This window comes from Dasypus novemcinctus, chromosome 10 (assembly GCF_030445035.2).
Source record: "Dasypus novemcinctus isolate mDasNov1 chromosome 10, mDasNov1.1.hap2, whole genome shotgun sequence".
Classification (NCBI taxonomy): domain Eukaryota; kingdom Metazoa; phylum Chordata; class Mammalia; order Cingulata; family Dasypodidae; genus Dasypus; species Dasypus novemcinctus.
The window spans coordinates 89,356,796-89,428,884 of record NC_080682.1 but is presented as its reverse complement, the minus strand read 5'-3'; the positions used below and the strand labels follow the sequence as shown (position 1 = coordinate 89,428,884).

General features: G+C 39.9%; 2 protein-coding genes and 1 pseudogene across 2 annotated transcripts; all 3 read right to left on the bottom strand.

Moving 5' to 3' along the window:
* Positions 1-30,023: 30,023 nt before the first annotated feature.
* LOC101427964 (olfactory receptor 6B9-like) lies at positions 30,024-30,980 on the bottom strand. Its single transcript, XM_004470810.1, has one exon. It carries the CDS (start codon positions 30,978-30,980, stop codon positions 30,024-30,026), a length of 957 nt encoding a protein of 318 aa, XP_004470867.1.
* A 14,660-nt stretch (positions 30,981-45,640) lies between these two features.
* On the bottom strand, positions 45,641-46,541 carry LOC101427536 (olfactory receptor 6B9-like; annotated as a pseudogene).
* Positions 46,542-57,096: 10,555 nt separating this feature from the next.
* OR6A2 (olfactory receptor family 6 subfamily A member 2) lies at positions 57,097-58,092 on the bottom strand. The gene has a single exon (XM_004470809.3). It carries the CDS (start codon positions 58,090-58,092, stop codon positions 57,097-57,099), a length of 996 nt encoding a protein of 331 aa, XP_004470866.3.
* Positions 58,093-72,089: the final 13,997 nt, after the last annotated feature.

The window sequence follows — 72,089 nt, the reverse complement described above, 5'->3', positions numbered from 1 at the left end:
AGTTTTTACCTGCTCCCCCCGTTGTCAAATAAGGAATAGAATTTAGTGCTGAAATGGCACCGACTTAGTTAGCTCCTTCTTGGGCATCCTTCCACTGCCCATAGGACTGGCCTAAACTGGTCTCCTCCACTGCTGTCCAACCTGGGAGTGGGAGACTGAGGCAGCAGGCCGCCGGGTTACATCAACATTTTTCTTATGTGAAAATTAACCTAATCTTTGTTGTTGTTTTTTTTTTTCAATTTATGGCTGACAAAGGTTTAAACTGGGAAATTACAGGCAAAATGATTCTTAATTCCCTAGCCTAGTAGATAGGTTTAATCTGCCACACCTAGTCTTGCCTTAAAAGCTCTTGCAAAAAGGAGGCCCTTTTCCAATTGTTTCCATAATCAGATTTCTATGACTTTTTCATCCTGCTTAGTTTAATTTGGGCTTTAAGAATATTTATAAATATAACTGCATATTTAATTTTAACAATTTGAATAGACCTCTTTTAAGAATTTTTATTTGTTAATTTGATATTATCCTGATGTATGAAGACATACATTGAGCTTTTTTTTTTTAAATGGGCAGACACAAAGAGTTAGACACAAACACAACTCATTGATATTACTTATAATTTTCATTATTTTATATACTGTTTAGCTTAATTAATTAGGGTCCAGAAATACATATTACTTATATAACTGCATATTTAACCTCAACAATTTGAGCAAATAGGCAGACATGAATAGTTTGACACAACAACATGACTTTAGTTACTTTAAACTTTTCAAAGACTTTTGAAACTCTTCTTAATTTGCACTATGACCATGCAGTTTACCACAAGAATTTTCTTTCTTACTTAATGGATTTTAATAACCAAAATGTTCTCAATGCCTTAGCACCATTTTGTTTTAGAACTTTATATTTTACTTTGAAATTAGCAGAATTTTGGATAAGCAACAAGATTAATTTTATATATATTTACTGAGGCTATTTGAAGCCTCAGGGAGACAGACTGCTTTCTCTCATGAATTGCCACTCTTAGGAACACTGACCGTCAAGGCAGGAGAATTCTCCCCCTCCACCCCCCTTTTGATTTTGGAGATAATAAAACTCCAGTGGCCATTTAACCTTATTCTATCAGGCAGCAATTTATTTAGTTTACACTTGAATTCATGAGAGAAAGGGTTACTAATACCAGGAGAGGAGACAGTGATGTCCCAGCTCTTCTCAATTATGAAATAACCATAGGCAAAGGCAAAGGGTGAGGTTAGACTTGAAGTAACCATAAACAAAGGAAAGGTTAGTGTAGAATTTACACTTAAATAATAGTTTCAGGCTAAATTCACCCAGCTATAATCTCAGTTATTGTCTTTCCACTGTTTTATAATATAAATGCATTTATAAATGATTTTAACTCTTAGTTACAGTTTTTATTAATTTTTTTAAAACCTATTAATTTTATAACACCTTTAAATACCTTTCATTCAACTTATAACATATTAAATGAACTTAACCATTACTTTAATTTTTCCTTTAAAGTAAAAGAATAAATCTCTTGCAGTTAGTTTAAAATAAAAGGCTACTTTTCAGGATTTGATTTCTAGAACATAAAATGTTCTTTTAAAAGAGGTAAGACTCTTCTTCAAACATTGAGGATATGATGAGGTTAAAGCACAAGAAGCTATTGATAAAAGATTTTCTTTGTATATTGATCTTATTCAATTTTAATCATAAAAATTTTCCTTCCACAAACCTTCTACACTTTCAGTATTCATTCAGGTTCTGTCCCACACTCTACTCTTTCCAATAATCAATCATTTTATCTTAGGACAAAATCATCTTCTGTTTCCTTAACAATAAAAACACACTCCATATATCCCACATACTAAGTTACCAGGCAAACTTCTTACAACATATAATTGCCATTAATACTAAACAAGCTTGTTAAAATAATGAACTTTTCTTCACTTTAAATACTTAGTAGCATGTAATACCAGAAACAGTTTTTTTGGAAGCAAGTTGGCAGGGGAGATTGGCTGCCGAATAAGTTTGTTATAAAATTGCCTTTTATTATTATTATTATCAATTCAGTTTTGTTAAATAATGACTTTCTGCAATTAGCCACTCTTAAATACCTTAATTTAAACAATGCTTTGTAAAACTTTTATAATTATTTATACCCTTAAGACAAATTTTACCTTCACAGAACACATTCTCTTACTTAAGGTTACTACAATACCTTCTAAGAACCTGAGCAGAATGCAAACGTATTTTGGCTTTGACACCCTAAGGAGGGAACTTTACCGCATTTATTCTGATTCTGCTTTTCACCCTCTTCACTTCCCCCCCCTTCCAGGCAGTCAGGAGCACAACAAACAGGAATGCGGCTTATGAATAGAAGGGTGGACTCACTGGAAAGGGGCAAGCCGCTCCCCCCTTTCCAGCTTTCAGCAAAAATGGGCAGACAGAACCTACTCAAACTTGGCAACTCTCCCAGGGACCCAGCCACCCTGACTGGGACATTCCCAACAAACTCAGGTGCATGGCGTGGACACAGATGGCCTCCAAGCCCCGGCAAAGGGCCAGACCAGAGACAAGACAGCAGAGCATGCACAAACATCTAGACTCCGCAAACATCCAGAATCCTCAGCTTTTGCCCCAGAATCATTTCACTCCCTTGCCAATGGCAAGGGAGGGCTCCAGCTCAGCTGTAATTCCACTTTACATAAGGACACAACTCCAACACTAGCCTTGAGCTGACACAGACAGAAGCACAAAGGTCACTAATCTGACCCACAAGTTTATATATTTATTTTCACCATAGCTGCCCCCACAGCCATCACAAACCTCAGAACACTTAACATTTGGTATAAAGCGAATTCATTCACAAATTAGCACCATAACAAAAGATTTCAGCTAGACTTTTCCACTGTTTAAACTTTACACCCAGACCAAGCTCCACCAGAAAAGCCGATCCATTTTCCTGTAACCAAGTTTTGTTTCCTTTAATCTAGACCAATTTCCAGGACATTAGGACTTGAACCTATAAATAGCCCTTCCTATTAAAATTGAGACTCCACTCCTTTAGTGGATATAAGACCAGTACCAGATTCTAACATGCAGTTAGACAAACCCAAAACACCAGGGCCTTTCCCCGGTTTTCCTCCTTTTCCCAAGCCTAGAGAGAACGGCTTCCCCCCAGCCTTCTGGGGCTACTAGGGTTCTCTCGGGAAGTGATCAGCCTCCCCTTCCTAGCAATTAAAGCTAGGGCCTTCCAGACTGTGCTCACCCAGGGAGTCTTACCTTCTTCCATGTTCAGAGTTCTTTTTCGTTCCCAGAATCTTTCTCTTCAGACCTTCCATTTCCCTCGATTTTTTGTCGGGAAGATTCTGGTGGAGCCCACATCTTTTCTGGATTAAATTTAATCCAGGGGCGCCCAGATTTGGGGTTCACCCGAGTCCTCCCGGCTTCCTCGGGGATTTGGAAGGGGCAGCAAAATGCTACCGTCTCTGGCCTTCATTTGTAGTCCCACCAGAGTCACCAAAAATGTTGTGGAATTTAAGAGAAGTTCAATTATTTGAGTATAGAGAGGCCAGGACTCAGGAATGATTTTGAGAAGGAAAAATGGTTTATTGACGGCCGGCCGGACTCGGGAGCTTTCAGTTTGAATCCCGAGCCCCAAACAAGATTTTCAAATGTCTTTTATACAGAGAGGAAAGGCCAAATGGTCCCTTTGTTTCAGTTCTCAATAGGCTTCAATTAGCATATATCTTCCACATCTTAGGTAAGCTTTTAGCATGGACTCCAGACATTCTAGATAAGCCTTTAGTGTATTTGGTTTTTGCATTTCCCCTAAATACTTAAAGTTTATAGCCCTTGCATTGTTAAACATTTCCTGGGACTGGAGCCGCTGCCAGTCCCTAAGGGCAGGACTGCAGCCTCTTACCGTTCCACACCCACAAGTCAAACAACTTAGTTATCTCTGAAGAGACAAAGAGCCTTCCACCCATAGCCCACATCAGTTAGTTTGTTGATTTTTACTAATTTCTCCAATGTTGTGTTGTCATGTTCACTAATTTCAAGGTAGTTGCTGATTTCTTTTGAGATTTCCTCCTTGATCCACTGTCTAAGAGTGTGTTGCTAAACTTCCATATCTTGATGCCTAATCTGGGTCTCTGGTCCTTGCAGATTTCCAGCTTCATTCCACTGTGGTCAGAGAAATTATTTTGTATGATTTTGATCTTTCTGAATTCATTGAGACTTTCTCTGTGGCCTAGCATGTGGTCTATCTTGAATAATTGTTCATGTATGCTTGAAAAGAATGTATATCCTGCTGTATTTGTGTATAATGTTTTGTATATGTCTATTAGGTCCAGCTCCTATAATATATTGTTCAAAGTCTTTGTGTCTTTATTGGTTCCCTATTGAGATGTTCTGTCCAAAGGTGATAATGGTGTATTAAAGTCCCCCAATATAATTGTAGAGACATCTTTTCCTTCATTTATTTTTCCAGTGCTTGTCTCATATATTTGGAGGAACCCTGGTTAGGAGCATAAATGTTTATGATTGTTCTTTCCCTTTTACTAAAATGTAGCATCCTTCGTTATCTCTCTCAAAAGTTTTGCATTAAAAGTTTATTTTGTCTGATATTAATGTAGTTGCTCCTGCTATTATTTGGTTATTGTTTGCTTGCAAGATTGTTTTCCAGCCACTCACTGTAAGAAATGAAGATTAGTTTAGTTTTCACATAAAGGAAGAAAATATTAATTAATGTAACCTGGCAGCCTATTGCCTCAGTCTCCCACTCCCAGGTTAAGCAGAAACAAAGGAAACCAGCTTAAGCCAATCCTATAGGTAGTAAAAAAGATGCCCAAGAAAGAGCTAAGTCAATACCAATTCAGCACTAAATTCCATTCCTTATTTGGCAAAGGGGAACAGGTGAAAGCTAAAATGTGATGGGGAAGCGTTTAATCACAAACTTTTGCGTGGGAAAGTTAGATCTTTTCGGATAGGTTGTAACTTCTGAAGTATCCAATCTATGGAGAAACAGAGGAACGGCTTGCGTGCTAAGCTTAGGAGTATAAATTGTGTCACTTTTTTTTTGTTTGGGGTGCCAGTCACATCTTCTGGTTGTGTGCCCCTTCTTGCAAGATTGAGTATAAATTCTTTTCTTCTCCACAATCAAGTGAGCCTTATTTTCTTCCAGAAGATTTCTTTCTTACAGCTTTGGGGGCTCACCTGGGATTCTGAAGCTTCAGAGAGCAGACCCCCAGGGTGGATGACAGGGAGGCATCTTGGACTCTTGGACTCCACCAGTGGGGGCACAGCTTCTGGCAGCCAAGAGGCCCAAGAACAGATGCTTAGATCTGCTGATTGTGGACGAGAAAAAGGGAAGGGAAAATCTGCCTCTTGTTGACCAGGTGACTCCATGCATAGACCAAGGTAAGAACAAAGGCTATTACGTATTACCTTGGTAGTCGGGAATTCTGATGAGTCTGAGGTTCACTGTGCGTGCATGAGATGCATGACATGGCATGAAGTGAGTGAGGAGTCCCAATTCACATTTCCCTTCTCCCATGAGGGAAAGGGCCAAAGACGGACAAAGAAAAGATTCAAAAGAAAGAGACCCAGACAAGATTCAGAATGGGAAATAGAGGCAGACAGTCAACTGGGAAAAAGGGGAAGAGGGTATCTGCAGGATCCCCTGGAGACATTCCTCCAGATAGTCCATTAGGGAGGATGTTAAGACATTGGGCCAATAGTGATTGGACCAAGGGGAAAGACAAGAAGAAAATGGTTAAATACTGCTGTTGTATCTGGACCAAGGAAAGTATTTTACTGCCTGGTGAATTCTGGCCAAAATACTGGGCAGATGAGGATTGGTTTTGTGCTGACCTTGTACTGTATGTTAATGGAAAAACACCCTTTTCCAAAGAAGAGTCTGACTATGTCATGTGCTGGTTAAATGGAAAGGGAGCCACTTTCTATCCTATGGAAGCTGAAAATCTAGACCCCAAGACTAAGCTTGCAGAAACTAAGGCTGCAGAAACAAAAGCTGTAGAAATGAAACCCTGGGACCTGCTGTCTAACTCCCTCCTCCTTATGTTCCCCCTCCCCTCCCAGGAGAAGGGCCATTAGAATTGGAGGGCCCAATAGAACCCATTGTAAACCCTGGGGAAATGGAGAATCAAGTGGGGTTAACAGCCCCACAGCTGAGGAAAGAATTAGAACAGTGTAAGAAAGATATACATAATTTTCCATTCCCCAGAGCACCTGAGGAGAAGAGAGTGAAAGAACAAAACTCCACTGAACCTTTGTATCCACTGAGAGAAGTACCAATGGGGCCAGGGGAGATTAGCTATGTAAATGCCCCACTGACAAGTACTGAAGTAAGGAACTGCAAAAAGAAGATGAAATCACTAATGGATGATCCAGTGGGGTTAGCTGAACAAGCAGATACTAGGTCCTAGCTTATACACATGGCCTGAACTTATGTCCATACTGAATATCCTTTTTATGGGAGAAGAAAGAGGAATGGTGCAGAGGGTGGCTATGATGGAGTGGGGAAGGCAGCATCCGCCTGCACAGGGATAATGGCAGCAAAACAGAAGTTCCCAAACACAGACCCTAAATGGGATAATAATGACCTGGGCGACAGAGCACAAATGAAAGACCTTAGATACCTTATTATACGAGGGATCAAATTGGCCATACCCAAATCTCAAAACTTGAATAAGGCCTTTCAAGTAGCCCAGGAGAAGGATGAAACTCCCTTTGCTTATGTGCAATGATTGAGAGACCAAGTGAGGAAACATTCAGGGAAGGACCCTGATGATCCTGTGGCTCAGGGAATGTTAAAAGTCAGCTATGTGAATGGGTCTTGGCCTGACATTCAGAAGAAGATTCAGAAAAGAGAAGGATGGATGGGTAAACCATTGGAAGAGGTATTGAGAGAGTCCCAGAAAGTGTTTGTAAAGAGAGGAGGAAAAGCAGAAACAGAAAGCAAAGGTTGTGATAAGCACAGTTGACCAAATGGTTAGGAAAAGACTGGAGACAAGTCAGGGAGCGAACAGGCAAAGGTGAGATAAAGATACAAAATGGGCTTATTTAGATAAGGGGACAAGGAGAATGCAAGGCTCTGCAAGGTGTTATCATTGTGGGAGGCCTGGTCATTTCAAAAGGGAATGCCCGAGTTTAAAGAAAGAGAGTCAGATAATCCCCCCATAAATTTTGAGGATTGGGGGAGTCTAAGACTCCTCTCTTCTAAAGCTCACTGGGAGCCTTTAGTAAATCTAAGGGTGGGCCCATATCAAGAAGAAATTGCATTTTTAGTGGACACTGGCACAGCCCAATCCTCTGTGACTTATCTTCCCAGAGGAACCAAATTCTCTGGGGTAAAAGGAGAAGGATTTGAAGTCCCCATTCTTTCTCCCACTAATATTTGTTGGGCAGACAATCAAATTGTAAGCCCTTTGTTGTACATCCCAGAAGCCAAGAGCAATTTGTTTGGAAGGAACTTAATAGTATTCATGGGTTTGGATTTGGAAGTAAGGGATTTGTAGATAGTTAATCTTAGCCATGCTCACTGAAGAAGATGAAAAAGATATCAAAGAGGAAGTGTGGGTGAGCGAAGGGAATAGAGGGGGTTTGCAGGTACCCCCTATTAAAATCAAATTGAAAAAAGAAGGGGAAATTATTTGTCAAAGACAATATCCCATTCCCCTTAAGGGGAAGTAGGGACTTCAACCCATTGTTGAAGGCCTCCTTCAGGATGAACTCTTAGAGCACTGCATGTCCCCCTTCAATTCTCCTATCATGCCCATTCAGAAATCAGATGGTAGCTGGAGGATGGTACAGGATCTGAGGGCCATTAATCAAATCATTCAGGTTCGATACCCAGTAGGCCCAAATCCATACACTCTCCTTAGTAAGATCTCCTGCTGTCATAAATGGTTTAGTGTAGTAGATCTAAAGGATGCCTTTTGGCCTTGTCCCCTTGATCCAGAGAATAGAGACTTGTTTGCCTTTGAGTGGGAGGATGTGGCAGCTTGCTCGGTCGGTAGAGGTGGGGTCTGGCTGCGGACGAGGGGTCGGTCCAGCTTTGGACGAGGGGTCAGTCCCGCTTGGGACGAGGGGTCGGTCCGGCAGCAGATGAGGGGTCGGTCTCACAGGGGTTGCGTGGTTCGGCTGACGGGGTCGCCCGGCGAAGCCGGCGATGAAGGGGTCGCCCGGAGAAGCAGGCGACGAACTGGGGACAAGGGAGGCCAGGCCCTTGTCGGGGGCTCTCAGGACTGGAGGGCGCACGGCAGAAGAACTACCACGGAGACAAGGTAAACACGCAAGTCCACTTTATTGAGGGAGAGGCAACAGTTTTATAGGGGCTGGGGAAGGCTGATTGGTTGAAACCACGCCCTGTTCTGATTGGTTGCCGGAGAAAGGTCAGTGGGCGGTACTGGACGGGGGAGGGGTGGTGGTTAGGGATTGGCTGTCGCTGTTGCTGGGGGAAGTGGCAGGGTTTAGGGATTGGTGGCTGCTGTTGCTGGGGTGGAGGGCAGACTTCAGTTTCCCGCCCACGCCTGGCTGTTGCTGCTGTCGGGGGAGGGGAAAAGGGCAGACTGGAATTTTCCGCCCTGCGCCTGCGCAGGGAGAAAGAAGAAGAAGGGTGCCGCCCCACAGGCATCGTGTGGCGCCATCCGGGAGGAGGGGCGGCCACGGAAGCATGGCTGCCGAGAAGGGGAGACCCGAGGGCACTCTGCGCCCATGCCGAGCTCCCTTCAGGGGTGGCGGTGAGTCCGACCAGCCACCCTATTATGGGGGCAGCGGCTTGGCCTGCCGCTGCTGCTCCCCCGCCAGGCTAGCAAACCACACTTCAGCCCGAGGGGTGACCGCAGGAGGATCCCTCTACAGGAAGAAAACAGCAATATAGGGGGACAGTTTTACCCTAAGCCTTCACAGAATTCCTGAACCTCTTTGGGCAGGAACTGGAAAAAGTACTAGAGTAATTTGCAGTCCCATCTGAAATATCCCTTTTACAATATGTAGATGATATGTTATTATCAGGTGAAGAAAGGCAGATAGTGGTCTGAACTACAAAGAGCTTATTGAATTTCCTGGGGGATCAAGGGCTAAGAGTGTCAAAAAGAAAGCTACACTTTGTAGAAAAGGAAGTCAAATACCTGGGTCATCTCATTAGTGAGGGAAGGAGGAAAATAAATCCAGAAAGAATTCAGGCCTTTACTGAATTACCCCTTCTCTGGATAAAAAGAGAACTAAGAAGATTTTGGGGATTGGTAGGATGTTGTAGATTATGGATAGATTCTTATGCATCCCAAACCAAAAGGTTATACCAAAAACCATTGGAGGAGGAGCCTGACAAATGAGACTGGAAGGAGGAGGAAGTAAAGGCTTTAGAGGGACTCAAACAGGCATTGGTGCAAGCCCCTGTTCTAGCCCTCTCCTCCCTTGAAAAACCTTTCTATCTGTTTGTTACAGTAGATAAGGGGACAACCTTGGGATTCCTAACCCAGATCTGGGGAGACTAAAGGAAACCCGTGGCCTTCCTTTCCAGGATCCTGGGCCCTGTCTCCAGGGAATGGCCAGGGTGTGTTCAGGCCACAGCAGCAACTGCTCTCTTAGTAGAAGAAAGCAGGAAACTGACCTTTGGAGAGGCCTTAGTTGTTAGCACTCCTCATCAGGTCAGGACTATTTTGTCTCAAAAAGCAGGAAGGTGGTTAATGGATTCCCAAATTCTGAAATACGAGGTGATTCTAATGGAAAAAGACAATTTAATACTGACAATTGATCATAGTCTGAACCCAGATCCTTTCCTTTAAAAAGGTCCCAACCAGGCAGAAACTCCTAAACATGATTGTTTAGACTTAATTGAATACCGAACCCGAGTCTGGCCTGACCTAGGGGACCTTCCCTTACATTCAGGGGAAAAAAATGCTTTATAGATGGGTCTTCTAGGGTCCTGGAAGGAAAAAGGCACAATGGCTATGCTGTTGTTTATGGGCTAACTTGTGAGGTGAAAGAAGCTGGCCAACTGCCCAATGATTGGTCAGCTCAAACTTGTGAGCTGTATGCATTAAATCAAGCACTTAAATTGTTAGAGGAAAAAGATGGTATGGTCTACACAGATTCTACATATGCCTTTGGTGTGGTCCACATCTTTGGAAAAATTTGGGAAAAAAGGGGATTGATCAATAGCAGAGGGAAGGAATAAGTCTATGTGGAACTGGTAAAACAAGGGTTAGCCAGTCTGCTCTTACCAAGGGAAATATCTGTGGTACATATAAATGGGCATCAGAAATGTCATACTTTTGAAGTGAAAGGCAACAGATTGGCTGATGAGAAGGACAAAGAGGTTTCCCTCTGTTCCCCTCTGGAACTGATGGTCCTGATACCATCCTTCCTCAAAGAAATCAGAATCCCTGTATTCTCTGAAAAGGAAGTAAAAGAACCAGAACAATTGGGGGCAACCTTAGATAGCCAAGGGAAGTGGCTCCTCCCAGATGGCTGGCAGATGTTGAATAAGCAAATAATGAAGTACTAGTGGTTTTGCACCAAGGGTGACACTGGGGAGTACAGGCCATGTGTAACCTGGTCCTCAAGCATTTTGAGTGTATGGGCCTTTATACTAGAGCCAAACAAATAAGTGAATGGTGCATAATCTGTCAGAAAATTAATAAGAAAGTTTTAAGAAAGCATGTGCCAGGGGGGAGGGAGCCCAGCCTCAGACCATTCCAGAGCATTCAGGTTGATTATACTGAAATGCCACCTGTAGGTTGACTAAAGTATGTTCTGGTTATTGTGGATCACCTGACAGGGTGGGTAGAAGCATACCCTCTTGCTGCAGCTACAGCATCAGGGACTTCAAAAATTATACTTGAACAAATCATTCCCTGATATGGGTTAGTAGAAAACATAGATTCAGACAATGGTAGTCACTTTACATCCAGAGTGTTGCAAAATATTATGAAGGGTCTAAGTGCCTCATGGAACATCCATACAACCTGGCACCCACCATGCTCAGGGAAAGTGGAAAGAATGAACCAAACCTTTAAAAAAATCTCTCTAAGTTGGTCTTAGAAACCAAATTACCATGGGTTAAATGTTTACCTATAGCTCTGTTAAGAATCCTAACTGCCCCTAGGAGGGAACTGGGAATTTCTCCTTATGAAATGCTTTTTGGTCTGCCCTTCCTTGGGAAGTCTGGAGAACCCCCCTCCTTTGAATCAAAGGATCTCTTTCTTCAAAATTATATACTGGCCTTGTCTTCTATTTTGTCATCCCTCAGACATCGGGTTTTGCTGACTCAGACTCAGACTCCACCTCTTGAATTTGCAGTCTACCAACACCAACCTGGCAGCTGGGTCCTAATAAAGTCGTGGAAAGAGTCCAAACTCCAACTGGCCTGGGAAGAACCTCATCAAGTCTTGCTACAAATGAAACAGCAGTCCAAATGGCAGAAAAAGGCTGGACTCATTATACTCAAGTAAAAGGACCAGTACCTGAACCAAGTGATAAGTACCCAACAACTTCGTCTGAGTCTTGGAAAATAATTTCAGCCCAGATCCCTTAAAGATCACACTGAAAAAACAATAACTGGGGAGGGAGGGAGTTGAGCTGTCAACAATGGCCCTAGTCCTATCAGAATACCAAAGGAGAAGTTCAGACCTTAAGTTACGAGTGAAGATAATCTTACTAGCCATGATGTTTCAAGCCTGAGAAGCAACTAGCCCCATCAAATTAGTTATAAACATGACTGAAGGTCTGGAGTCCCAGACGGTGCTGTTTGACACCTGCCAAGTAATAGACTGTGGGAATTTAGAGCACCAGTGATGGCTGAGTGGGGAAAATAAATACCTATGCCCAGAGCCAGTGGGGAATGGTTACAGTTGAGCCCACCCTGGCCCCTCCTGGGATGATGTATGGTGGACTACCCAGTATAAAGGATGTACCGCGAATATGGGATGGGTCTCACTAAGATCGAGGCCATTAAAGGGGAAGATAACCTTTTATAAAGGTAATACCCCACCAGACTGCAAAAGTCTTCAGTGCAATCCAGTAGTAATAACTATTAAGAAAGCAGACAAATTAGAAACTGGAGCAGCACCAGGGACCAAGTAGTTAATAGAATATGGAATGGGAGCAGATGTTTCAGGTAAAGATCCTCTGGGGAGGTTCCGTATCCGAGTCCTTCCTCCCCCTGTAGATATGACATCAACAATGCCCTGTCCAACTAACCCTTCAGAAATACCAGAGGAAAACCCACCAAAGGCCACTTCCCCAATTAAAAGCAGTTAAGATAGTTAAGCCAGGAGATTTAAAGCAAACCACAGAAATAGAGACAGGATATGGGGACACAAATGCCTGGATAGAATGGATCAAATATACAGTCCAGAGTCTAAACAAAAGCAACTGTTAGTCTTGTGCAACAAGCCGGCCCACAGTTCATATTGTACCCTTTCCACTTGGTATGGAAAAGCATGAAAAGGAGTTTAAGTGCATGATACTCCTCTTCCAAAATGCTTCTCCTGGTGGAAATTGTAGTACGTTGTCCTCTCTCTTCCCACCGGTCAAAACCGGAAACATCAAGGCCATATCCACCTCTCTTCTGGGTCCCAGGAATCACTCTGCTTGTCTCTCTACACAGAGGAAAGGATTCCAGGACCTTGGAACTATGGCCTCATGTACACAAGTGTGGAATGTAAGCAGTGATCGTACTGACAATTTCTCCAGTTTGGTCAGACCTCAAGCAGACCTGTGGTGGTACTGTGGAAAGGGTGTTCTCTGACCAATACTGCCTGAGAGGTGGGGCAGAACCTGTGCTATGGTCCAACTGGCTATCCCATTCACCTTGGCATTTGAAAAAGAAGCAAGAATATCATCCCAGGGAGGGAGAGAGAAAAGTTTACTTGGTTCTTTTGATGAGTGGATCTATTTAGACAATGTAGGAGTTCCCTGAGGAGTCCCAGATGAATTTAAGGCTAGAAATCAGGTAGCAGCTGGGTTTGAGTCATTCTTGTCCTGGTGGGTCACCATTACTAAAAATGTAGACCGGATTAATTAAATTGATTATAATCAATAGAGATTTATTAATTACACAAGGAATGCAGTTAAGGGAATTGCAGAACAATTAGATGCCACTAGCAGAATGACATGGGAAAATAGAATGGCCTTAGATATGATACTAGCTGAGAAAGGGGGAGTCTGTGTTATGACTGGAGGTAATTGCTGTACATTCATCTCCAATAACACTGCCCCTGATGGACCTATCACTAAAGCTTTACAAGGCCTAACAGCCTATCTGAGGAATTAGCAGAGAATTCTGGCATTAGTAATTCACTCACAGGATGGCTTGAAAATTGGTTTGGAACATGGAAAGGGGTTGCACTGTCCATCTTAACTTCCCTCATTATCTCAGCTGGGATGCTTACCATAGTCGGATGCTCTTTCATTCCATGTGCCCAAGGACTAGTTCAAAGACTCATTGAAACTGCCCTAACCAAACAAATGCCTATACAGTGTAGGCAAAACAATCTGTACCCCCTTAAAGAAGGAGATCCTTATGATGAAGAGTGTGAGCGCTTAGAAAATTTGAAGAATGGAAATGTGAAAACTAAAAAGAGTTTAAAAGAAAGAGGGGCAATTGTAAGAAATGAAGATTAGTTTTGTTTAGTTTTCACATAAAGGAAGAAAATATTAATTAATGTAACCTGGCAGCCTATTGCCTCAGTCTCCAACTCCCAGGTTAAGCAGAAACAAAGGAAACCAGCTTAAGCCAGTTCTATAGGCAATAAAAAAGATGCCCAAGAAAGAGCTAAGTCAGTACCAATTTAGCACTAAATTCCATTCCTTATTTGGCAAAGGGCAACAGGTGAAAGCTAAAATCGTTAGAATGTGATGGGGGAAGCATTTAATCACAAACTTTTGCATGGGAAAGTTAGATCATCTCAGATAGGTTGTAACTTCTGAAGTATCCAATCTATGGAGAAACAGAGGAATAGCTTGTGTGCTAGGCTTAGGGGTATAAATTGTGTCATTTTTCTTTGTTCAGGGCGCCAGTCACATTTTCTGGTTGTGTGCCCCTTCTTGCAAGATTGAGAATAAATTCTTTTCTTCTCCACAATTGGGTGAGCCTTATTTTCTTCCAGAAGAAGATTTCTTTCTTACATCACTTTCAACCTCCTTGATTCCCTGGGTCTAAGATGGGTATCTTGCAGACAGTATATAGATGGGTCATACTTCCCAAGGAATGGGGGGAGGGGGTTCCCTTTCAAAAGTAATCACAATGGTCCATTACATTGATTAATGTTGGGCCTTGTAAGCAAGAAAAAACAACTACTCTAGACATATTGGTAAGACACTTTCATGTCAGAGGCTGGGAAGTGAATTTCACCAAATTTTAGGACCTTCTATCTAAGTGAAATTTCTAGGGATCTAGGAAGTATGGGGCATGTTGAGATATTCTATCCAAAGTAAAGAATGAATTGTCGCATCTGGGCTCTCCTATAACCAGAAATGTGGCACAACATCAAGTGGGCCATTTTGGAGTTTGGAGATCACATATTTATAACTTGTGTGTATTTATCCAGGCCATTTACCAAATGACACAAAAAGGTGCTCACTGTTTAGAACGTTCTGCAACACATCGAGGCTGCCATCCAAACTATTCTGCCACATGGGCCATATGATTCAAAAGCCTGATGGTGCTGGACGTGTCAAGGGCAGATAGAAATGCTGCTTGTTGCCTTTGAAGACCATTACAGGTGACTTACTGTACAGACCCTTACCATATTGAAGTAAAGTCCTACCATCCTCTGAAGATAACTTCTCTTCACTAGAGGAACAACTTTTTATTTGCTATGCGGCCTTAGTAAACACTGAACACTTAAGCATGATCACCTAGTTGCCCTGTGACCTAGATGTTCATTATGAGCTGCATGTTGTCTGGCCAACAAACCCATAGTTTTGGACATAGATAGCAGCACTCCATCATCAAATGGAAATGATATATATAAGATTGGGCTCCAGCAGGCCATGATGGCACACAGGGTACATAAGAACATGGCCCAAATGCCCATGACCTCTACTCCTGCTATATTACCTTCTCTCTCCAGTCTGCCATATGAACTCATTGGGGAGTTCTCTATCACTAGGTAATTAAGGAAGTGAAAACTTGGGCCTAGGCTACAACTGGTTCTGCACAATATGCAGCCACTATCCAAAAGTAAACAGCTACAACTCTAGAGCCCCTTTCTGGGACATACCAGAAGGACAATGGTGGGAAAAACTTTGAACAGCACCAGTTCATTTGGCATAGGAGGAGAAAATGTCTAAAATATGAGTCTATACATATTTTTGAGCAGTAGTCATTTGTTAGGGTAGATGATCAGGAACTTGGAAGAAATGTAATTGGGAAATTGGTGAAAAAGAGTTCTGGGGAATAGATATATATATGGACTCCTTGAATCAGCAAAGAATGCTAAGATATTTGAATCCTATGTGAATGCTCACTCAAGAACAATCCCAGCAGAGGGAAGTTTTACTAATCAAATGGACAGGATGACCCATTCTGTGGATACGAACCAGCTTCTTTCCCCAGCCATTTCTGTCATTACCCAATGAGCTCATTAAAAAGATTGCCATGGTAGAAAGCATGGGGGTTATGCAAGGGCTCAGCAATATAAGATTCAATTCACCAAAATAGACCTTACTACAGCCAGTGCTCAATTTGCAAAAAGCAGAGACCACAATGATTCCCCAATATGGCACCATTCCTAGGGGTGATCATATACTACAACCTGATATTGATTGATTACATTGGACTGCTTTCATCATGGAATCAGCAGCTTTGATCTTACTGAAGTAGATACTAACTCTGAATTTGGATTTGCCTTTCTTGCATGTGACACTTCTGCCAAAACTACTATCCACAGAACTAAAAAATGACTTCTGTGCTGTCCTGGCATTCTACATAGTATTCTTTCTGATCAAGGAACTCACTTCAAAGCAAATGAAGGAGAGATCTGGGATAATGGCATCGTGATAGGTAGGTACTGCACAGCTCTTTGACAAAAATGGCAGAGAAGGGACAAAATCCTACCTGAGTGAGCTGTTTTGGGAGTCCACAGTGCAGTAGGCTACAGGGCATCATTCTGGAGAGAGTTGGACAAAGAGATAAAGAGCCCAAGGGAAGGGAAACGGACTTTGGCCCAGTGGTTAGGGCGTCCGTCTACCATATGGGAGGTCCGCGGTTCAAACCCCGGGCCTCCTTGACCCGTGTGGAGCTGGCCATGCGCAGTGCTGATGCGCGCAAGGAGTGCCCTGCCACGCAAGGGTGTCCCCCGCGTGAGAGCCCCATACGCAAGGAGTGCGCCGGTGAGGAAAGCCGCCCAGCGTGAAAAGAAAGAGCAGCCTGCCCAGGAATGGCGCCGCCCACACTTCCCGTGCGCTGACGACAACAGAAGCACGCAGCAAATAGACACCAAGAACAGACAACCAGGGAGGGGGGGAAATTAAATAAATAAATAAATCTTTAAAAAAAGAAAAAAAAGAGCCTAAGGGAAAACCATGAGCAGCTGGAAAGATGGGCAGGTAAGCCGAACCTCAAGGCAAATAACTTCCGTGGACCCCTTGTTTCTCACCAGTCAGTAGAGTAGAAGTGAGCATTCCCTGGGAGAAGGAGGGGTCTGGAGAAGAGTGGAGAGTTTGTTTACTCTTCATTTTTTCCTCCCTCATGCTCCCTTTTTTTCTTGCCTTTTATTCTCTTCTCATCTGTCTAGCCTTTTAATTCATTCTATTTTCTCTCTCTATTTTGTTTCTTTGTTTATTTTTCTACTCATCTGCCCAGATTTTTAACTCACTCTGGTTTTTTCACTCTATTTTGCTTCTTATTTCATTTTCTTTTGACTCATCTGTCCAGCCTTTTAATTCATTCTATTCATTTTCTCTCTATTTTGATTCTCATTTTATTTTTCTATTCTACCTCTTTTTATTCTTATTCCTTTATTTTTTAATAATTTTCTACTCATATTACTTAGTTTTCTAGCTCTTGCATGGTTTCTCTTCTACCTTTTTTGCATGATTATTACTATCATTCTTTTCCTCTCCTAATCTCTTTCTTTATTTCTAATGCTAATTTTTTTCAAGGGAACAAAGACAACTGCTAGGATATAGAATAAGAGGATCCAAGCATTAAAAATTAATCTTACCACACACAAAGAAACACCAAAATAAAACTCTAAAGCAGAAAGAAAAGATAATCAACCAAATAAGCCCATCAAGATAAACAGATACCTAGACATGAAAAAAATATTACAAGACATACTAAGAAAGAGAAAGGCATAGCCTAAGCCAAAAAACAAACTAAAAAACAGGAGGAGATGCAGAATATGAAAGAACCATTCAAAGATGTCAAAATAAATATAATGAATCAGCATAATGAAGTGAAGGAAGAGATAAAGGGTATTAAGAAGACACTGGAGGAGCATATAGAAGAAATTGTAAACATGCATAAAAAGATAATCAACCTGATGGTGATGAATGGCACGATGCAAGAAATAAAAAATACAGTGGAAACACTTAACAGAAAAGTTGACAGCCAGAGGAAAGCATTAGTGATAAGGAAACAGTACAGCTGAAATCAGACAACTAGTAGGTCAGATAGATAAAAGGATAGAAAAAAATCCAACAGGGACTTAGGGATTTGAATGACATTACAAAATACACAAATATATGAAGTTTAGGCATCCTAAAGGGAGAAGAGAAGGGATAGAGGGTAGAAACAGTATTGGAGGAAATAATGCTGAAAATTTCTCAACTTTATTGAGGGGCATGGATGTACCTGTCAAGGAAGTGTGGCACACCCCAAACAGGCCTACCCCAAGGCATATACTAGCCAAATTGCCCAATGCTGAAGACAAAGAGAGAATACTGAAAGCAGCAAGGGAAAGAGATCCATCACATGCAAGGGAAGCTCAATAGGATTAACTGCTGATTTTTCATCTGAAACCATGGAGGGAAGAAGGCAGTGGAATGACATAGCTAAGATGCTAAAAAAAAACAAAAACTTCCAGCCAAGAATTTTCAATCCAGCAATCCTGGTATTCAAAACTGAGGGAGAGTTAAAAATACTCACAGATAAACAGAAACTAAGAGAGCTTGTCAGTAAGAAACTTGCCTTTCCAGAAACATTAAAGGGAGTTCTGTAGGTTGAAAGGAAAAAACAGAAGAGAGACAACTGGAGGAAAGTGATAAAAAAAACTACAAGATAAAAAGAGAAATAAAAACAATATATATCATACATGTACCTAAAGAAAATATGACTAATATAAGTAATTCCTTGACAGTAATAACATTGAATGTTAATGGTTTAAACTCTTCAATGAAGAGACACAGATTGGAATAATGGATTAGGAAATATGAAACATCCATATACTGTCTACAAGAAACTTACCTTTGACCAAGGGATGCAAAGAGGCTGAAAATGAATGGTTGGAAAACAATTTTACAGGCAACAATAATTACAAAAGGGCAGGAATAGATATACTAATATTCAACAAAATTGACTTTAAGTGCAAAATTATTGTAAGAGACAAAGATGGACACTAAATAATAAAGAAAAGGGTAATCTATGAAGGAGAAAGAATAATCATAACCATTTATGTACCTAACCAGAGCACCTCAAAATACATGAGGCAAATATTGGAAAAACAAAGTGGAGAAATAGAAGCCTCTACAATTATACTGGGGCACTTTAATTCATCATTATCATCATAAGACAGAACATCTCAACAGAGAATCATAAAGAAACAGAGACCTTGAATAATACATTAGAGGTTATAGACATAATACACATGTACAAAATAATACACCCAAATACAGTGGTATATACATTCTTCTCGAGCACACATAGATAATTCTCCCAGATAGATCACATGCTGTGCCACAGAAAAACTCTCAATGAATTCAGACAGACTGAAAATTTACAAAGTAATTTCTTGGATCACAATGGAGGAGCACTGGTGTGGGGTGGGATGTCATTGATAAGGAATGCATGGGTGGGAGGGAGTTCGCCAGGGCATACATATAGGGCATATAAATACGTTCATTGGGTATTGACATAGTGGGTACAGTTTCACACAACAACTGAGGGAGTGCTGCACTCCCATCCTGGGGAGCCCTGTCACATACCATAGTGGAATAGCAATAATCCCCCAAGTGCAAGGGCAATGACCAGTGAAGAAGGATGGCCCAATGGTGGGTCCTTGATACTGATGACTATGCTTAGGGTCTTGGTGCTTAAATTTCTAATTGACCGAGAGCTGTAGGGTGCCAAAGAGTTACCTCCTGAAAGCCTCCATGTTGCTCAAATGTGGCCACTCTCTAAGCAAAACTCAGCATGTAAACACATTACTTTTCCCCCAGTGTGGGACATGACTCCCAGGGATGAGTCTCCCTGGCACCAAGGGATTACTACCAAGCACTACCTTGTGATGCAACTAGAAAAAGATTTAGAATAAAAGGGGGAAATGGTAAAGTCAAATGAGTTTATATGGCTTAGACTTCAAAATGAATCAGGAGGTCATCAGAGGGGTCGTGCTTCTGCATATCTCAGCAGGATCTCAGAGACAGGCAAAGTTGATACAACCCCAGGTACTGGTGCTCCTGAGGGCTACAGAAACACTCAGATCCTACGGTCATAGCAGATGGTTCTGGAGTTCAGTGCCTTGCCTGTGGGCCCTACTTTGGAATTTGTGCTCCTGAGTGTGATGGAGCTGGACTAAAGTGTGTCTGCTTTACACATGCCTCTTCTGTCACTTTTACAGAAACTGTGGTTGGCACTGGGGTTGGTATATGCCCAGGAGACTTGAATCTCAGGACTGTCCATGTGCCAACTGGTCCCTGAGCCTCAGCAGGGTTGCATGACCTACTCTCCAATTCATTGTTTTTACACAGGTCAGCTAACAAGTAGGTGAGGATGGTAAAACCACCACACCAAGGAACCAAGAGAATCTACAACTGCCAGCAGGAGAATCCCATCCATCAGCCATGTGGAATTTAAGCTCCCTCTCAATTTAGAGGTGGAGTGGGCATCACCATCCCAGGGCCCACAGGATGGAGCAATAAAATATGGATTATAGTGGACTTACAGGTATTCTACTATAGAATATATTGTGACTCTAGCAGTGGAAGAACTTATATCATTGATGTGGATACAGTGGCCAAGGGAGTTTCTGAAGGCTGGAAGAGGGAAAAAGAGTTGTGATATGAAGTTGTCCTGAATGACACTGCAGCAACAGATATAGGACATTATAAATCTTGCCATAACCCACTGAATGGAATGGATATGTAAACTACAATCCATGCCATTCACCAGTGCTCTAAAATGTTCATCAAATGCAATGAATGTACCACAATAATGAAAAAAGTTGTTGATGTTGGGGAAGAGGACGACTCCAGCTTCCGCACACACACACACACAAAATCACATTATATATTCTTCCTTAATCCAATGAATGGACTGGGAGACAGTGTAAACTACAGTGTAAGCTATAATCTGTGCTGAGTAGCAGTGCCCCAAAATGTATTCATCAATTGCAATGAATGTACCACACTGATGAAAAGGTTGTTGATGTGGGAAAAGTGGGAGTTATGGGAGTGGGGCATATGGGAACTGCCTATATTTTTTAAGGTAACTTTTTGTGTGAAAAATTTATTTTAAAAGAAGAAGAAAAAGCTAAAATCAAAGACATAACTGCACACCTGGAGGAATTACAAAAAGAACAACAAACAAACTCCAAGTCAAGTAAGAAGAAGGAAATAACAAAAATTAGAGCTGAGTTAAATAAAATTGAAAATAAGAAAGCACTAGAAAAATAAATGAACACAAAAGCTGGGTCTTTGACAAGAATAATAAAATTGGCAAACCCTTAGCTATAATAAGAAAATAAGGGAGAAGATGCAAATACATAAAACAAGAAATGTGGAAGAGATCATCACTGACCCCACAGAAATAAAAATATCATAAAAGGATACTTTGAAAAATTGTATGCCAACAAGATGGATAATTTAGAAGAAATGGACAGATTCCTAGAAACACACAAGCAGCCTACACTAATGAAAGAAGAAAGTAATGAGTCAGCAGACCAGTCACAACTAACAAGAATGAATTAGTCATGAAAAACCTCCCAACTAAGAAGAGCCCAGGGTCAGATGGCTTCATAGGTGAATTCTAACAAACATTCCTGAAAGAACTAACAACAGTCTTGCTTAAACTCTTCCAAAAAATAAGTGTGGAGGAAACATTGCCTAACTCAAGCTACAATGACAATTTCACCCTAGTACCAAAGCCAAACAAAGATGCTACTAGAAAGGAAAACTAAAGACCAAACTCTCTAATGAACCTAGATGCTAAAATATTCAACAAAATATTTGCTTATCATATTCAACAACACATCAAAAAAATTATACACCATGACCACATGGGTTTCATCCCTAGTATGCAAGGATGTTCCAACATAAGAAAATCAATCAATGTAATATACCACATAAACATTTTGAAATAAAAAATCATATTATCATCTCTATAGAAGAAAAAAAATCGATAAAAATACAGCACACTTTCCTGATAAAAACAATGCAAAAGACAGATAGAATAGAAGGAATCTTCTTCAACATGGTAAAGCATATAAATGAAAAACCCACATCACCTTCAATGATGAAATCCAAAAATCTTTTTGTGTAAGATCTGGAACAAGAAAATGAGGCCCACTTTCACCACTCTTATTTAACATTGTGTTGAAAGTACTTGCTCAATCACTTAGTCAAGAAAAAGATATAAAAGGTATGCAGATTGTAAAGGAAAAAGTTAAAATTTTCTATTTGCAGATGATATGATCCTATACATAGAAAGCCTTGAGAAATCTACCACAGCTTCTAGAACTTATAAATGAGTTCACTAAAGGGCAGGGTATAAGATCAACGTACAAAAATCAGTAGCATTTCTATACACCACTGAGCAATTTCAAAAGGAGATCAAGAAAAAAATCCCTTTTACAATAGCAGCTAAGAAAATAAATATCTGGCAATAAGTTTAAAGATGTATATGACTTGTATGCAGAAAACTATACAACACTTTTAAAGGAAAGCAGAGACCTAAATAAATGGAAGAATATTCCCTATTCATGGATAGATATCATTAAGATTTCTATCCTACCCAAACTGATTTACAGATTTAAAACAATCCCAATAAAAATTACAACATTTTTCACTGAATTGTAAAAGCTAAAATATGAAATTTATTTGGAAGGGCAAGAGGCCCCAAGTAGCCAAAGAGATGTTGAAAAATAAAAATGAAATAGGAGAGATATCACAGTACCTGACTTTAAAACACACTACAAAATACAATTGACAAATCTGCATGGTATTGGCACAATTAGAGACATACTGACAAATGGAATCAAAATGAGAATTTTTATATAGATCCTCACATACACAGTTAACTGATATTCAACATGGCCACCAAGCCCATTCAACTGGGAGGGAATGGCTTCCTCAACAGACGGTGCTTGGAGAATTGGATTTTCATATCCAAAAGAATGAGAGAGGAAGAGCATCTCACACTTTATACAAAATTTAGCTCAAGATAGATCAAAGCTGTAAGAGCCAAGACAATTAAGATCTTGGAAGATAATGTAGAAAAGCATCTACAGGATCTTGTATTAGGAAATGGTTTCATGAACTTTACACTAAAAGCATGAGTAATGAAAGAAAACTTCTCAAAATTAAAAACATTTGCACCTCAATGGGGTTTGCCCAGAAAATGAAAAGGAAGCTCCTTCAATAAGAGAAAATATGTGGGAACCATATACCTGACAGAGGCCTAATATCCAGGATATATAAAGAAATCTTATACCTTGAAAATAAAAAGACAAATGACCCATTTAAAAAAATGGGTAAGTGATCTTAATAGACTTTTCAAAGTAGAAATACTTTGGATAAAAGCTCAGGAAAAGATGCTCGTCATCACTAGTTATTGGGGGATGTAAATCAAAACAATGAGATATCACCTTATACCCATTAGACTGGCAGCTATTAAGAAAGCAGAGAACTCCAATTTTTGGAGAGAATGTAGAAGAATGGGGACCCTCATTCTCTACTGGTTGGAATGTAGAATGGTGTAGCCATTGTGGAGGACAATTTGTCAGTTCCTCAGGTAGCTAACTATAGAATTGCCATATGACCCAGCAATGCTACTTCTGGGTATATACCCAGAAGAATTGAAATCAAGGACACAAACAGATATATGCACACCAATGTTCATAGCAGCATTATTCACTGTTGCCAAAAGTTGGAAACAACACAAATGTCTATCGACAGATGAATGGATAAATAATTGTGGTATATGTAAACAATGGCATAACTCTCGGCTGTAAGAGGGAATGCAGTATTAACACATGGGGTAACATGGATGAATCTTGAAGACCTTATGTTGAGTGAAGCAAGCCAGGCATTTCAGGACAAATATTACATGTCCTCACTGATATGAATTAAGCAAATGGGGCAACCTCACAGAACTAGAGTCTGGAGGATAGGTTTACAGAACACAGAAAAGGAGAAGATAATTGTGAGCCAGTGCCCATATGGGCAAAATCTATGACAAGGTGGAAAGGTGTAGTTGTGTAGTGCTGCAGTGATGCTATTTGGTTGAGTGGTGTTGGCTTGTGAAGGGAGTAGAGTGGGGAGGGTGGGTTGGACTGTCCATGGAAATGGGGAGAGGGTTGGGGAAGGGAGCAGGTGAACTGTAGGGATTTGCAGGTATGTGGTAGAAACTACAACGTTGGGAATGGTCTTTTGGCAAATATGGCAAGGAAGGGTTACTGATTATGGTGTTAGACGAGCATGGCATGTGGAACTTGATGTACCTGGGGCAGGCTTCTAGGGAGTGTGTGAGTGTTCATTTTGTCATAGTGTGTTGTATCAGGGGGGGAGACCCACATATTGAATGGGAAGGTTTTGGACACCTATCCTGAGGAGTCCTGTTATGTTCTCAAATAGAAGGGGCAGGAGCTTCTCAAGAGCATAGATAGTGCCTAATAGGGGAGGAGAGGTGAGTATGTCAAGTCCTCAATCTTGTTGCAAATAGCTATGATTATTGTTCTTCAAGGAGTGAACCTTGCTGTTTCCTGTGTGTCCTGAGTGCAGGTGGATGAAGGGATAGAATAGACAGAACATCAGGCATTTTGGGGGCAATGGAAGTGTTCTGCATGATCTTGCAGTGACGGAAACAGGCCATATTAAATTTCATCAAAATTTATAAAAGCTTATGGTTCCAAATGGAAACTATAATGCAGACCATTGAATATGGTTAGTAGCAATGTTTCAATATTTGTATATAAATTATAACAAATGTACCATTCGCATGTAAAATGTTAATAATAGGGGAATGGGGGAAAGGAAGAGGAAGCTGGGTATATGGAAATCACTTATATTCTGTATGTCATTTCGGTAATCAATAGCTTCCTTGAAGTTAAAATGAAAAAAATAAGTCAGTGGGGGAATAAATGGAAGAAAACGTCACTGCACATACAAGACAACAGAGTTTATAGTGATGAAAGAAATAATGTCAAAAAAGTTTGTAATTTTTTTTTATTAATCAAAAATTTTTTTCATTTTTTTGTATTTTGTTATTTTTTAAAATGTCATTGTTTCATTTTCTTATGAATTATGTTTGGTTATTTTGTTGGCTTCATTTTTCAAGAAGTCTTGGACCACAGAAGGGCTACAAATGTGGCAGAGGAGGATCATTGGTGTGAGTTGTCATTGATGGGGGATGCATTTGAAAAGGTTTGCCTGGGGCATACCTATAAGGCATATAAATGTGTTCAAGTATTCATGGGGCATTGTCATGGTGGGTGGAGATTCACGCACTAACCAAAAGTTTATTGAATTCCCATTCTGGGGACCTCTGCCACAATCTCTAAAGGTACAGCGAGTATCTCTGAGTACAGAGGCAGTGACTACTGAAAGAAGATGGATGATTGACGGGCTCTTGATATTGATGACTGTACTTATGCACATTTACTTTTGAAATGGAAACTTAGTCTAGTATTAGAGGGTGCCTTAGATTTATCTCCTGAGAGCCTCATTGTTGCTCAAATGTGGCCTCTATCTAAGCCAAACTTAGCATATAAATGCTTTACCTTCCCCCAAGTGTGGGGCATGACTTCCTGGGATAAGCCACCCTGACACCAAGGTATTACTACCAAGAACCAACTAGCAATGTAACCTGAAAAAGACCTTGGCCAAAAGTGGGAAAGGGGAAAGACTAATGAGTTTATCTTTCAAAATGAGTTGAGTGGTCATTTCAGAGGTTACCCTTGTGCACATTTCAGCAGGAGCTCATTGACTGCCAAAGTAAATACTGGCTCAAATAGTGGGTCTCCTCAGGGTTCTGGAGACATCCAGACACTATAGGAAGGGCAGACAGCTCAGGGGCTTGGTGCCCTGAGAGTGGGCCCTACTTGGGAATTTATGCTCCCCAGGGTGACAGAGTTGGACTCAGTTATGGTTTATTTACCCATGACTCTTCAGCCTCTTCTGTTTGAACCTATAGTTAGTACTAGAGTTGATATGTGTATGTCCAAGAGACTTAAATCTTTGGGCAGTCCGTGTGCCAGCTGGGACCTGAATCTCAAGAGAGTTGCAACACCTACTCTCCATTTCATTAGACTCACCCAGAACAACTAACAAGGAGATGCTGATGGATAACGACCATCCCAAGGAACAGAGAGTCTGCAATTGCAAGCAAGATAATCCCGTCCATCTGCCCTATGGGATCTAAGCCCCATCTCAGTTAGAGGTGGAGTGGGCATCACCATCCCAGAATCCTCAGAATTGGAGAATGAATGAAGGACTAGATTAGACTTGGTGTTATTCTACTATAGACTTATTGTGATTCTAGCAATGGAAGAACTTTTATCATTGATGTGGAGGCAGTTGCCATTGGAGGTTCTGAAAGGAGGGAGAGGGAAAATCAGATGTAATATGGGGGTATTTTGGGGTATTTGGAATTGTCCTGAATGACACTGCAATGATGGATACAGGCCATTATATACATTATCATAACTTATAAAATTGTGAAGGAGAGAGTGTAAACTACCATGTAAACTATAATCTATGCTTGTAGCAGTGCTCCAAAATGTGTTTATCATACTAAAGATGTTGTTAATGTGGGAAAATGTTGAAGAGGTAGGGAGGGGGCCATATAGGAATCCCCTATATTTTTTATGTACATTTATGTGATCTAAAAATCTTTAAAAAATAAAAACTACATTAAAAAATAAAAAAGCAAATGAATGGTGGGAATGGGCCTGTGGTCATGGACTCTGCTGGTATTACCATGTTCCCCATCATCCTGAACCACCTGGCTTGATAGAACTGTGGAATGGCCTTTTGAATATGTAGTTATAGTATACATATTCTGTAATATTATTAGAGTTTGGGCAATGTTCTTCACAATGCTGTATATGCTCTAAATTAACATCCTATGTGTGTTTCTGTTTCTCCTATAGACAGGATTCATGGGTCCAAAAATCAAAGGATAGAAATGGGGGTGGCTTCACTCCCTAGTAACCTAGTCATCCATGAGCAAAATGTTTGCTTCCCAGCTCCATGACCTTAGGCTTTGCTGGTCTATTGGTATTAGTTTCAAGGTGAGGAATGCTTCCTCTAGAAGACACCACTCTGATTCCTTTGAACAAGAATTTGAGACTGCCACTAGTCACTGTGGGCTTCTCATGCCACTTAACCTTAATCCGATTGATCCAGATTATCAAAGGGAAATTGGGTTGCTACTAAACAATGGAGAAAAGGAAGATTATGTCTGTAATATAGGAGATCCCTTAGGATGTATCTTAGTGCTGCTGTGACTGTGATTCTTGTCAATGGAAAACTACAACAACCCAATGTAGACAAGGTTTTTAATTATTTTCAGCAATAAAGATACAGGTCTTCCCAACATGCAAAAACCACAGTCTACTGAGGTGTTTGCTGAGTGCAAGGAGAATGTGGAATGGTTAATGGAAGAAGGTAGTTATCAATACCAACTAAGATGACATGAACAGTTGCAAAGATGAGTACTGTAATATGAGTATTTCTTCCTTATTTTATTGTGAATGTGTGTGTGTGTGTATATATATTCCAAATAGTTTGTTTTCTTAATTCTCTTACTTCCTTATCATTGAGCATAAGCACTATTAATCATAATTCATTTCATATCACAGTATTTAAGTTACAGAATATAAAAGAAGAATGAACATCACCCAATAACTTTGCATCTTCTTGTGCAGAAAGAGTTAGCATGTTTTGATTTGTGTTCAGGATAGTTGCATTATTTCAGTGGAAATATGGTTTTTTTATTTATTGTCATTATGTGGAGTGAAATGTGGTTTAAGATGTATATGACTTCCAAGTTGACTATGATCAGTTTTCTGTTTACACATGGGCTTGGCTATAGTCCCCAGTTATTTAACCAAACACTAACTGAGGTCTTCGTATGAAGATATTTTGAAGATGTAAGTGAAGGTCAAAATGGCTTTAGGTAAGGGAAATTATCCTGGATATTCTGGGTGAGACTGACTTAATCAGTTGAAAGACTTTGACAGCAGAACTGAGGCTTCCCTGAGGAAGAAGAAATTTTGCCATTGGATAGAATCTTTGGCTTGTGCCCAAGAGTCCCTGCCTACCCTTCCTGACAGCCTACCCTATGAATTTTGGACTTGCCCTGTCAGCCCTCACAATCAAGTCAGCCAGTTCCTTGCCATCAATTTTTTTATTGTCTTTTTTGAAGATACATAGATCACAAAAAATGTTACATTAAAAAATATAAGAGGTTCCCATATATCCCACACCCTACCCCACCCATTCCCCCCACATCAAACAACCTCTTTCATCATTGTGGCACATTCATTGCATTTGGTGAATGCATTTTGGAGCACTGTTGCACCACATGGATTATAGTTTACATTGTAGTTTACACTCTCCCCCAGTCCATTCAGTGGGTAATGGCAGAATCAATCTTTTAATAAATATTTCCTTTACTGGGTGAACATTTACTGATGCACTAAGTAAAAATAGAATCCCTATTTTTTGCAAAAATGGAAAAATTTAACCAAAGATGTTGTCCGCCGTATTTTTTTTTTCAACTTGAAACTTTCTGCTTTCTTCAATTTTGACAAATTTACCTACTATTTGTTTCAGTCCACTGCCTGATGGATGTCCAGGAAGCTGATAACGTTTCTCTATCCTTCCCATTGTATGAAGATTTCTATTGAGCTGTTGCCATACCATCTTTCCTTCCTGAATGCTACTTTGAATGCTGTTCTTTTGATACCACACTTTGTAAATCATCTTAATAGATACATTTTTGTTTCCAAGATTCTAAAACAAGTAACAACGTGTTGGCTTAAGGACAAGAATTCATTGGTTCACAGTTTCAGAGGCTAGATGGCCTGCTTCCTCCAGTGCTGGTATCTTCTGTCCGGCTGGCAATCTTGGGATTTCTTGGCTTCTCTGTCACATGGTAATGCACATAATGGTATCTTCTACTTTCTCTTCTAGCTCAATTGACTTCCAGCTTCTAGCTGCTTCCCTGTGGCTTTTCTCTGTGTCCAATTTTCTTTGCTCATAAGGAATTCAGCTATATTGGATTAAGACCCACCCTCATTTAGTTTGGGCAAAAATAACTAATAACACCTTCAAGACCTATTAGCAAATGAGCTCATACACAGGACTAAGGATTGGAACCTGGACATACATACCTTTTGTAGGGGACATGATTCAGTTCCCAATACTATATTACTATAAAACTACATTAGAATAATATTATTTGCAATTTTATAGAAACAATACAAAAAAGGAAGGTCAGGGAGTTACAAGGCCAATAAAGTCAAACACATTAAATACATTGTTGAATAAATCAATAGTCCAATTAAAACTTATAAACTATGGCCTCCAAAGAATTGGATTAAATTATTATGTCTGTCATCCTCAAACTCTCCTGAGACCATATTTTATTATTTCACTCATCCAATATTGCTGGACCAGCAGAATACATCTCTCATCTTTCATTTTATAATAGCCAATTGAAAGCTTATACTACTCCTTACAGTATGGAACCTACCTTCCCAAAATCAAAAGAAAAACAGATGAGAAAGGGAATGTTCTGGGAGACCTGGGAAAATCCTGCACATTCAGTTAAGAGCCGTCAAAACCAAAGCACTTTGCATCTTGTCTAGCCAGTGCTTCTTGTACCTAAAAAGGGGTGAGCATCACCAACTGCAACTGGTTTTCTTATGGTCTTGCCTCTGACTATTTCTTTTTGAAATTATATGTAGAGGTTTCTACAAAGGAAAATAACTAAAGCATGAGATATTACATGACTCAATACATACTTTGCTCTCTACCATGGTTTGTACTTTATTATGTATCTATCAGAGACTGAAGGAAGTTTGCCTTTCATTTTCCTACATTTTGAAAAGTAATTAAAATGAGATATCAAGGCCAGTTCATTATTAAAAGACCAGCTCTATCACCAATTGGAAGTAAGAAGCAGACCTTACCTGGAAACTTTGACTATAGCAGAAGCTCTGTTATGCTCCCCTTCTAAGATAGAGAAGAATTTCAAAGCAAAACAAAATCAAAATGGAAAAACCTCACCAAAAGAACTCTAAACACCATTGGATAATAACTGATTTTTTTCTTAATATTACCTTTATAAAAATAAAATCATTTTATAACTCTTTTACTAATTATGTCTCTTAGAGTTTCAATTAGTTCACTCACTGTTGTGTCAAAGAAACTATTTGATTAAGACCTGGCAGAAAAGTTAATTTCCACTGAAAGCTGTACCCATTTCCTTAAATCATTCTACTAAGTAAGCATGTTTATAATTGTAGAATTACCCCAATGGATGTTGTTTTTGAGGTGGAATCAGTAATGGTGAAAAGAAAAGCAGTGACTGAGTCTCTTCAGCAAAGAGAATCTCTCAAGAAAAGGGCTCGACCACTGGCCATGGTCTTTCGGATGGCTTGCTTGACCTCCTTGTTCCTCAGGCAGTAGATGATAGGATTGAACATGGGGGTAAAAACTGCATATATGACTGAAATCAATTTGTTGGAGTTGAATGAGGTAATGGCATGAGGTCGGACATACATGAAGATCACAGCTGTGTAGAAGATGACCACCACTGTAAGGTGAGAGGCAGAGGTGGAGAAGGCCTTCCACTGTCCACTGGCTGAGGGTATGTGGAGAATGGTAGAGATAACCAAGGCATAGGAGAGGACAGTGGCTGAGAGAGGAAACACTAGGATGATGAGAGCCAGGATAAAGTCCACCATCTCAGCCATAGCAAAGTCCATGCAGGCCAGTTTGAGGATGGGAGACACATCACAGAAGAAATGGTTCAAGATATTGTTGCCACAGAAGGCAACTTGTGAGATGAAGTATACCTTTGCCATGCAGATGGTGAAACCACTCACCCAGGAACTGATGGTCAGCTGAACACAAAACCTTGTGGTCATCATGACTGGATAGCGAAGAGGCCAGCATATAGCCACGTAACGGTCATAGGCCATGGCAGCCAAAAGCACACACTCAGTACAGGCAAGAGAGATCAATAAATAGAGCTGGGTCATGCAGCCAAGGAAGGAGATGGTATTGGGATGATGTAGGAATCCAGTCAACATCTTGGGCACCGTGACAGAAATATACCAGGTCTCCAGAAAGGACATGGTGCCCAGAAAATAGTACATGGGCTTATGCAGGGATAAGGTGACCCATACAGTAAAGATGATGACCAAATTCTCCAACAGCACAAATAAGTAGGTGTTGAGGAAGAGGAAGAAGAGCAGAAACTGCAACCAAGGGGCAGTTGGGAAGCCCAACAGGATGAACTCACTAATATTGGTGATGTTCACCTTCCACATATTTTGAACACCAAAAGACAATGGATTTAATAGTAATAATGCCAACTTATCAGCAAGGGCCTGTCAGGTTACAGGCATTTTATCACTAAATTAATCCTTCTGGCAGGATCCAGTAGTCATGAGTGACCCCAAGATCCTCCCCAGAAAATCAGGGGACACAACAGGACCAGAAAACCACCTACCTGAGATGCAAATCTAAGGATCTCAAAGCAGAATCATATGGTCATATTCAGGACTCAGGCTGTTAGATCCGGATCAGAAACAGATCGTAGATAGTAGTGAAAGTAAATGCTTTCCTTATCACCAATCCCTAAATTTCAGAAGCAGCTATAAGGCAGGAGGCCATGGTGGTTGGAATAAATGTTCAAGGATGGTCCAGGAAGTAAAGCAGGAAAGCAGAGAAACTAAAAACCTGGAGAAAATAGAAGCAGTATATCAACTGGAAAAAAATTCTACTGGGCAGGCAAAACACTGACTGTGGCCTCTCCTCAGCTATTTTGGGATACCTTTTGAAGACTCTGGCAGTGGTGGTTAATATTTCTTTTGCATACTCTTAAGGCTATGTGCAAAAATGGGATGAACAGATATCTACCTTCTTGGAATTTTCAAACACATTTTGGCTTTTCAGGTGACTCTTAATAACATTGGTAAATAGTTTTTAACTCAGATTATTTTTTGAGATTTTTATATGTCCTCAAAGATGCCTCAAAAAAAAACCACTTTTTTTCACTCCAGGAAAAGTCTTACTTGACCAATTTTGTCAACTCCTTGATCCTGAAACTACTCATTATTATGGACAGTGCTTGAGGACAAGAAGTTGCTTTGGGAGGAGATACTCAGAAAGTTCAACAATCAGAAGGGTATTGGCTTTCCAGGGCATGATTGATCTGAGGAGAAAACTGAAATTTAAAGTCACTTTTGAACGTGGGCATAGAAGAAAGAAAAATAGAGATATATGTTCCCTTGAGATATAAATAAAATGAAAATAAAAGGGAAACATACTTCTTAAGGAGATCAACAGAGATAGCCTATGACTTACAGAAAAGAGAGAGGCAGAAATCAGGGAATCGGAAAGAAGAATGAGACGTGGAATTTTACATGTTTAGTAATTGTTTTTAATATGTACCAATTTTTTACCTAAAACCCTACATCTCAATAACATAATTGATATATGTGTTGGAAAAGTGAATAGATATAAAACTCAAAATTTTCTCCTTTCTCCATTTGGATAATCCTTTAATTAATTTAAACAACTCTCTTGGAGGAAATTTTTGCCAAGTGTTATGGGAGCACATAGGCTAAAACTGAAAAATTAGAGAACAAGGTTTTGAAGGAGTTTTCATTTGTGAATGCACATCCACAAATGTTTTAACTTTCCAAAATCATGGAAAATTTAAAGTAACAAAATCAGGATAAATGGAGCCCCAATAATCAAAATGTGTGCTAAGAAAATTCCAGACCAGTGGGACAAATAATAGGAATATCTGAATTATTGTTCATGATTATTTAAGGAGGCCTTAAATTTTCTAAACCTCAATTCCCTTATGAATGCCAAAAGCATTCTATTAGAATATTAAAAGCTATAACAAATGATAAATAGAGAAAATTTTTATAGCATTATTGGTAGTTATGAAAAAGATCTAATGGATATTTATTTGGAGGTCTAGGCCTACACTAAATCCTAAAATTGTAAAGATGAAAAAGTCAGATCCTCCATTCACAATCTTGAGGAGATTAAAAAGAACCAGCCATTACATTCCAAAGTGTCTGAGCCACAACACAACCACAAGTAGCCCATTGGAGGAAGGGCATAACACTGCCCGTGCAGGGGCCTCAAAGAAAGCAGTGGGTTTTCTCCTTCTTTGCACCTGAGCAGCAGAGCCCTGGTGGAGAAAAATCACATAAGAGGACAGAACGATGTCACCATCGACTGGGAGGTATATTTAAATTGTTGAAAGAAAGAAGTTACCTGAGAATAATATACTCAGCAAAGTTGTCCTTTGAATGTAGGGGAGAAATGACCACAATTTCTGGGCAAACAAAAATTGAAGGAGTTCCTTACTCCTAGACTTACCTTGCAGGAAGGAAATGCTAAAGGAGTCTTCCAAGCTGAAAGGAAAGGACACTAGGCAGCATGCCAAAGCTGGGTGAAGATACGAAGATCTCCAGTGTAACAACATAAATAAACAAATGCTAGTATTGTTCACTTATCATTTGATACTGTCTTTTACTTCTTGAAAAGCTTAAAATTCAAATGCATAAAAAGCAAGTGTAAATCTGCTTGACTGGGCACAACATGTATAAAGATGTAATTTTTGAGAACAAAATCAAAGGGAGGGATGGAGCATATAAGTTCAGACTATATGTAGGTTATTGAGGTCAAGTAGGAATTAACACAAACAAAGTTGCAATAGGCTTAGGAAGCTACATGTAATCCTCATGGTAAACATTTAAAAAAAACTTAAAAATACACAAAAGGAAAAGATAAGTAATTCAAAATAGCTTATTATAAAAGATGATCTAAAGAAACAAAAAGCAGTAATGGAGAAAAGAAGGACCAAAAAAGGTATAAGACTTACAAAAAACAAATAGCAAAATGGCAGTAGTAAATCTTGCCTTCTTAGTAATTTCCAACATGTAAATGGATTCAACTCTCCAACCAAAAGGCAGACATTGGCAGAATGAGTAAGGAAACATGACCCAACTATATGCTGTTTACAAAACGACCATCTTAGCTCCATAGAGACAAATAGGTTGAAAGTGAAAAGTTGGAAGAAAACATTTCAGGCAAATAGCAATCAGAAAAGAGCAGGAGTGGCTATATTAATATTAGACAAAGTAGACATTAGTCAAAAAGTAAAATATAGAATTGCCATTTGACCTCACTCTTCCAATTCACACAAAAGAGTGAAGCAGGGACTCAAATGGATACTTGTAGACCAATGTTTATAGCAGCATTATTCATAACAGCAAAAGCTGTAAAAACACGTGTCCATTAATAAATGAATGGCAAAAGAAAATGTGGTAGGTACACACAATGGAATATCACTCATTGCTAAGAAAAAATGAAGTTATGAGACATGCTGCAACATGGAAGTACCTTGAAATCATTTTGCTCAGTGCAATAAGCAAGGCACATAATGAAAAATATTTTATAATACCACTATAAGAGATGATGTGACATTGCAAATTGACAAATGATGTGAAAGCAGATTACAGGTTACCAGGGAAGGGAGGATAGGAGAAAGGAGGAACAGGGAATGTTTGTAAAAATTTTTAAAAATAACAAGAAAATAATGATGCCACCATAAACTTAGGGCTGTGGAACACTACTGTGCTACAAATAATGACTAACTATCCTGCAACATGTTTTCAGTCAATTCACTGTCCACTTTTCCCCAAAATTCCTGCCTCTGATTTCCAAGTGCCATTCCATTCCTCTCCCAACTCTGAGCAGATAAATGAGGTAACTCTGGACTGTCCTTGTGATAGCCAGGCCCTGAGCCTCAACAGACTTCAGCTCCTACACTCTGGTTTATTGGACTTACCCCACTCAGCTAACATGGAGTTGAAGAGGGTCAACCACCACACCAGGGAGCCAAGAGTGTCTACAACTGAAAGCAGGAGAATTGCATCCATCATCCAAGTGGAATCTAAGCACCCTCTCGATATAATGGTGGAGTGGACATAACCATCCCAGGGTCCACAGAATGGAAGAATAAAATATGGATGAGAGTGGACTTACTGATATTCTATTCTGAAACTACTGTGATTAGTAAAGGAAGTAAATATAGCATTGATGTGGAGAAGTGGCCACGGTAGATGTTGAGGGTAGGAAGTGGGAAGAAGAGATGTGATGTGGGGGCATTTTCGGGGATTGGAGTTGTCCTGGGTGGTACTGGAGGGACAGTTATTGGACATTGTATGTCCTCCCATGGCTCACTGTGTGGACTGGGGGAGAGTGTAAACTATAATGTGGACCACTGACCATGTGGTGCAGCAGTGCTCAGAGATGTATTCACCAAGTGCAATGAATGTCCTATGATGATGGAGGAGGTTGTTGTTATGGGAGGAGTGGGGTGAGGGGGGTGGGAGGTATATGGGGACCTCATATTTTTTTAATGTAACATTTAAAAAAATAAAGACAAAAATTTTAAAAAATTTAAAAAAGAAGTTATTCTTCCTCTCACTACAAATCATTAATGTCCTTTGTCTCCATTGACCATCTCTGCTCATTCCTTCTTTAGTTCATCTAAGACCAGTCCTGCTATCAGCTCTAGATCCTATTTCTCAGAAATCCCATACTATTATCTACCCCATCTATTCCTGTGTGTTAAATCCATTCTTTCCAGAAATAACTAGAGAGCACCTATTATGTGACAGACTCTTCCAGAAGTTTGGAATACCTCAGTGGAAATAAACAGACAAAATTAGGTAAAAAGCCCTGAGCTTAAGCAGTTGCAACCTAGGAGAGGGAGACAGGTGATAAACAATAAATACTATGAGGATAGAAATGTGTGGATTTTTAAGTCTTAAGGAGAAATAGAGCAGATAAGGAAAAACGGGAGTGCAGGGAGTTGATGGCATTTTCTTATTTTAAATAGGGTGGTCAGCATAAGAGTGATGAGCAGAGTGTTGCAAAAAGTGAAGGCATTAGACATGGGCCCAGTTGGTAGAAGAGCTTTCCAGAAAAAGGGATCCACATGTGCAAAGACCCTAGGGTCTCAGCACAGTGTGAGAAACACCAAGGAGGCCAGAATGGCTGGAGCAAAGTGTAGGAGAGACCTGTAGAAAATGAAGTCAGACAAGGAATTTGGGGGAAAGGAGATATCCTGTATGCAGATGTAAGCATGTTGGCTTTTACTCTGGGTGGAATGGGGTAACTTTGGAAGGTTTTGAGCAGATGAATGATCTGATCTTGTTTATGTTTTTAGAATTCTTCTTGCAGCTTCTTCTTATCTGAAAAGTGTCCTACAATATTTAAAGGCAGGCCATCAATTATCTCTCCTCCTTTTCTTGTCTGCTTCAGATCACTATACTACCCTTTAACCCCTCTCTTTCCTTCCCTTCAGCTGCTTATTTTCTGTTGCTGCTACCTTTCTGGTAACATACATGTCTTTTCCAACTTAAAGATATTAGAGTTAGTTTCTTGCGCCCTAATTCTTCTCTCCACTCCAGATCTTTCCTCTTCAATTCTACCAAGTATTTCCAGTTACTGCCAAAATATTTTATCAGTATTTTCCAAGATACATAGACATTGTCTAGTAAAGAAGGCTACAAGGGAAGTCAAAATTAGAATATAACATAACAAGCATAACTTTTGAAGTTTGAGTACAGTGGAAACTCAGAGTAGAGATGAATTCTTTGTTTCTGGACTCCCAGAAAATCTTTAACATGCAGGTGCCAAAACAGTAATATGAAGTATTGTGGGGGTTTGGAGGGGTAGGTAATGAGAGAAAATAGCAAGGGCAAAGGCAGAGAATAAAGAGATAAAGAGTTAATGACAGATCTGCATTTTATTAGAAAGAGTTTGTGGTGTAAAGAAGAGAAAAGGACAAAGACAAGCAGGAGGAAGAGGTTATCTATGTTTGGACCTCTTACTTTACACTTATTCTTATAAACTTGTAGTAATTCTCTCCATTTCCAACATACTCAATAAGTCATGTAACATCTGCTTGAATATTTCTCATCATACTGACCACACGCAGAAAATGAGATGAGTTCCATTTACATATTCCCTTATATTAGTCTAAGCTCTCTTCCTTTTTAAGATTCAGATTTACTATGGAACTTTGAGCGAGTTTATGGACTGTCTTGATTTGGGGAATTACCTAGGTCTCTACCTATATTCCACCACTCTGTGTATATGAACAAGGGAACATGAAAATACTGTCCCACACATTCTCCCTGCTCACTTTTTACCCAGTTTCCCTACTTGGTCCTCATCATTTTCACTATTCACCCCTGCCTTTGCTATCTCCAAGCCCTTATAGTCTGTCTAATAATAATAGTCATCATTTACTGGACATGTATCATATGGCAGAACTTGTGCTAGCTTCTTTCCATACTTTGTCTCACTTAATTCATATAATAACTAAATATGGTAGATATTATTTGTCCCATGTTACAGATAAGAGAGTAAATAATTTGGTTAAATTCACATAAATACTAAATGTGAGAGATGGATTATAACCTAAGCCTGTCAATCACCAAGGTCTATACTCTTTCTACTACAAAATAACCTTCCTTCTTTAAGTGCTGCTTCCCGCCTAGCTCTGTGTCTGCTGCCACACTCCCAATCCACACTCCAAATATTGGGTAGCAAAGAGTCTACTTTTTGCCTGTTCATTTATTTTATTGTTTTTATTTTTTCATTTTATTTTTATCATCCTGTGTACTATCTTGATCTCTGGGCTTAATAATCATACTTAAACCAACCAATTTTTCTTTTTATTCAAACCTTTCATATCTAAACTTATCAGTCATGAATTTAGCTTTCATACCCCATTTTAATCATTATGATTAGTTCAAAATTTCAAAATTGGTTTTTCTAGAAGTTTTCCATGAGCTACTTGCTTCCTAACATTGAAGACCTAATATTTGTAATGCTCTACATGCTCCCACAAGTGAATTCCCTTTGTCTAATCTCTGAATCTACACAACCACCCCTGCCCACACACACAGTACGTTGATATCTTATTTAGTGTTCCACCCAATCACTGCCTATTTCCTACCTTTGAAGGTCCTGATTAGGAAGAGTGTTGGCTCGGTCAGAGATGGAGCTGACTTGCTGACCCAAAGGAACAGAATTGAAGTGGGTTAGTCAGATAGGTTTTGTACAAGTGAGAAAACAGATTTTCCAAGAAGGCAGAGGAAGTTAGATAAGAACTAGGATAATAGTGAGAATAAAATTAGGGGTAGAGTGAAAAGAAAATGGAAAGTCCAAGTCGCAGCAGAAATACAGCAGACACGCACCACAAGGATCTTGGGACCATATGGAGAGAAGGGCAATTGTGCTAGTGTCCATTTAAGAATACCCTGTTATACAAAATACTATTTTTGACTCCAGACTGAATGATCTTGATAAAGTATGAATATGAACATAGATCTCCAGTTTAAATGGCCATCTACAGGTCTGAACTCTTTACATACCGTAGCAAGTTCCCCAAGATTTGATCCCTCTACCCTCTATATCCTCTACATCACTGTCTTCTGCCTTTGTCAGATACTTACCCTGTGCTTATGTAATATATCCAAAGTTTCTGTGAAGTTGCTTGTACTCTCTCTTCTTGCTGAAATCCTTTCTAACTCTTGCCACCTGGCTAATGCCTATTCATTTTTCATCCTTCATCCTCTCTATCCAACCTTCATGTCCACCACCTGCCATCACTCACCTTCTGCCCATCACCCAGCTATTAGTCAGTGCCTCCAGTGGGTTAGTAACACTTTGAACCTTAGAGTATCATATCAGGATAACATGTATGGTTTTGAATTCAAATGCTTGCTTAACTATCACCACTAATTCTGAACTCTTTGAAACACCAACTTTACCTTGTTTTTGTCTTCTTTATCTTTTTATCTCCAGTGCCTGGCATAATTCCTGAGGCATGGTTGCCACTCAGTAACTAAATAATTTGTGATGCTTAATTAAGATTAAATGCCTCAACATAGTACATTATATTGCTTGTTCTTTAAGGACCCAGGTCGAGTAGATAAGTTTGGCTTGGAGATCTCTGCCTCTCCACCTAAAAGGAGTTGCAGATAGATGACAGAATGCAGAAAGAAAAAGGAAAATAAAGAGATGCTTTGGAATAGTCTAACCAAATTCTCAGAAAACTGATTCTCTATGAAGCCCAGGAATTCTATGGTGTTGCAGTTTTCCTTGTCTGGAAGAGACTGGGGTCCAGTCTCTTTATTTCAACATGGAAATAAAATATTATTCTGTTACAGAGTCAAAGAAAATGCAACGTCATCTTAGTCAAACCTGTGGTAACACTTTGTAATCCAAAATGCTTGCGTTACTTCTGCATTTCTTGAATGCCCTTAAAACACTGATGATACAGTTTAAGATGGGAAAGCATTTCCTCTGTTTGTATCTGTCAAATGCATGACTCTGCCACCTCCTTTTTCCCCTTCTCCTAATCCTTCTCTCTCTCTCTCTCTCTCTCTCTCTCTCAGTAGTGACAACTTCTTTAAAATGCACATCCTTGGGGACCTGATACACAAATGCTAAAGGATTTTCAAATGTGATAATGACAAAGATTTTAGAGAAGTTTCTGTAGTGATCCTCATGGGTCAACAAGCAGAAAGGTTGCCAGATGATTATTAGATGGGGAAAGAACAAAGCAGCAACAGATTTATGGCAAGTCAGCCTAGAGACTGATACTAGTCAAGCCTTGTTTTTCCTTCATCTCTCTGGTTGTCTGAGAAAGCACTATTACATGTGACCTGTTTTTAACAACATTAATATTATTCAGACGGGGTACTAGTGAAAGGATCAAACCATGCAGAAGATGATTTAACAATATTAATACTGGACACAGAACTCTAGGGACAAGCAAAACATTCTGTCCTACCTTAGAGAAGAATATGCCTGAGCATCAATGATTCACAATTGCATAGTGTTAGGTAGTTGAGCTTTGGTGGGTAAAACAAGTTTCAAAGTTCTTCCTTCCATGTCCTATGTTATTTGGCTCTTTTTCTGAGGACATTGTTTAGAAAGCAGAATATCCATCTTTAGAGAGCCAAGAGGAAAACAGCACAGGATCCAAATTGTAGGAGGGCATGAGACAAGGCAAAGAACATATGGTACAAGCAGTTTATGGTATGTTTGCCTTAACCTTAGATTTTAGCCTTCTCTTTCTTCTGTATCCTATTATCAAAATGAAGACCATGTTGGACTATGGGTCTGGGGGAAATTATAAACAGACTGCTCAACCTTCTCAAGTTTAGGAATTAGGCCAATGGAACAAAAATGACCTTGTTTCAGATCTAGTCCAGGGCAGCTCGCCTACAGGAGGTTACTCAGAGAACTGAGCACACGTATCGAATGTGTAATAAAATGTGCCTTTTGCCTGAACATCCCCCCTTCTATATCTCTCTTTGAAAACAGCAAGTATAGTTGAAGCAGATAAAGGATATGCCCAATATTTGGAATTTTTATCAGATCTTTGTTAAATACTATTCAATTAGTGATAAGACCAGCAAACATAAAGTTATAGAGATAAAATTTAGATGTCATTTTTATATTAGGCATTTGAGCATATTTTCTTCAGTAAAAATTCATGAGCAGGGACAAAAACCTGTTTTTTAATCTGTGAATTTATTTTTATTAAAATACATAGAAAGTTATAATAGTATATAAGTTTATATCTTCAAACAAAAAGCCTTTATTAAAAATAAAATATGTGAATAATTGTCAAATTAAATAGGAAAATGAAATTATTGCTATATTCACATCTGTTTTCACCATTCATATATTGTTCAGATTGATATTTTATTGTTCCACATGTGTTCGGAAATAACTGTGCTTCTCAGTGTCCATACAATTTGTTGACTTGGTTAATTTGATAATTGACTGTTGAAATATTACATTCGCCAAATATTTTAGGGACCAGCAAACCATCCATCCAGTCTCTCATACCAAAAGACTTTTATTTATTCTGAACTGTAATTCCTTTATCCCACACTGTGAAACACGATGGGGCTGTTTAAGAGTCTGATTATGTTATTTATTAGAAGATAGTAAACCAGAGGGAGTGAATTAGAAGCACCTGAGAAAATATAGTGGGAAATTCTTCTACAGATTTTTAAATATAATCCAAAATACTGTTAAGAGAGAGGAAAAGCAACATAAAATGGAAAAAGCTGAGGAGTGTTTCTCAGGGCAGGAAAATTCTGAAAGGAACTAAGTGCTTCCTAGTTGTAGATGGCAAATTACAGTAAATGGCAGGAAAGCTGGGCACAATATACTTAACACTTGAGTTTAAATTTGCTCAATCATATCAAACATCAGAATCAATTCAACTTGGCAGTGGCAGCTGTGAATGCAAGAAAAGTAAAAGTGATTTATAGGGAAATATTTGAAAATTTTAAATGTGAAACAAATGGCTTTATATTTTACTATAAATTGTCACTTTTCATATTTAAGTGAAAAATGAGGTATGCTTATTATGTACATGCTCTTGATTTCAAAATCTTAATAAGTGTGTTTTTAAAGGGGCATATTTATTCCAGATATTCCCACTGGGTTTAACTTCCATTTGACTAATATTTATCAAATGCCATGTAAGTCAGGACCTCAGCAAGAGGCAGAAAGTGCTTTAATCTGAGAATTTTGAGGTGTATTAAATGACACAACTATAGCAGAGTTGGGCAAGGTGAAAGCAACCAGGTGGGGATGTCGAGCCACATAAGGACTAGGAATAAAGAAACTCAGGCACAGATGCAGTAGCCCGGAAAGGGGTGTCCTTGTAATTATAGGAGTTGTGAGCTTTGCCAGAATCACAGAACTCAGCCAGGGAAGAAGAAGAAAGAAACCCCAAGTCTCCTCTTTCCTTTAATCCTTCAGTTGGTCTATTTGGTGCCTCACATTGGCCTAATCAAATTTAAAGCCATCAGCCAAATGAGCCATGGTGATGCAGTCCACAGGATCAAGTCCTCTCACCCCCTGAAGATGGGGGATGAAAAAGATGGAGGACTGGAGAAAATGGATAACAGTGGAGAGAAGGTGAAATAAAGAATAACCTGCTTAGGTACGTACAAAGTCCAGCAGTGTGTCAGGGATTAGAGATGCAGAGGTGAATAACGTGGGTTTCTACCCTAGATGAATTCAAATCTAGTGGGGAGTCAAGCACATGATACAGATCATTGAGAATAAAAAGGTGCTTTAGGAAAGGCTGAATATTCAAAGTTAATTCAGTTTATGCCCGCTTTATATGGTGGATCTAGTGGGGCCACCACTGACTTGGTAGAACTCCACATACTGAAAGAACAATACTTGTGAGAACTGAAAATGGCTCTGTAGAACTTGTTACATAACCATATAATTTTTTTAGTAAGAGAAAACCCACGAATGGTAAGATTTAGTTTGGTGAAAATTAATCTACTTCTTATAACTCCTTCCTTCCTCATTTCACTTTGTCCTCCCGACATATTAATCATCTTTCAGTTCTTTGAGTGCACTGTTATCTCTTGACTCTTGGCCTTTCCTCTCCCTACAACCTCTGAACCTCACTAATACCTTCACTTTTTTTATCTAATTCCTTCAGGTATTAACCTGAATGTTATTTCTACTAAAGTAGTTTTTGATGGTTCTAGAACTACCTGCCATTTGCCTTCACAGCATGCTGTATTTGTATCATCACACTTATATTAAAGACAGAATGTAATTGTGCCTTTTTCTTCCATACTATGCTTTAAACTATTTGAAAGAAGATTCTGCTTCTATTTGTTTATTTTTTGTTGTTGTTGTTGTTGTTCACCATTTTATCCTCAGAGGCTATCACAGTACCTGACATGGAAAAGGGACATAATAAATAATGATTAAGTCAATGAATAGGTTAAGCAATGTAATTGTTGAGTGTATTAAGGTGACTAATATCATCAGAATGGATATCTCCTATTGCAGACAATTCAAATATAATGTTGAGTTCATGTAAGTGAGAAGAGGATATTATTGAGGTTCATGAATGCTAGAATGAGAAGGACCTTGATTCAGTTTGTAAAAGCTGCCAGAAGTAATGTACCAGGAATGGGTTGGATTTTACAATGTGTTTATTGACTTATAAGCTTATAGTTCTGAGGTTGAGAAAAGTGTCCAAATCAAGGCATCATCAGTTAATGCTTTCTCCCCAAGGATTGGGTGCTGGTGATCCTGGACTCCTCTATAGATTAACAAGGCACATGGAGGTGTCTGCCAGTCTCTGCCTCTCCTCCAGATTCCATTTCCCATGGTTTCTGGTTTCGTGGTTTTCTCTCAGCTTTTGGGTTTCTCTCTGTTCCTCTGGATTTCTGTTTGACACCTTATTATCAATGTCTCTCCATATTCATCACATTTCAAAAGGACTCCAATAAGAGGATTAAGACCCACTGTTGGTAATGCCTTACTGAAGTAATCTAATCAAAAGGCCCTTAACTGAAGTCAGCTAATCAAAAAGTCCCACCTGCAATAAGTTCACGCCCATAGGAATAGATTACCTCTCAGGACATGATTTTTCTGGAGTTCACCCAGCTTCAAACTGTCATAGTCCTATTTAATTCAATTTAATTAAATATCTCATCTCTTCAGCAGATAACCCAATGGTATCCAATACTTCCATTTGTCTTAGAAAATTTTATATTTGTTTTTCACCTAGTTTGTTTGTTGGATCTGTTTTATTGATGTCTTAAGGATTTGGGTTCAGACATATAACTTTTTTATATCCCTTTATTTTGCTGATGTTAGGCATAATATTGCATGGAAAGTGGCAAGAATTGCAGAGCTCAAAGAAAGTATCTCAAGAGACCCATATCCACTGCAAAGGTTTTAGTAATCCAAGTTCCTTAATTTCTCATGAAACTATTAAACCCATACCTATCATGAGAAATGATCTTCTAGAGTCCTGAAAGATGACCAAAATCAGGAGAGGTTTGTGAAATGGTCATCATTATTATAAATATCAGTGGATATCATTATCATAAATATCATCAATAATTTACTACCATCACAACAGTCACTATCACCACCATTGCTACAACCACTACCACTACAACACCATATAACTACATGTGCTATCTATTGGATTGCTTGTTTGTTCCAGGCAATGATGGTTTTAATTAATGTGCTATAGACCTTTGATCACAGAATCTTAGGGATAGAAATAGTCTAGTACAATAGATTCTGGATCCAGTCTTCCTGAGTTCAAATAATGGCTTTGGCATTTATTAGGTGTATAATCTTAGACAATTTACTTAACCTCTCTATACTTCAGTTTCCTAATCTGTAATATGTAATATGAGATTACCAGCACTCACTCACAGAGCTATTATGAGAATAAAATGGTTTATTATGTGCAAAGTGCTGAGAAAAGCATCTGCATATATTAAGTAATTTTCCTATCATGGTTTATATATCATTTCAAAGCTCTTTTTAATTACATTCCACTGTTTTAGCATTATTATTAAGTCTCTTGTTTTCCACTTTGAAACTTTTAAAAATCTTATCCTAAACTGCGATTTCTTAAGGAATCCATGTCTATGAAGCAGGGCTCATGGAGTTTCATGATAAATGCCATGGTAATGGTATCTTGGCTGGGAAAGTTGTCTTATCCTCGAGTCACAGAGCTCAGTTGAAGAGAAGGCACTGGCCACCTCCCATGGTCTTAAGATAGCACTATTTTTGTGTGTGTGGCTTTACATTAAAAAAATATGAGGTCCCCATATACCCCCCAACCCCCTCACCCCACTCCTCTCTCCATAACAACAATCTCCTCCGTCATCATGAGACATTCGTTGCATTTGGTGAATACATCTCTGAGCACCACTGCATATCATGGTCAATGGTCCACATCATAGCCCACACTCTCCACATTCCACCCAGTGGGCCATGGGAGGGTATACAATGTCCGGGAACTGTGTCTGCAGCACCACCCAGGACAACTCCAAGTCCTGAAAACAACCCCACATCTCATCTCTTCCTCCCATTCCCTACCCCCAGCAGCCACCATGGCCACTTTCTCCACACCAATGCCACATTTTCTTTGATTACTAATCACAATAGTTCATGAATAGAATATCAGTAAGTCCACTCTAATCCATACTCTATTCCTCCAACCTGTGGACCTTGGAATGGTTGTATCCACTCCACATCTATATCAAGACGGGGCTTAGATTCCACATGGATACTGAATGCAATTCTCCTGCTTTCAGTTGTAGGCACTCTTGGCTCCCTGGTGTGGTGGTTGACCTTCTTCAACTCCATGTTAGCTGAGTGGGGTAAGTCCAATAAACCAGAGTATAGGAGCTGAAGTCTGTTGAGGCTCAGGTCCTGGCTATCACATGGTCAGTCCAGAGATTCAGGTCCCCTGGGTATACATTAAACCCCAGCACCAACTACAGTTCTGGTAAAAGTAACAGGAGAGGCTTGTGGGCAAAGATCGCATCTGAGTTCAGCTCTATCACACAGAAGGACGAACTCCAAATAGGGCCAACTGACATGGCACTGAAATCCATCTGCCATGACCATAGAACCTGTGGGTCTCTGTAACCCTCAGAAGAAACAATACCTGGGGTTGTATCTACTTTATCTCTCTCTGGGACTCTGCTGAGGTGTGCATAAGTGCAACCCCTCTGATAACCTCCCAGCTCTTTTTGGAGACTCATAGCCATATAAACTCATTTGTCCTTTCCATTTCCTCCTTTTATTCAGGTCAAAAAGCATTTTTAACTCCTGGTATTATATGTAGATTGAGATATTATGCTGTTCCAAGTGGACTGTTTTATTCAAGGTCATTTTCTAGTTACATCATCAGCTGGTACTTGGTAGCAATCCCTTGGCACCAGGGAGGCTCATCCCCGGGAGTCTTGTCCCACGCTGGAGGGAAGGCATCACATATATAAAGAACTCCTATATCTTGAAAATAAAAAAAAAAACAACCCATTTTAAAAATGGGAAAAAGATTTTAAAAGATAGCATTCTTGACCTCCTGGTTCCTCAGACAGAAGATGAATGGATTTAGCATGGGTATGAGGACTGCATATACAGCTGAGATTAGTTTGTTGGAATTGAATGATCCAATAACCCTGGGCATACATGAATATCATTGCTGTGTAGTAAACTATGACAACAGTGAGGTGGGATGCACAGGTAGAGAAGGTTTTCTTCTTCCCTGGGAAGAGGGTATATGCAGGATAGTGGAGAAAATGTAGACATAGGAGAAAACAGTGAAGATAAGAGGGAATACAAGAATGACAATACCCAAGGCAAAGTCTACTAGCTCAGCTGTAGACATGTCTTTGCAGGTTAGTCTGAGGATTGGTGAGATGTCACAGAAAAATGGTTCAGGACACTGGAGCCACAGAAGGCAAAGTGTGACATGAAATAGACCTTGATCACAGAGACCATGAAACCACTCATATAGGAGAACGTCATCAGCTGTATGCAATAACATGTAGTCATGATGACTGAATAATTGAGATGGGAGCAGGTGGCCACATAGTGGTCATAGGCTATGGCTGCTATGAGCACACACTCTGTGCAAGCAAGAGAGAGAAAGAGGTAGAGTTGGTCATTCAACCTGTGAAGGAGATATGCCGTCTATGCAGGAGGAATACATCCAGCATTTTGGGGACTGTGACAGAGACACACCAGACTTCCAGGAAGGACATGCTACACAGGAAGTAGTACATGGGCTTATGGAGACAGTGAGTAACCCAAACTGTGAGCATGATGATAAGATTTTCTACTACCACCAGTGGGTAGATCACAAGGAAAAGAAAGAAGAGAAGGATCTGGAGCCATGGAGCAGTGGGGAAGCCCACGAGGATAAACTCACTTACCGGAATGATATTTCTCCCAAGCATGACTAAAGTACTCAGGGATATTGATGTCTTCCATGGCAATCCCTCAAATAATGAAGATAACTATGACATCAGCCAAGAAATGGAAATAAATGAGCATTTCAGTTTTTCCTGTGAGTGAGACTCATAACATAAACTAACTTCTCTTAACAAGGACTAGTTCACTAATGTGGTGCACAACAATTTTTAAATATTTTATGAACGTCTTCCATAATCCAAATGTGTTCCCCACTCTAAAACTCTCTCACCTGATGAAAATGATTGGAATGTGACCCACCATATCACACCCAGCTTCTTTCTCAGTGAACCTAGACCCATTGTCTCTCTGCTGTTGGTTCCAAGTCTCTGCATAAGACTTACTTTTACCTAAAGGACACATGGGTCAATATCAGGTCAGAGAAAATTCCAGAAGTTTAGAATTTGTGTGATACCTTAGCCGTATTCCTTTGATCCAGCATAGTTTCTTCAATGTAGAGTCTATGGAAATTTAAAAAAATATATTGGAAAATTTTCAATGACTCCCCTAATGCTTTTAGATAAAGATGCAAATGAAGACTCTATCCTTCATCACCATAAACCCAATGCCTAAAACAGTAACTGGCAAACACATGAATACTTAATGAATATTGAATGCACAAGTGAATTAATGAATGCCTTGAAGCCTTGAGATTCACAAGAAACAGGTCGGTGGCAGAAGAAAGCGACCTCCGGATCTTAGCTAGCAGGGGGCAAGTGCTATCAGGTAACACATATTTAGAAACATTCTCAGTTTGCACATCCATGCTACTTTCATGGCAAACATATCAGCAAGAACATGGGGACTGGCCTTGTTCTCAGTTACTTGGCAGGGTGATATCTACAAATATCAGACAGAGAAGTGACGAGAGGGAGGCAGGGAGCTGCGCTAAGATGGAATACAGGGAGCGGACTTGGCCCAGTGGTTAGGGCATCTGTCTACCACATGGGAGGTGCGCAGTTCAAACCCCGGGCCTCCTTGACCCATGAGGGGCTGGCCCATGTGCAGTGCTGATGCACGCAAGGAGTGCCATGCCATGCAGGGGTGTCCCCCGCAGGGGAGCCCCATGCCCAAAGAGTGTGCCCCATAAGGAGAGCCACCCAGCGCAAAAGAAAGCACAGCCTGCCCAAGAATGGTGCCGCACACATGGAGAGCTGACACAACAAGATGACGCAACAAAAAGAAACAGATTCCCAATGCCGCTGATAAGAATAGAAGCGGTTACAGAAGGACACACAACGAATGGACACAGAGAGCAGACAACTGGGGGAAGGAGAGAGAAAGAAATAAAAAAAATAAATCTTTAAAAAAAGAAAAAGATGGAATACAGAATTACTTACAAACCAACCCTATTACTTCGGTCTGTGATTACAAAAATAGCCTATCACAGGGTCATCATTTGAAAACACATATGAATGAAAGTTTATCTCTGTTAAAGAACATCCTCATCCAAAGTCTTGATTCCAGGTCCTGCCTTCTGACCACTGTTCACCCTTCCCACTAAACTCTTAATTCATCATGCTGTTTTCTTGGCATGGAGAGGAGGAAGGATGACTGGGATCCCCTGTGATAATCCAGTGGGCTAGAGACCTTCAGACCATAGCTCATTTCAAGGAACTGAGGGATGAGGTGTGGGGATACAGGCTATTGACCCACTACCTCCTTTCCACAGCAGCACATAGTGTAGTGCTCTGTGTTGCTTGCTGGCTGAGAAGAAAAATTCCCCTTATCTCCAACTCATAACCTCACCCCTGAGATGATTTCCTGTCATAGTTCCTTAGTGACCTTGTCTAAATGCTTTTTCCATGGAAAAACTATGGTTTGGTGGCAGGAAGTGGCTACTTTTCCCCGTGTTCTAGCCTCAGTAGGAAGCAGCACCAATGTAGTCTCCTACTCATTATGACATTTAAAACATGACACACTTCCACCCTCAGCCACACAACTTCCGCACATTCATCATCACATGTGGTGACAAGCACTGACCTGGATTCAGACCAGGGCTTGAGACTTGATTCCATCACCTGTTAGCTCTGTCATCTTGAACAGAAAACTTTCATCTTGAGCAGGTTCCTTAACAATTATGTATAAAATATCCTCTGTTACAAATGGTTATAATGATAATAATGCCTTTCTTACTGGTTTGTTATGAGAAATAACAGTGATAATGCACAGAAAATAGTTGAAATAGGACTAGCCCATAGTTATTTGCTATAAACATTAGCTGTTATTAAATTAAGTCATAACATCCCTCAAATATGCTCACTCAATCATATGTACTCACGTTTTCATTCACATATGTTCATATACACATTCTAGTCAGTATCTATCTTTTACTCTTTCTGTCATATCTGGGGATTGAGATAACCTGAATTTCCAAGAAAGCAAGACTATAGAATCTGTGAAGAGTTTTGAGTTACAGATCATGCATGCCTTCTTCCTTTTCTTCTCTCTAACGTACAGCTTTTATATACTCAAGCTCACCCCTCTTCCTTTCATATTTTCCTCCATTTTTTTTTTTTTCCACAAATGTACCTCCCAGAAGGCTCTACTTTAAAGCATAGAGGAATGCAGAATCATCGCTTTCTGTTTTCCTTGTCTTTAGAACCACAATCACTGAGTGCTGGCCTCTCAATGGAATTTTAGGAAATAACTTTCATTATGTATAGGACTTTTTTTTAGCTTTGTATGTGCTTGTTGTCAAGACAAAAGAATAGACACTAATAGACAACCCCTAGAATAAGAAACATATGTTTTGTGTCCTAGTCCAATGCCCAAATAATTCAGTACCTCTCTAAATTTCCCCAGACTTAAGTAAAGATGTGTTGTGCACTGAATCTTCATTTCCCCATTCATTCCCCACAACACCCTTTCTCCTGTCCTGGAATGATTTCTGAAGTCATTTGTCCATGTACCTCTCATCTTCCTTGTTGCCTATTCAGGTATCAACCCATCATTCTTGGTACCTACAACCATTCACCATGCTTCCTCTGTCCTCTTTTTAGAGTGGAATGTTCTTCAGACTTTTAAACTGATCACAAGAAAGCAGACAGGTGTGCAGATTTTTGTTCTCCTTGGAAACACCTGTCTGGTTTTGTTTAGACCACATGGCAGATATTAAAGTACTAAGGCAGGAAAACAAGACCAGAGACAGAATATATGTAGTGCATGCATATATTTTGCCCCTATCTTCCTACCAGGATACTTGCTCACACTCACTCTGGCCTGACTCAAGGGAAACTATATGTGCTGCCAACTATGTCCAGGGGACCTGGCCATGGAAGGTGAATCTCCATCCATCTATCAATTTCTGTTTATCCATGCAACATGCTTCTCTGTACCTATAGGTGCAGTGCAATTCATTCCTTCTACTCCTATATGCCAGGTGATGCAATACCAAATACAAGAATAAGAAAACTAAGTGGGAAACAGAGGTTACCATATGAGGTAATAGATGCATTCATTAGTTTATTCTTTACATTGAACATGCTTCCTCTATTATTGAGCCTCTTGTTATGTATACAGCACTGTGCTATACATTCTTAGGAATAAAACTTATAGGTATGGTCTCTGTCCCCTGGCAACCTATACTATTATAAGTGAAATAAGAAGTATACATTATAGTAAGGGCAGAATGTCTGTGTGCCATAAAAGAGGTGAAAACAAATGCAGAACTCCAAAGAGAGAGAAATCCTTTCTCCCCAGGAAACCTAGGACAATTTCATCAAAGAGGAATCATTTTAGATTCATGGAAGTAAAGTAGTGTGGAAGAAGTATGATTGGATATAATTTTGGTTCAGCAATCAGAAAACGTGGTTCCTAATCAGGTTTATACTATTTTTTAGATATCTGATATTATAAAACTCATCTTCATTTCTCAGTTTATTTATCTACAAAATGGAAAACAGTAGTTCTCTCCATTGGATCATTGATGTTAAGGTTAAAATGGCAAATTTTAAGTTATGTGTGTATTATCACATTAAAAAAGTGAATTGCAAAAACCACACAAATGTAAAATACTATCTGTGCTGGAGTATGACTCACAGTCAGGACTTTGTTTTAGAAGGTACCAGGGATGGAACCCAGGACCTTGTACATGGAAAACAGGCACTCAACCACTGAGCTGCATCCATTCCCCATACAGTCAGGATTTTGATCAGTAGAAAAAGATGAGAAAGTTACAGTGTCTAGAGACTAGTACAGGAAAGAATATAGAGTAAAGGCAGCAAAAATTGAGATGACAGAATAATGGGGCATCCATAGTGGCAGATGTCAATCCCACTGCCTTGAACCTCAGGAAGCATTCAATCCTTTAATGAACAGCTGTTAAGTGTGCACTTAGTGCTGAGAACAGTACGAGCTGAGCACCCCTTCAAGTTCTCCACAGCTTACTAAGCTCTCAGAACCCCTGCTATTAAATTTTCGCCAAGTTACCATAAAGTCTATAATCGATCTCTAGAAGTTTTACAAGAATGAAGGTCCAGAAGATGCACATGTGTCTCAGCTAGTAACCAAAGGTGACTGAAAGAGCTGAAGCAGTGCCCTGAAAAAAAAACAAGAAAACCTAGAGAAAATTTTCCTCTTCCTTGACAATTTAATTGGCTGCGTGTGACTAAATGGAACTTTATAGAGACCTGTGGACCTAGCCCTTTTCCTCCCCCTAACCCCTGCACCATATTCTATGTCCAAAGGCATATGGTGAGCTGGCATTTCTTCTGGGAAGACCAGGGTCCCTGGTTTTCATGAAATAAGACTAAGGAGCAAGAACATCAGGGAAGATAAACATCCCCTGAGGAAAGTGTCTAAGATAAAATGAAGACATCTGTGCCATAAGCCCTCCCTTCTCTACCTAATGCATGATAACTGCCCACTCTTGCTTTCCTGTACCAGATGGCAGTATCTGAAAGAGCTGGTATAGTCTGGTAAAGTTGCTAACTATATTGGGCTGTAACTATGTGTCAATTATCCTCTTAATTCTTCTTCATAAATCAGCTAAATAAAAATAACATCAGTGCATGAATTTCATGAGAAGTAAAACTTCATGTAAAGTTTAAAAAAAATTTTTCAATTTTGCGCATGAGATCAAAGTGTTTGCTACATCATGGAAACTAAAAAGGAGAGGAGAGCTTACCTTTATTATTATGAAGCCATTGAAAGCAACCAAATTTCTATTCAATTATTTGGTATTAAAAACATTAATAATAAATGGTATGATGTGTTTCTTTTTTAAATAAATTTTTATTTTGGTGTAATTTTAGGTTTACAGAAAAGTTGCAAAGATAGTAAAGAGAGTTCACCTTTTTTCCTCATCCAATTTCAGTTTCCCCTAATATTATCATCTTACCTTACCAAAACTAAGAAACCAAAACTGATGCATTAGTATTAATTGAAATACAGATTTTATTTATATATTACCAGTTTGTCCATTAATATTCTTTTCTGTTCCAGGATATAGTACCCACATTACCTTTAGTTACCATGCCTCTTTGTTCAACCCTGATCTGACAGTTTTTCAGTCTTTCCTTGAGTTTCATGATTGTATAGGTTTGTTTAAAAGATTATTTTTTGTTTATTTCTCCCATCTTATTGTTTGTGCTCACTGCCTGCTCTCTTTGTCTGTTAGTTATTACTCTCTGTGTCTGCTCATGTTCCTTTTTGGAGGCACCGGGAATCAATCTTGGAGACTTCCATGTGGGAGAGAGGCACCCAATCACTTGAGCCACCTCTGCTCCCTAGTTGTTGTGTCCCTCATTTTGTTTTCCTTGTTGTGTCATCTCACTGTGTCCTCTTTTTGCATCAGCTCACTGTACCAGCTGGTTGTGTGAGCTAGCTCACTGTCTTGCCTGTCTTCTTCAGAGGCACCAGAACTGAACCCAGGATCTCCTATATGGTAGGCAGGTGCTCAACAGCTTGAGCCACATCTGCTTCCCTGTATAGCTTTTTAGTGAAGGGAAACAGGGTTTCAAAGCTACAGAAGAATTATTAATTTAAAAATATTATTTATCCAGAAAAGTAGAGGTTGTTTTATGACTCTGTTCAATGTGAAATGTTAACCAATAGTAAAAGATAGTTGGATCATTAAGTTCAAGTAAAAAATAAAAAATTGTTAATCACCATCTAACATTCATCTGCACAGGGTGCATCTTGGTCAAGAAATTAAGATAAAGACCAAAAGGAAAATTGACACTATACTGTGAAGACTAAGAAACCTTGGCTTTATTCAAAGTTTGTGGAACCAGAATTTCTTTTTGAGTACAGGAGCTGTTTATATTGATTCTCACTTGTCCTCAGATCTGGGTTTTGGTGTGTTTTTTTTTGAGTTGCTACTTTTTTTATATTTTTATATTTTTATTTTTTTCATTTTTTATTTTTTGTCTTTTTTAAAGATACATAGATAACAAAAAATGTTACATGAAAAAATATAAGAGGTTCCCATATACCCCAGTCCCCACACCCCCCACTCCCCTGACATCAACAACTTCTTTCCTTAGTATGTACATTCATTGAATTGGATGAATACATTTTGGAGCACTGCTACACAGCATGGATTATAGTTTATGTTGTAGTTTACACTCTCTCCCAGTCCATTCAGTGGGTTATGGCAGGATATATAATGTCCTGCATCTGTCCCTGCAATATCATTCAGGACAACTCCAAGTCCCAAAAATGCCCCAATATCACACCTTTTTCCCCTGTCCCTGCCTTCAGCAACTGCTGTGGTCACTGTCTCCACATCAATGATATAATTTCTTCCATTACTAGAGTCACAATAATTCTACAGTAGTATACCAGTATGTCCACTCTAATCCATAATTTATTCCTCCATCCTGAGGACCCTGGTATGGCAATGTCCACGCCACCTCTAAATCGAGAGGGGGTTAAATCAGATCAGATGAGGGGTTCTTAACAAGTAGTCAATGGGAAGCAGACTTGGCCCAGTGGTTAGGGCATCTGTCTACCACGTGGGAGGTCCGCGGTTCAAATTCCGGGCCTCCTTGACCCCTGTGGAGCTGGCCCATATGCAGTGCTGATACATACAAGAAGTACGGTGCCACTCAGGGGTGTCCCCGCGTAGGGGAGCCCCACGCGCAATGAGTGTGCCCCATAAGGAGAGCCGCCCAGTGCGAAAGAAAGTGCAGCCTGCCCAGGAATGGTGCCACACACACGGAGAGCTGACACAACAATATGATGCAACAAAAAGAAACACAGATTCCAGTGCCGCTGACAACAACAGAGGCGGACAAAAAAAGAACACGCAGCAAATAGACAGAGAACAGACACCTGGGGGTGCGGGGAAGGGGAGAGAAATAAATAAAAAAAATAAATTAAAAAATTTTTAAAAAGCAGTCAATGAGCTTGAATTTAAATTTTTAAAAAAACATTATTTTTGTGGTTGTTGTGGGTGTGATATATTTATTAAACAATACACAGTATTGTGTGGACTTAGTTAGGGGTCCATGGTTTTCACCTGACTGGCAAAGGGGTCTGTGGAACAAAAAAGTTTAAGAAACCCTGCCTTAGATGGTAGTTGCCTCTGGCCACTTTGAGAAGCATTCCAACCTGAAAGATTTAGATCCAGTACTATCTCCTTTCTGATGAAAGGAACTGGAGACTTTCCCTGACACTGGCAAAAGAGAATCACAGTAGAGTCACATTGTCTATGCATTATTTTAAAAGATTTTCAGACTAGAATGTTTGGTGTATATCAAACAGGATTATATGTAACAGGAATGAAAGAAAGTCCTATATCTTGGTGTCTTAGTTTGCCAAAGGGGTGCCAAAGCAAAGTACCAGAAATCTGTTCACTTTTATAATGGGGATTTATTTGGGGGTAAAAGCTTGTGTTCCAAGGTGTGAAAAGTCCAACTCAAGGCAACATAAGAGGTGCTTTCTCAGCAACATCTTCAGCCACGTGTCGAATCAAGACGGTGGGTGATATTTGCCTGGTCTCTGCCTTGCCTTCCAGGCTGCCTCTCTCGGGCTCAGCTGCCCCTCCTTCTTCCTGATTTCAGCTGGAAGCTGGCATAGGGCTGTCTTTTCTCGGGCCTCCTATATCTATCTTGGCTATTCTGCACTCTTCTCAATTTCAGCTTTAAGTTCTCAGGAAAATGGCTCATCTCTCTCTGGGGCCTCAGCTGTTTAAGCCTCTCCTTTCTATTACATCAGGATCAAAAATGACAGCTCTCTCAGCTCCCGTGTCTCTCTGATGGAATGTCCATTTATATCAGACCCAGGAAGAGGACTGGGGACTCAACCTGAGTCCAGCCTCACTGAAGTAGTCCCAAAAAAGCCCTAAAGCAATCTTAAAGGGTAATCCAATCAAAGGCCCCTCAGCTGAATTTAATGTAATCAAGGCTATCATACCCAGAGGAAATAGATTTGCTTACAAACATAATCTTTCTCTTTTTGGGATTCATAAAATAATCTCAAGCTGCCACACTAGGTTAAGGGGAAAAAGAAATTACATCCATAGAGGATAGGTGAATACCTAACCTGATTATTAATAGTTTATCTAAAAAATCTTAAGAAGCTTTTATACCTCAAATTCCATAAAAGCCATGAGGGTCAATGATGACTGGAATTCAATCGAAAGTGTGTCAGTCCTGCATAGTTCACATGAACTCAAACAATCTCTAACATCTTGTTTAATGAATGAATATGTACAGACACTGTGCTAAGCCCTGTTCCTATACCTGAAGACATTGTTTCAATTTTTGAAACCAGAATTTGAGATTTTTTATTTCACTTGAAAAAGTAATTCATTTAATACATAATAGGGGAAATAAAGACAAGCACAGTGAACAAAGTCAACATCACCTTTTTACTTCCTCTTAACAGGAGTTAGCCTATAAGGGTAACTAACATACAGTCGTGATGCCCAGAGGAGGACACGCCCATTCCAGATGACTGCCTCAGTTCAGAAACTTATTCTGGGGACAATTAAGAGATAAACTTTATATCCAGTGATTTTTCAAATTATCATCAGGTATTTACAAGGTTATATAATTGTTTTGGAACAAATATATATGTATATTATATATGAAATTTTAATAAGGAAGGGGTAGCAAATAATGCCGAATTTCCTTGCTAGTAGTGCTAATATTCTTGCACATATATTTTATCAAGCAGTGACAACTACAAAAGATGGGCAGCAGTGACATCTGACCCCCAAATTTGGAGAATCTGGAGAGAGCAGCTTCACACAGGCTGTTGTCATCAGGATTTTGGGACATGGATGACTATGGGGAACAAAATTTCTGAAATCACTGCTGACATACACTCTAAATCTTTGTCATAGTTTTTTCATTAAACATATAAGGAATATTTTTTTCTGTCCTTTACTCTATTTAGGCCATGTTATTTCAAAGCGTGCATGGTATTCCATTCAATGTATGACCTATAATTTATTTAGCCAATGTCCTTTTCATGGAAGTTTCTCATATTTCTAGTTTTTTGGGTTATTATAAATAAAAGGATTTGTCTACCTAAATCTCTCAAAATCATAATATTTTCAATATTTTTGGGGTTGTGATACATATTGCCAAATTTCCTTCAGCAAGGTTTTGCCAACTTGCACCTCCCCACATGCTAGGGAAGTTTGGGTATTCTAGTTCCTGTACCTGCCAACACTGTCTACAGGTATAGGAAACTGTGTCCCACCTAAATAGCTCCAATTTATATTCATTTACAAGATTTATTCATAGCCACTTGTGCTAGACCTTTTTCTGGACCATGGTAATAAAACGATGAAAAAAGCAAATGTGACTCCTGTTTCCATGGAGCGTAGAGTCTAATTACAATGACAGAAGATTGAAAAAAATAACTGCACTCAACCACAAAGTTCACTGTGTACACTATTTAATTTGGGCAATGACTTCATAGATTAGGAAGGAAAGATAGAGGGCCCTGTAGTACAGGAGGTGATAGGCTACGAATACCTAAATTCTTCTTTTCTCAACTCCTTGCCCCATAGCTCCCACTACTATGGTCCCCTCCTGGACCCCTGTTTTGCTCATAGGATATAGTCAGTTGCCTGATGAGAAGGAATTTCATCCACAAGTCTCCTGATGTTTTTCTGTAATATAGACTGTTTTCTTAAACAACTTCCTCCTTCTCATTCCCTTTTCTACTCTGTCTCAAAATTAAGACTTAGGTGGAGATCCAAGAGGAATGATTTAGGAAGACACTAGTTCTGCATTTGTTTGTTAAGTAAGTTCAGTCATCTATTCTGCTCACGGTCAAGGCTTTCCACTCCATGAGAAAGCACGATTCATGGAACCTGCTCTGTGTAGTTTAAAACAAAGCACATGAGTCTGGACCAGCCTCTAGTCTATATTTTATAACCTTGTCCCATGGAAATACAGCTTCTTGATTGCAAGTCATCCCTCTTCCTTTCCCTGTACTAGTTAGAAGGAATTATTCTCAGACCTTTGGGAGTGGATTTAAAACTCTAGTATGTAATTTAGAATCTAACAACTCCAATGGACTCCGTAGAAGACATGGACCCCAAATTTAAAATAATTTTCTAAGACTTAACACCTTCTCTTACCCATCTCTGCTTGGTTTTCTGCAGTTACAATCCTGGCCCTTGTACAGGTGCAGAGTATTGTGCAGAGCTCTCTTGACCTCTTGGTTGCGCAAGCAATAAATGATGGGGTTGAGTAATGGTACGATGACAGCATAGAGCACAGAGACCAGCTTGTTGGTGTCAAAAGCTGAGAGTGCCTTGGGCCGGGCATAAATAAAGATGCTGGCTGCATAGAAGATGACCACAACAGTGAGGTGAGAGGCACAGGTGGAAAAGGCTTTGTGGCGTCCAGCAGTGGAGGGAATACGCATCACAGCACCGACAATGGCCATATAGGAGGCCCCAGTCACAGAGAGTGGCCCAAGCAGAATAAGAATGGCCAAGATGAAGTCCGTAAGCTCAGCTGTAGACATATCGGTACATGAGAGGTTGAGTAAGGGGGAGACATCACAGAAAAAGTGGTTGATGATGTTGGGGCCACAGTAAGAGAGGCGAGAAATGAGAAAAACTTTAACCATGGAGATTCCAAAACCTCCGGCCCAGGAGCCAGATGCCAGTTGCACACACAGTCGGCCGCTGACAATGACAGGGTAGTGGAGAGGATGGCAGATGGCCACATAGCGATCATAGGCCATGACAGCAAGAAGGACACATTCAGTGCATCCCAGGCCCAGGAAAAAGTAGAGCTGTGTCATGCAGCCCTCAAAGGAGATTAACTGTCCATGACCCTGTTTGGAGCCCAGAAAGCCAACAAGCATCTTGGGAATAGTGACAGTGACATACCAGATCTCCAGGAAGGACATATTAGCCAAAAAGAAGTACATAGGTTTGTGAAGGGTGGAGTGGCTCCTAATTGCTATGATGATGAGTGTGTTCTCAGTCAGTACCAACACATAGGCCAGTAAAGAAAGGGAAAACAGTAGTCCCCGCAGTGGCACGGGAGCTGGGAAGCCCAGCAACACAAACTCACTCACTCTCCTGCTCTGGTTGCGCTGCTCCATGAGGCTGGTCATGCCCACTGCTCCTCAGGAGACAAGAATACACAGTGTCTTCCAGAGCCTAGCCTTGTTTTGGTTGGGGAACTATACTGATAGAATGCAATATATGTAGTGCAGCATATAATTAATCATTGAACTATGGTCACTGCTTTCTAATCCGAAATGAGCTAACACATAAGTAAACAAGAATAAGTGTCTTTGTATTGGAGACAGAATAGGAATCTATTCTGACCCTTGGAGAAGTGTGTATTGAGAATTGATCAGTAAAAATACCATTAGTTCATTCCTGAAGCAAATGTAGATAAAAACAAAAAATAATAATATTTGTGCCTCCCTGAAGTTAGAGTTTGTGTGTGAGCTGAATGGTGACTCTGTTTTGAGCTAATAAAACACACAATGTAGTAACAATAAAATATAGAACAATTGAATATTTACTATGTGATATTAATACAGGCAGAGTTCTAAAAAATTTGCAACCATTAATTCATTTGATCTTGGCAACTATCCTGTGAGGTGGTACTATTAATATTATTAGCCCCCATCTAATACCTAATGAAACTGAGATTTAAAAAGATTAAGTGACTTGTCATAGGTCACACAGGTAATAAGAGGTACAACCAAGAGGCATCAAGTCCCAGAGCTTCTAAAATATTCAGGTAGCACAAAGGAGGACTGTGAGATATATCATGGAGTTACATCCAAAAAGAGGTGCTCATCTAGGTGCTCATCTAGGGGCACAGTTCTCTCCTGCAAGAAAGAGGGGCCAAACCAGAATAAAGAAGTCTTCAGCAACTGTAGAATGAAAGTTCCAAGTAGTCCAGTTCTCAAGTGAAGGACCAGGGGCCCACTTAGAAATTAGATTAGGAAGTGGATTCTGGATGGCAGAACTGAGAATCTGATTGATTCTGAAAGGTGAGCAAACACAAAACTACCTTGGAATGGAAGTAAACTACCTCCCTGATCAAGATCAATATAAAAGCATAGATTTAGTAGGATACTCTTTTTTACCTTGGTATCAAAACCACAATTTGCCTTTTCAAAACTTCAAGCCTCTTATTGACATGACATTGTTTATTAGTCGGCATTTCCACATGGGAGTTGGTAAGAATAAAGGGTATTATCAGCCCAATGTCCTCATATGACTACAGCATTGGGAGGGAGTATAGAGATTGGAAAGGAGAATGGAATGGAGTCAGCCGAACATCTAGGTGCTGTTTCCTCTTAGGAGATATCTTACATTTTAGTCTTAAGCCTGTTCCTATGTAGTTAGCAGAGGCAGAGTGTGCTGAGGCATCAAACTGCAATCTTCTTTTAGTTTTATATCTGAGTTTCTCTTCTCTTTATCTTCTGCCATCAGTACATGCCATCAGTACATCAGTACCTGAGCCTTGGCATTTCTCACAATTCAAGAGTACAGCAAGGCAACTACAAACAGCCCTCATCCCCATCTTCCATTTCCCATCACTCCCATTCTTACCATCCACAACCACAATATTATTTATTTAAAAATATATGGCAGATCAACTGGCTCAGATCATAGGCTAAGAGATGTGGTACATCAAAGATAAATAAGAGATGTACTCAGTCTTCCAGTAACTCATAATCTATTAGTAGGCATGTGCCTTCATTCCTGAAAGGGATGTTACCATGCTAAGCCTGGTACCATTCCCTAGTCCACAGGAGTGGGAACCTCAGACTACACTGATTCATGATGTTAGCCTTGATCCTTTCTTCTCTATAGCTGTCTTATGCCATTCCTGGGGAATGGCAATCACCCTGGCCACAGACCGTCCTGCTTATCCTTTAATCTTTGCTCTTTTTCCATCTTAACACTTTACATTCTGCACATTAAATAAAAATAAGAAAACAAACAAACCATGTCTCCCACTGAAACTCCTACCTGGCTTCTCTGTCTTAATCACTCCTTTAAAGCTCAAATATCACCATTCTACTTCCTTACTTAAAACATTTCCATAGTACCCACTGCTTACACAATAATGGCCAAGTTCTTTAACAAGGCATCAGGGTACTTCACAATCTTTCACTGCTATCACTAGAACCTCATCTCTCACCAAAGTCTATAATTTATTTGTGCTTTCCATCTCCCAGCACACAACAACCTCTGTAGCTTTGCTCATGCTGCAAACTCCATGATCATGGCTGACTCCTACTTAGCCTTCAATTCTGGTTCATGGGGCATCTCCTCACAGAAGGCATTAATTACCTTTCTTATCTTTCCTCTCTCCTCCTCAGGTTTCATAATCCGTCTCTCATTACTGTTCCCATTAGGGCATGGCAAGCCTATATATCGTTTTAGTTGCTACATTCCTGCTGCTATGGCTCAGATAGATGCAAAGAATGATCTCTGTTGCTGAAGTCACCCTATAGATACTTAATACCAATAGCAAGAAGTAGGACATAATTCCTTGGATATCACCTGGGTGCCTCAACTACAGTGTCCAGAATAATATTTCCTAAACCTATTCATTCTCTATCACAATGACTGGCATTAGCTTCCATGAAGTTACGTATTCCAGAAATCCGGAAGTTTTCTAAATTTTATATACCCATTCCTCCATACATCCCATGCACAAATAAATAAAGCCCTACATAAACTGCTTTTTATTACTTCTCAGATATGTCTCTTTTCCTCTCTCCTATTTCTGCTGCCTTCACCCTAGTCTCTTGTACCAGATCCTTGCATTTTTCTTGATTTAACTATTTCAGTACCCTTTACCCAGTCTTTCTCTCTCAAGTCTTAACTTTTATCACTCTAACCTCCACTTGTTTCTAGAATGAGATTTCTATGTAGAAATCTGTCTGTATCACTCCCCGATGACCACAGGAACATACAGTTTTATAGCATACATACAACAAATCCACAATAAAGTATCAAAATGTATTTCATTTTAACTGTTCAACAACAATGCAGACATTACACCCTACTTTCCTTTTTCTAAACATGTCGTGGTCTTAATTCTATGTATATTTACAGTTACTTTTCTCTTTTAGAAATACCCAGCCCTGTTCCTCAGAACTTATTTATATTCCACATTTCCATTCCTTGCTTCTAACCTTCCAAAATATCCATATTTCTGCAGGCATAGTTAGATTATTTACTGGTATTTCTGTCTCTTCTTTTGAAAGTGTTTTCTGTTATCACTGATAACAGTAAAGGTGTTATAACTGATCAGTAAAGGTGTTATAACAGCTGGATGTACACATGGATAAATAAAAGAAGAAGGTGTGTTATGGGAATAATAGTGAATTGCAGAGAATATGAATGCAAAATAGAGAAGGTTAGAATGTAAAACGACTCTGGGTAGAAGTGATCAGGAGGAGATAATTTGAATGGATTACCAGAAAATTTGAGAGTCAGAGTGATGTATAAGAAGATAAACTGAATGCAGAAGAAGGAACAGCTCTGCGGGGACCAGAAAAAAACATGAGGAAGTTAGATTAAGTACAAAGAGACTGGATCTTCTGTCAATAAGATGGATGATGATTGAGTAGGATGAACTTTGTTTATGGACAACATATCCAATGAGAGACTATTAGGTGAAGATATACACTATGGAAAGGACAGATGGGAATGGATCATAGAAAGGCTGTAGGAGAGCAGTTAAGTAGAAAAGATGAAGAAAGTGATATTAGTCCAAATACCAATATAATGGATCACTGTGAACAATGAGGATAGGAGGGTTGGATTCGGGTTTTGTTATGAATAGAGAAGAATAGGAAGATGGACGCATTGGGTAGAAGCAGAGAGAATATGGGAAAATTGACCACATGAAAAGAAATACAGCAGATATCAAAATCCACTCACTTTATTCAGATGTCTTTGACTCAGGGTCTTTCTGAGCTAGCCAGACTCATTAGGACAGGATTTAGGGAGTGTACATGAAAAAAAAGTTAAAGCATAAGGACAAAGAATGATGCTACAGAGATTCCTCCTTCTTTTCCTCCCATAGTCAGAGAACCCTGCCAAAGCCAAAAGGATGACTTTATCTTGTACCTCCCTCCTTTAGTCCTCTCTTCACTCCCTCCTTTTGACCCTTTGGGATGACTCCAAGGAAGGAGCCCAAGAGAACAAAAGAGATACAAGAGAAAAGAAACACTTGGTAAGAGGTCAAGGAAAGGCTCTGTATGGGAAACCAGGAAAGTGACTTCAAAGAGAGGATGTTATAAGACCCTCACAAACTCATACTTTCGCTCCTTACATTCTCCTTCTTCATCATTTTCTATCTCTTTCCATCATGCCACACTGTGCTCAAAAGAAAATGCTGACTTTAAGTCAGGTCAGTTTAGTTTTATATCTTAGGTCAGTTATGTAATCTTGGACAATTTACTTAACCTCTTTGAGCCTCAGAGTAATAATGTTTCAAGTGGGATCAATATAACTCAAAGGGTTATTAAGAGCAATAAATGTTCTAAGATGTGCAACGTGCCCGAAACATAAGAGGTCAGTGTTAACATTCCTTTTTCTCCTGACCCCATGTGGGCAACATTCCTTTAAATCCCTGATGTCGTAGAAGGAACACTGAATTGAGAGTTAGGGTTTCTGGCTTTTGATTCCGTGTACTTAATATACTTTGTAATATATCAGTTTATTTTCTATAAAATGGTAACATATATTTCAGGGTGCCTTGAGAATTTCTGAAAATGTTTGGCGCAGGAATTAGCCCATACTAACCAGTACGATGTAGGGGTTAATACTGGGAGCTCCTAGGGCATTGCTTGAGTTCAATTATGTGGTGTTTGGGAAATTATTTAACTTCTCTGGGTCTCTGTTTTCTTACCTGTAAAATGGTAATAGTAATAATGCCTACTTCACAGAGTCATTGTGCAGAACAAATGAATATATGACAGTTTCTTAGAACAGTTCATAGATTATGGCATTTCTCAATAAAAGTTAGCTGCTTTTAAGGAATATTTGTTTAATAAATATATGTTCAATCTAAGTCTCTTGAGAGTGGAGAGCAAAGAATTATTGTTGGGAACACTGGAGAAGTAAAAAAAGGATTTTTTAGATACTGAGTCTAGGAGGCATTCTCATAATAATTAGGATGAAATATGTCAGAATTTAAATACTCACCTACAAATGGGTGTGGTGGGGAAATTATCATTGTCTAAATCAGTGAGGTTTATAAGCCCCACACTCACTGCTTAGAAGCCTCACTGATCCCATGAAAGGAACAAAACTCAGTGTTCCTAGAACAGAAAAGATAATGAAGAAGTCACAGGAAAATGACCAAGCTAGAAGAAATTAATGAGGCAGTAAAGAGGGTAGAGGGCATAAAAGAATATCTGCAAATATCCTTAAAAGAAAAACACAAGTTTGAGTAATAGCACATGTGATAGACATGCAGTGAACACTTTTGTGAATAGAAGATAAATCTTTACACACATAAATATCATTGACATGCTATGCTTTTTTTTATTATCCCCCTGTCCCCCCAGGGCTTTTTGCTTGCTGTCTGCTTTCTGTGTCCATTCGCTGCGCATTCTTCTGTGTCTGTAATTTATTTTTATTTATTTATTCCCCCATCCCATGCAGCTTGCTTGCTGTCTGCTCTCTGTGTCCATTCGCTGCGCGTTCTTCTGCACTTTTTTTTTTGCTTGTCTCCCTTTTTGCTGAGTCGGCACTCCACGTCGCTCGTAGGCTGGCAGCTCTCTGCAGCGTGCAGGTGAGCCTGCCTTCTCAAGGAAGCCCCAGAATGTGAACCCAGGGCCTCCCATATGGTAGACAGGAGCCCAACCGATTGAGTCACAGTCACTTCCTGACTCGCTGTGTTTTAATTGAAAACTATCAAAGTTATGAGGAATCTTGACAAAAGTTTAGATTTATTAATGTCACTTTGCCTTTTGATCACATAAACAGGCTAAACAAAATAATCCATAATCATTTAGATATATGTATTGTTCAATCCATTTGATGAACTCGACATCCATGAGGATAGAGAAGATTTTCTCTTAGCGTAACAAATACAGGTTCACATTCACTTATTCAGAAGGAACAGAGCACTAAGAATTGTCAGATTTCAGAGAGGTAGTATTATGATGCATACACTATATATTTCCTAACACCCCAGGGAATTCTTAAACAGCATTCTAAAATATCACATTAATATCTCTATTGCAAATATATGATTATTTATATGACATGGGATAAATAAAAACTATGAGCCATCTCTTATCAGTTGGCAAAGGTCCAGTAAGTTTAGGCCCCAAGCTTAGGGGGATATGCTGAGTTTTCAAAGTTGGATTTGGGTATTGCAGATAAGGACTCATGGAGTTTGTGTCTATTTAAGACTAAATGTATGTACCAAGTTAAGAAATACTATATATATCCTAATTAAAGCAGAAGCAAGAGAAAAATACTCTTTGTTCCCTATATTTCACATTGCTGGAGAAAAATGAAAGAAATGAACAATAAATACTGGAAAGATAGATGCAAAAATATTTTCTGCATATACCATGTTCATGGAAAATAAGAGTACTAAGCTAAAATTTGTTCAATAGTTGTAAGAAGGAAGACAGGAAGATCACATGTGCCTTTTGTCAAGTTTCTCACAGTGGTAATATCTTACAAACTATGATAAAATATCATGACCAGAATATCAACACAGATACAGTAAAAATACAGAATATTTTTATCACCACAAGGATCCCTCATGTTGCCCTTTTGTAGCCAGACCCACTTCCTTCCAACTTTTATCCCCTCCTTAACTCCTGGCAACCACTAATCTATTTCACATTTCTGTAATTTGCTATTTCAAGAATATTATATCAATAGAATTATATACTATGCAACTTTTGGAATTGGCTTTTTTCAGTCCACATAATTCTCTGGAGATTCATTCAGTCATTTAGTATATCAATAGTTCCCTCTTATTTTATTGCTGTGGAGTATTCCATGGTATGAATATATCACAGTTTATTTAACCAGGTACCTGCTGAAGGACACCTGGGTGGTGTTCAGTTTTGGGCTATATGAAGAAAGCTGCCATAAACATTTACATAGAGATTTTGTGTAAACTTAAGTGTTCATTTATCTGGGATAAATACCCAGGAGTGAAAATGCTGAGTCATATATTAATTGTATGATTAGTTATTTAAGAGACTACCAAACTGTATTCCAGAGTGGTTATAACTTTTTACATTTCCACCAGAAATGTATTTGTGATAGTTTCTCTGTATCCTTGCCATCATTTGGTTTTCTTACTGTTACTTATTTTGGGCCTTTAAATAAGTATGTAGCAATATCTCATTTAATTTGCATTCTCTTAATGGCCCATGTAGTCTAATAACTTTTCATGTACTTATTTGCCATCAGCATATCTTCTTTAATGAAAAGTCTTTTCAGGTCTTTTGTCCATTTTTCACTTGGATTGTTGTTGTTTCTTTTTAAACTGGTGTCTTCATAGATTTTTATGTATTATAAATATATGTTTTTTGCCAGGTGTACGGTTTGCAAATAGTTTCTTCCAATCTGTAGTTTGTGTTTCCATCCTCTTAACAAGGTCTCTCATAGAGCAAACATTTTTAATTTTGATGAAGTAAATATAACAATTTCACCTTCAGTGACAGTTTGAAGCTGGGTGGCCCCCATAAGATCATGTTCTTAGAGCTAATCCATTCTTGTGCATATAAACCCATTATAGGTAGGATCACTTATTTTTGTTTGTTTTTGTTTTTTTAGTTAGGCCAGTGAAAAGAATTTATTGGGAAATGGGGAAAAAGAACAGAGCATGCTGAGAAATGGGAGAGAAGGATGAAAATATGCACTGAGATTTGGTACAGGCTCCTCTGGGCAGAGAGAGCAAGCTCTGGCTTCTGTAGTTACCATTTAAACCATTAATTATTCCTCCCTGTACTGTATATTGTATATATGAATTACTGTAATCTAAAACTTTTGTGAAGATAAGCTTAATAATTAGGAAAAAAAAGAAAAAGAAAGGACGTAGAAACTGAGGGGAGGGGGCAAGATGGCGGCTGAGTGAACATCCCTGTTAGAGTCTTCTGCAGGGAATCGGCTGGGCGGCGTTGGAGACTCTTTGGGACCGGATTGTTTCGGGATTTTTGCTGGTCCGGAGGTGTCTGGACATCGATTTGGAGGGAAGGTAACAGAGAGGATTCGTCTGTGAAATATACACGGAGATCCCAGCTACCTGTAGAGGATTCCCTTCTTGGGTAGGCGGAGACGAGGCATCTAGCCCCGCTCGGTGGGGCTGAGCCAGGCCGGGCCGCGCTGCGCCAGCGGTGAGTGGGGCCGGGCGGGGCCGAGCCAGGCCGAGCCGGGCCGCGGTAGCGCTTGGAGCCGGGCGGGGCCGGTGCAGGCCCCGGCTGCGGGCCGCGGTAGCGCTTGGAGCCGGGCGGGCCCGGGTCAGGCCGCGGCGGGTACGGAGCCGGGCAGGGCCGGTCCAGGCCGCGGTGGCGGGAGGTGGACGCCGGAGCCGGCTGGGCCGCTGTAGCGAGCGGAGCTGGGCGGAGCCAGGCCAGGCCAAGGCGGCGTGAGGAGCCGGGCAGAGCCGGTCCAAGCCTCCGCGGCGGGCGGAGCCGGGCCTGCGGAGGGGTTTCTGTTTTTTTTTTTGTTTGTTTGTTTGTTTGTTTTTTGTTTTTTTTTTTTTTGTTTTTTTTTTTTTGAGCATCTGCAGTACTGGGGAGTTCGTGGGCCCTGGGCGGCCTATTGGGGGTTTGTGGGAAGGGAGGTGCTTGCAGACCCATTTGGGCAGACAGATGGGGGGGTTTTAGGGCAAAGCGGGGGGGAAGTTGTTGTTTTAGATAGTGTTGCAATTGTGACACGTGTGTACCTGTATCTCTCTTCTCCCTATCCGTTCCCCACCGTTTGCCCATCCTCTTTTTCTTTCTTCCTTTCTTCTTTTTTTTTTTTTTTTTTTTTTTAATTTTTTAATTTTTTATTGACTTTGTAATAATATTACATTAAAAATATATATGTGAGGTCCCATTCAACCCCACCCCCCCACCCCCCCTCTCCCCCCCCCCAACAACACTCGTTCCCATCATCATGACACTTCCATTGGATTTGGTAAGTACATCTTTGGGCACCTCTGCACCTCATATACATTGGTTCACATCATGGCCCATACTCTCCTCTATTCCATCATGTAGGCCCTGTGAGGATTTACAATGTCCGGTGATTACCTCTGAAGCACCATCCAGGGCAGCTCCATGTCCCGAAGACGCCTCCACCTCTCATCTCTTCCTGCCTTTCCCCATACCCTTTGTCCGTTATGTCCACTTTTCCCAATCCAATGCCACCTCTTCTATGTGGACACTGGATTGGTTGTGTCCATTGCACCTTTATGTCAAGAGGAGGCTCAGATTCCACCTGGATGCTGGATGCAATCCTCCCATTTTCAGTTGTAATCACTCTAGGCTCCATGGTGTGGTGGTTGTCCTTCTTCACCTCCATCTTAGCTGAGTGTGGTAAGTCCAATAAATCAGATTGTAGGTGCTGGAGTCTGTTGAGGCTCAGGATCTGGCTATCACATTGTCAGTCCAGAGATTCAAATCCCCTAAATATATCTTAAACCCCAACATTAACTGCACCTCCAGCACATTAGCATGAAAGTCTTATGAAGGGAGATCCCATCTGAGTCCAGATTTATCACACATAAACACCATTTCCAAAGAGGGGCCATCTGCCCTGGTAGTTAACCCCATTGGCCATGACCATAACTCCCATGGGTCTCTTTAGCCCTCAAAGGAACCAATATCTGGGGGTTGTATCTGCTTTATCTGTCTCTCTGACTCTGCTCAGTTGTGCATGAGGGCAAACCTTCTGCCAGCCTCCAGACTCTTTTTTAGAAACTCGTAGCCATATAAACTCATTTCTCCTTTCCATTTCCCCCTTACTTTAGGTCAAACAGCATTTTAAAGTCATGGTATTTTATGTAGACATGGATATTCTGCTGATCCGCATTGAACCTTCCGTATAAGGTCATTTTCCAGTTGCATCATCAGTTGGTAGTTGATAGTGGTCCCTCGTTGCCAGGGAGGCTCATCCCCGGGTGTCATGTCCCACGCTGGGGGGAAGGCATTGCATTTACATGCTGAGTTTGGCTTCGAGACTGGCCACATTTGAGTAACATGAAGGCTGACAGAAGGAAATTCCCAGGCACAAAGTTGCTCTAGGCCTTGTTCTTATTTTGGGTTTATCAGCTCACAAGCATAGTCATTAGTATCAGGGGCTCACTGTTGAACCCTCACTCCCTCCCGGTCCCCACCACTGTACCTGGGAGACTGTCGCTGCTCCCCTAGGGACCACGACAGAGCACCACTGGCCAGGAACCCAGTACCCCCCCCTACTGTGGTTTTTAATTGTTGCCACTATGAGTATATCCAAACATTGCCATGCACCCTGGACATATGTTCTGTACCGCTCCCTGTCAGTCATATATCACCTGTCATTGGTATCCCATACCAGTATCCCTCCATTGCCATTGTTGAAACACTCTGTGATCCAGAACTCCCCGAAATTTGAAGCCCAATATAATGTCATGGTCCCTTACTAGGGAATGGCATATAGCGATGAGTTTAAAGGATAGATAAAGAACTTGGATAAAGTTAGATAAAGAACTTAGATAAAGATTGTTAACTTGAAAAAATTCCACATCCTATTTTTTTCTTTTTTTTTCCTTTCCCCCCCCCCCCCCCCCCTAATTATTCAGCTTTTCTTCACAGGAGTCCTAGACCACAGCAATGTATATATATAATATACAGCACTCCCACACATCCACCAGAAAACCTTTTCCCTTCCACAGTGATACTCTTACGCCCTATTCATATCATATTTACTTAAAATGATGTACAGAGTCTGAGACATTAGCTTTCTAACTAGGTGACATCTGTGTTTACATTATGGTGCATACTTTAGGATACACAGTTCTTTACATTTTTAGTTATCCTATGTTTTACATTATGGTTTACATTATCAGTCTGTCATCTCCTATATGTTATGGTGTAATATTACATGTTTTATATCCATCCTTGTGTACTCTCAAGAAACTCCTCTCTTACCCCCCATTTACTTTGGTTCCACACATTTAACGTCCATTTTCCCTTCCACCTTGGTGCCCTCAGTGATAGCCAACCTCCGTTTCCTGAGGAGCCACTTCCAGAGATAGATGGAATAGTGTTCAGGGCCTAACTTGCTCAACTGCCCCAATGCCCTGGGAGCCACCCTTTCTCTCGAGGGATACAGTTCCCTCTATTGGATGGCATTAGTCCTCCCCAGGATGTGGGTCCACCCCCACTCTCACTACTTGGGTTTCTACCCCATGGTGTCACCCACTCTGGCAGAATGAGCATTTAGACATTCCCCAGGAGCCCGTCCTGCACCAGACCCTCCCCTCCGAGCATTCTAAACAGGTAACCCTCTTTATTATATTTTGATATGATTTTCTCAGCATTTTACTCTCCACCAACACCTGACCCTCTCCTGGTTCGTATGCTACCCCTCCCTCCCCCCACTTTTGGGCAACGTTACCCACCCGTCCCTCCCCAGCCACCCTCAAACCCGCAAAGCCCCAAGCAAAGGCAACCCCTTGCCCCCCTTTTATCTCTTCTTTGTGTTCATACTTACCACCATCTCGTCTTAAATTCCACCCCTGCAGACATCGGCTCATATCCTTCCTCCACCCTCCGATTTCCTGCAAGCCTATCGTTCAGTCTCTTGCTATCTAGGGCAGCTTGTTTATTTCATATCATTGAGGTCATGTAGTATTTGTCCTTCAATGTCTGGGTTGCTTCACTCAACATAAGGTTCTCAAGATTCATCCATGTTATCACATGTGTTTGTAGTGTGTTTGTTCTTACAGCCGAGTAGTATTCCATTGTGTGTATATACCACATTTTATTGATCCACTCGTCTGTTGATGGGCATTTGGGTTGATTCCAACTTTTGGCAATAGTGAACAATGCTGCTATGAACATTGGTGTACATATATTGGTTTGTGTTCTTGTTTTCAGTTCTGCTGGGTATATTCCCAGCAGTGGTATTGCTGGGTCATATGGCAAATCTATGGCTAGTTTTTTGAGAAACCGCCATACTGTTCTCCAGAATGGTTGGATCCTTCTGCATTCCCACCAGCAGTGGATGAGTGTTCCCCTTCCTTCACATCCTCTCCAGCACTTGTATTCTTCTGTTTTTTTCATAGCTGCCAATCTTATGGGTGTAAGATGGTATCTCATTGTGGTTTTGATTTGCATTTCCCTGATAGCTAGAGATTTGGAACATTTTTTCATGTGCTTTCTTGCCATTTGTATTTCTTCTTCGGAGAAGTGTCTGTTTAAGTCTTTTTCCCATTTTTTAAATGGATTGTTTATCTTTTTATTTTCAAGATGTAGGAGTTCTTTATATATGCAAGTTATAAGTTTCTTATCAGATATATGATTGCCAAATATTTTCTCCCACTGTGTGGGCTCCCTTTTTACTTTCTTGACAAACTCCTTTGAGGTGCAGAAGGCTTTAATTTTGAGGAAGTCCCATTTATCTATTAGTTCTTTTGCTGCTCGTGCTTTTGGTGAGATATTCATAAATCCATTACCTATTACAAGGTCCTGTAGATGTTTCCCTACACTGCTTTCTAAGGTTTTTATGGTCTTATATTTAGGTCTTTGATCCATCTTGAGTTGATCTTTGTATAAGGTGTGAGATGGTAATCCTCTTTCATTCTTCTACATATGGCTATCCAGTTCTCCAGACACCATTTGTTGAATAGGCCACTCTCTCCCAGTTGAGAGGGTTTGGTGGCTTTATCGAATATTATGTGGTTGTATATGTGAGGTTCTATATCAGAGCTTTCAATTCGATTCCATTGGTCTATATGTCTCTCCTTATGCCAATACCATGCTGTTTTCACCACCGTAGCTTTATAGTATGTTTTGAAGTCAGGTAGTGTGATTCCTCCAATTTCGTTTTTCTTTTTCAGTATGTCTTTGGCTATTCGGGGTCTCTTTCCTTTCCAAATAAATTTCATAGTTAGTTTTTCTAGTTCCTTAAAGAAGGCTGCATTGATTTTTATTGGGATTGCATTGAATGTGTAGATCAATTTTGGTAGGATAGACATCTTTATAATGTTCAGTCTTCCTATCCATGAACAAGGAATAGTCTTCCATTTATTTAGGTCTTCTTTGATTTCCTTGAACAATCTTGTATAGTTCTCAGTGTATAAGTTCTTTACCTCTTTAGTTAAATTTATTCCTAAGTATTTGATTTTTTTATTTACTATTGTGAATGGTATTTGTTTCTTGATTTCCTCCTGATCTTGCTCATTATTGGTGTACAGAAATGCTACTGATTTTTGCGCATTGATCTTATAACCTGCGACTTTACTAAACTCATTTATGAGTTCTAGAATCTTCGTTGTAGATCTCTCAGGGTTTTCTATGTATAGGATCATGTCATCTGCAAATAATGAAATTTTGACTTCTTCCTTTCCAATTTGAATGCCTTTTATTTCTGGTTCTTGCCTCAGTGCTCGAGCAAGTACTTCTAAGACAATGTTAAATAGGAGCGGCGACAGTGGGCATCCTTGTCTTGTTCCTGAGTTTAGAGGGAAGGAGTCTAGGATTTCTCCATTGTAAACAATATTGGCTTTAGGTTTTTCATATATACTCTTTATCATGTTCAAAAAATTTCCTTGTATTCCAATCATTTGGAGTGTTTTTATCAAGAAAGGGTGCTGTATTTTGTCAAATGCTTTTTCTGCATCAATAGATATAATCATGTGATTTTTTTCCTTCAATCTGTTTATATGGTGTATTACGTTGATTGATTTTCTTATGTTGAACCATCCTTGCATACCTGGGATGAATCCCACTTGGTCGTGGTGTATAATTCGTTTAATGTGTTGTTGAATACGATTAGCAAGTATTTTGTTAAGTATTTTTGCGTCTAGGTTCATTAGAGAAATTGGTCTGTAATTTTCCTTTCTTGTGATGTCTTTGTTTGGCTTTGGTACTAGGGTAATGTTGGCATCATAGAA

Coding starts and splice junctions, on each gene's coding strand:
- LOC101427964 (XM_004470810.1), bottom strand. CDS start 30,980: ATGTGGAAGGTGAACATCACCAATATTAGTGAGTTCATCCTGTTGGGC.
- OR6A2 (XM_004470809.3), bottom strand. CDS start 58,092: ATGACCAGCCTCATGGAGCAGCGCAACCAGAGCAGGAGAGTGAGTGAG.